Raw genomic sequence first — 72,089 nt, 5'->3', positions numbered from 1 at the left:
CAAAGACTGAGAAGTGACTTCATGGAAATTTATAAAATCACGAGGGGCGTGGGTAAGGTGAGCAGCTGGCGCCCTTTTTCCTTAGATTAGGTGGATCCAAATCTAGAGCACATGGGTTTAAGTTGAGAGGGCAAAGATTTAAAAGTGGTCTAAGTGGCAACGTTTTCAAGCTGAGTGTGGTGTGTGTATAGGAGGGGCTACCAGATGAAGTAGTGGAGGCTGATAAAATCCAAAAATTTAAAAGGTTTCCAATTGGGTACATGAATAGGAAGGGTTTTGATGGATACAGGCCAATAGATGTTAAATGGGAATCCATTAGTTTAGGATTCCTCGTTGGCACGGACGAATTGGACCGAAGGTCTGTTTCTTTGATCTTAATAAATTAAGATGCATTCCTCTCTTTTGCGGAGAGCTAGCTGAAGCACAGATAATTATCATTGGAGATGAGAAGGTGAAGCAGTGATTTCGACCTGGTGCAGATTTGGTTCCAAGATCTTGAATTTGCAGAGAGAGAGAGAGGAATTGTTAACACTGTCACAATTCTTAGTAACTACTTTCAAGTAATTGGCAAATAATACAAGGTGAAAATGTGAACACTATTTTACTCAGTAAGTTATGAGCATCTGGAACAGTCTGAACGACAGATTCAACAAGTATTCTGAAACAGACTTGGAATTTTACTTTTTAAGGAAAGATTTGGGGGGCTATGGGCACATGGGAGGGGACTTGGGAGAGATTTGCAGCATCTCCAGAGGGATAGAGTACAGTCCCAATGGGCTGAATAGCCCCCAGGCCCTGTGCTCTGTGATACTGCCCCATTCACTGTGAATGATGAAGCTCATCTCAGGGCAGAGAGCGGGATTAGCCCTCCACTCCCATCACAATGGGGCCCCGCTGATTGACGGCAGCTCCAGACCAATAGGAGGAGAGGCTGTGTGGTCCTGCAGCCAATGGGAGTGAATGAGGGGTGTGGCCAGCAAGACAACACCTGTCCATGAGCTATGCAGGTGCAGTGTCACTGTTTGGGGTTGGGAGAGACGGCAGAAACTGGGACAGAGGCTGTGGGACCTGAATTACAAACTCCTGGTAAATTAAAACCAAAAGAACTGCGGAAGATGTAAATCAGAAACAACAACCAGGAGGTTCTGGAAAAGCTCAGCAGGTCTGGCAGTATCTGTGATGAGAAATCAGAGTTAAAGTTTCAGACCCAGTGTCCCTTCCTCAGGACAGATGTTACTGAGAAAAAAAGTCAGTTCATGTGCAGAAGTTAGCGTGGGGTTAGGATAAAAGGAGTAAAGGATAGGTGGGGATAGAGTGAGAAGAACGGTTGGGTAAAGGAGTGGATAACGTTCTGGCTGGGGGAAGGTGATTAGCTGTTTGTGGCTAACTGTAGGTAGTGTGTAATGGCAGGCTGTGAGAACAAGGCCTGGTGTGTGGGGTAGGGGGCTACTACATGAGGTTGTTAACCTATGGTTAGCCACTAACTGCCTCCAGTAAAAGCTGTTCCCCACCTATATCACTCCACGATTGAGCTGCCGAGGAAACAAACCTTTGGAATATCCTCCCTAACGCCCTCTCTCTTTCTTAAAGCTGTATCTAAAAATCGTTCTCTTTAATCAACATTTCCATCATTCCTGAAGCATTTTAGGAGATTTGTCAATGTGAAGGCTCCATACAATGCAGGTAGTTGTTGTTGTTGTCTGACATCAGGAGAAACACGGATGAGCCGTCTCTCTCTCACACCTGATGAACAGCAGCAAAAGCAGGAAGCACTGAGCATGCTCCAGCCCACAATGGGCCTCGGATTATTAATGTCTGCGCAGGACCAATAAGAGTTGGGGAAAGGGGGCTAGAGGTGCTAGTTGGTCCTCCAAACAATCGGAGTGAATGAGGGGCGGGGCAATACTCAACCACGTGATACACTTCACTAACAGCACAGTGTTGTTGTGACCAAGGCATTGGAAATGTGTGAAGGTGAAGGGCAGGGGAAAAGAAAGACATATTGACCAGGAAGAGGAGGAAATTTTCATGGTATGGGATGTGAGGTTTTACAGAATTTAGTGCACGTTGTAAAACACAAATTTAAAAATCCAAATTCTGCACCATATTCCCTCCCTATAATGCATTTTGCACTCCCTGAAATATCAACTGTGTTTCTCCCTCCACAGATACCAGTGATCAATGGCTAAGCCCCATTGCCTGTGGAGAAGGTGATGTTTGACTTCATTGTACAGCTGCAGTTCGTGTGGTGAAGGTGCTCCCACAATGTGATTGGGTAAGAGCTGTTATAGATTATTCACACTGTAACATTGAAGAGTTGACAATATATGTGCAAATCAAAAGTTTTTTTATCATGGTTATAATTCCACAGAAATACTATTGAGAACTTCTGACATAAGGTCACAGATAGGGATATTAGGTCAGGTGATCAAAAGAATTGCCTAATAAGCAGGTTTTCAGGAATACCTTAAAGGAGGAAAGCAGGTCTGAGGGCGATAGGGTGGGAATTCCAGACCGTGTTGCCTTGGCAACAGTAGAAACAGCTAGACAGGTGAAGCAATGAATAAACATCGTTGGGAGTCTGAAAGAAAATGAGTTGTTGGGATCTCACAGGTTGTGTGGTGCAGGAAGACAGGGATGTTCACAGCCAGGAATTACATCAAGGGGGAGAATTTTAAATTGTTGCTTGTTAATAGGAGCCTTTTGATGGATCAACAAGTTTTAGTACAAGTGAGCACTTGGGCAGTAGGGTTTTAGATACTTTTGAGATTACATGTAAGTTGAATGTGGGAGGCTGGCCAGGAGTGTGTTTGGATAATGAAGTCTGGAGATAACACAGGGATGGACGAGTATTTCAGTAAATTAGCTGAGACTAGGGTGGAGTTGGGTGATGTCACTGATGTAGGAATAGTGCTTTTGGAGTTGGGCTGCTCCTCCTCCTCATCACTCCCCCTCCCCAAATCACAGATATTGTTCCTTGTTCTGTCTGTCTGTCTTTTCTGGTTATGTCCTTCTCTCCCATTCTGCTACATTTGACTCCACTGTTGTTGGAAAAACCTGCTCCATCCCAACTCTCCCTTTCCTTTCTGAATTCCTTGTATTTGGTGTCCCTCAGGGATCTCTCCTTGGTCCCTCCTGTTTCTCACCTACATACTGCCAGGAGGTGACATTGTCCAAAAGCACCGTGTTAGGTTTCACATGTACACTGACAATGTCCAGCTCTCCCTCCCCATCATCCCTCTCCATTACTCAGTACTCAAACTGCTCATCACACTCCCACTACGCGATTGGCTGCAATTTCCTGCAATGGAACGTTACAATGGTTAAACCCATTGCCTTCAGTTGCTATTACAAATCACTTTCCCTTACTACTGAGTCCCTCTCTCTCCCTGGGAACTGTCTGAGGCAGAACCACACTCTTGACAATATTGGTCTCATATCTGACCCCAAGGTGACCTTCTGATCAGACATCTACACAATCACAAACACCAGGAATTCCAATCTCTTAAAATGTTGCTTGTCTCCACCTCAACCCAGCTCCACTGCTGCTGAAACCCCTGACCCATGTTGGTGTTGCCTTAAACTTGATGAATCCAAAACAGAACCCGTGATTCCGTGACTGACCCAGAATCTGGTTCCAGACTCCCTCACGATGGGAAGCATCCTCTCAGTATTTACCCTGTCAAACTCCTTAAGAATCCTACATGTTACAATGAGATCCCCTCTCATTCTTCCCAAATCCAGTGAGTAGAGTCCCAACTTCTTCAGTCTTTTAAAAGATAATCGCTGCCAACCAGGGATCATCCCAGTCAATTTTCTGTGCGATACCTCTGATGAAATTATGTATTTCCTTAAAGGGACCAAAACTTCTGTCATTACTCCAGATGTGGTCTCACTCGCACTTTATAAAGTTCCTCTCAGGTATATACTCCAAACAACTCCCTTTAATCTTGCACAGATGTTGTTGGAAATGCTCAGCAGGTCATGCAGCATCTGTGAAGAAAAATCAGTTAAAGTTTCGGGTCTCGTCACCCTTCCTCAGATACGTTAACTCTAATTTATTTTCACAGATGCTGCTAGACCTGCTGAGCTTTTCCAGAAACTTCTGTTTCTCTTCCTGGTTTACAGCAACTTCAGTTGTTTCGGTTTTCATATCCTTTAAACTTGCCATCTCTCCTCTAGAATTTGTCATTTCCACCTTGGAAAAAAGATTCACATTTGTTTGGTCTCCCATATCCTGGGAAAAAAGAAACCATGACTAGTCACCCTGTCATTGCTCCTCATCATTTTATAAAGTTCGATAAAGCCACCTAAAGTGTCCAGTGCTGCAGGGAAATAACCTCAGCCTATTCAGCCTCTCCCATGGTTCAAATGTTCCAATACTGGCAACACCCTGGAAAAACTTTTCAGAACTCTTGCAAGTTTCCCAACATCTTTCCTATAGCAGGGAGACTGGAATTGAAAGCAGTCTGGGGATTCCAAATGTGGCTGAGCCAATAAACTGCACAACCGAAACATGATCTCCCAACTCCTATACTTAATGTACTGCCCAATACCAGCTAGCATACCAAACACCACCTTCACCGACCTGTCTACCTTCAACCACACTTTCAAGGAACTATCAACCCACACTGCATGGTCTGTTTATCTGTCAACACTTCCCAGGAACTTGTCATTAAGAGGTTGAGTAACATCTTTCTGAAATCAGGGAGACCACAATTGAATGCAGTCTTCTAAAACTGGCCACACCAATGCCCTACTCAGCCACAACGTGCCCTCCTAATCCCTATACTCAGTGACAGAATCCCTACAGTGTGGAAGCAGGCCTTTCGGCCCATGAGACCATACCAACCATCGGAACAGCATTCCACCCTAACCCTGTAACCTACCATTACCCAAAGCTAATCAATTGTGGGAGGAAATTAAGAGCACCCAGAGGAAGCCCACGCAGACACACAGGGAGAATGTGCAAACACCACACAGACAGTGGAATCGAATCGAATCAGCACATTCCATTCAGTGTTAGTGTCTAAAATGCCACGTTCACCACCTGACCTACCTTAAACTCTACTTTCCAAAACTATACAGTTGTTCTGAGCCCTTCAGAAGGAATTAAGGTGAGGAGGAGAAAACAGGAACAGGGTTGAGTTTTAGATGTATAAAATAACTCTCCATCTTCCCCCTCTGTTCCCCCTGTCTCCCCCCACTCTGTTTTCCCCCCCCCATGTCGGCCTGTTCCCCTCTTCCCCTATTCTCCCTCTCTTCCAACCCCCCCCCCACACCGTCTCTTCCCCCCCTTTGTTGGTCACCTCCACCCCCCCCCCCGCCCCCGGTCTGTTCCCCCTTTCTGTCAGCCGCCTGCCCCCCCCCCTCATTCCACCTGTCTGTTCCCCTCCTCTCTAATCCCACTTTCTGTCGCCACCCCTCTCTGTCCCCCCCCTCCCCACCCATTTTGGTTCCACCCCTTGTCTGCCTACCCTCCGTCCCAATCCCCTAGTTCTGTACTCCCCCACTGCAGGGCAAATATCTTGTCTATTTACCCTATCCATGCCCAGCCTGATTTTAAAAATCTCTTTCAGGTCACCATTCAGCCTCTGCCGCTCCAGGGAAAACAGCCTATCCAACCCTGGCAACATGCTATAATTCTTTTCTGATCTCTTAAAGTTTAAGAACATCCATCTGATTGGAAGGAGAACAGAATTATATCGAATATTGATTCGGCAACTTTTACAATGTCCTGTACAGCCGCAATATGACCTTCCAAGCCCTATACTCAATGCTCTGACCAGTAACGACAAGCAGACCAACTGCCGCCTTCACTATCCGATTTACTTGCTACTCCACTGTCAAGGAACTATGAACCTGCACTCCAAGGACTCTTTGTTTAGCAGCACTCCCCAGGAACTGTATAAGTCCTGCTCAAGTTTGGTTTTCCAAAATGCAGCAGCTCGCATTTTTCTAAACTGAACTCCTCAGCCCATCACCCATCTGATCCAGATCCTCTTGTACTCTGAGGGACTCTTTTTCACTGTCTACTACACCGCCCATTTTGGTGTCATCTGCAAACTTACTTACAATACCTCTGATGTTCACATCCAAATCATGGATATAAATGGCGAAAAGTAGTGGATCCAGCATCGATCCTTGTGACACTCCACTGGTCACAGGCCTCCAGCCTGAAAAGCACAAAGCACCCTCTGCCTTCTACCTTCGAGCCAGTTCTGTACTCCATGTGATCTAACCTTGCTGAGCAGTCTCCCAGGAGGGACCTTGTCAAACACGTTACTGAAGTCCATGTAGATCATGTCCATGCTCTGACCTCAGCAATCCTCTTTGTTACTTCTTCAAAAAAACTGAGTCAAATTCATGAGATATGATTTCCCATGCACAAAGCTGTTATTAGTATCCAGGATTTAACTCTGTACATTGGGGACTGCATTGCCCAGTTATAGGTGTTAAGATTCTGGATGAAGTTCAAGGACGCCTGCAGTTTGTCAGTGAGTCTGTATTGAGTCTTGTTAATGTCACCAACACAGGGGAGTTCCTTTTGAAAGGCAGTCCCTGTATCCCTTGCCCACCAGGAGGGAGTGTCCTTACCTCTGGACTAGGAGAATCAGGCTCAGAGTTGAGTAACAGCATCTTTGAAGAGGCTGATTAGTAAACCTGCCCAAGCCACCAGGCCATACTGTCTCCCAGCTGTCCCTGCCTGATCCTCCAAACAGAACCTTCCTGTAGTTTCTCTCCTGTCAGTCTCTCCAATTGCTCAGTTTGTCCAGTCTCCCCTCCTGCTGCTGCACTGCTCCTGTCCCTCACTGACCTGTCCATCCCCCAGTGTCCTCCACATTCATTCATTGTTTACAATCTCATTGTCCCAGTCCTCCAGCCCTGTCCCCTCCCGTCGACAGAGACGGCTCAGTGGTTGTCACTGCTGCCTCACAGCACCAGGTACCCGGGTTCGATTCCGGCCACGGGCGACTGTGTGGGGTTTGCGCGTTCTCCCCGTGTCTGAGCGGGTTTCCTCCGGCTGCTCCGGTTTCCTCCCACGATCCAAAGATGTGCAGGGCAGGTGAATTGGCTATTCTAAATTGTCCATAGTATTAGTAACATTAGTGAGGGGGAATGGGTCTGTGTAAGTTACTATTTGGAGGGTCAGTATGGACTTGTTTGGCCGAAGGGCCTGTTTCCATAATGTAGGGATTCTGATATATTGGGCAGCAGCTGCTGTCAATCACCCGGACTCCTGTATGATCGGGAGCACGTGCTGCAGCAGCGGAGACAAGTGCACGGGCGCAGTGAAGACCAATTGTGGGAGTATGCACGGTATAGGTCAGTGCCTGGGAAGGAGGCTGTGGGTGTGAGGGATTAATCTGTCATTAGCAGCTTCATCCCTCTGGGAGCAGGACCCAGGGGAATGGCCCCTTTCTTGCTACCCTGACATGTGATCAGACTATCAGTGGTGCAGCGTTTTGCAGAAAGTTATCAGAACTCTTTTGTGAAGATTCAGGGTTGTTATGGAATGTGACAAGGATGGGCCTGCAGTTAGAATTCTAATTTGGCTCATTTTAGTCAGATGGGTCTTGGCCAGAGTGTGCAGGAAGCAGTGTATGCAGGATGGTTCTCATCAGGAGTTAGGAAACTGAATTCGAAGAGAGAGTGTGTGAGAAGTGGGTGTGGAGGAAAGGAGTGGGGGGATTGGTTTGGATTTCAGTTCACAGAAGAGAGAAATTGTGAGACTGAGGTTTAAAGCTTTGGGGGAACAAGGAAACTACAGTTTAATACTACAATTGTCTTATGAATTTCCATCCTGTATTAACAGTGGTAACTTGTGTGCTCTGTTGTATGGTACTGAAAGGGTGGATTTTCGGATGAGAAATTCAAATTGAATTTCATGTTCTGATCTGATAGTTACTTGATCCGTGCCGATCTGAATATCATTGGCCTTTTCATCTGGAAGGAAAGGTGTGCATTCAGTCCGTGGGCGAATATTTGAAATCTCAGTGTGACTGCAAAAGTACTGAGACACAGCCAAGTCCTTGTCAGCATGGTGAGTGTGGAGAGAGATTTCATTTGCTTTTGAAGGTCTGGAAAATCATGGCACATTTCCCAGGAACAATTAAGCCACAACTTTGCTTTGTAGAAGGACAAGTTTTTAATTAACCATACAACCAGAAAGACACAAGCATACCTGCACCATGGGAAACACTATGAAAACGGGATTGTTGTAAAGGAGTTCATTATCGATCATGGATTGTAATCCATTGGCATTGTCCCGTCGGTTCCAGCGCCGCGGGGAAATACTGGAAATATGATGAATGTAATGTAGGTTTCAGTTTTTAAACTGTAAAAAGTGCAGAACAATTTATAAGGATGTTGCCAGGGCTTGGGGGTCTGAGTTACAGGGAGAAGTTGGACAAGTGAGGATTTTATGTTTATAGCAGAGGAAACTGAGGGGGTTCTTTTCTAGAAGTGTATAAGACCATGAGAGGCATGGATAAGGTGAATGCACTCAGTCTTTTTCCCAGGATTGGACAGCTTGATTGGATCAGTTTAAGGTTAGAGGAGAAAGAATAAAAGGGAAGCTAAGGGGCAACTGTTTTACACAGAGGGTGGTATGTATATGGAATGAGCTGCCAGTGGATGTGGTTCAGGCAGGAACACTCTCAACAGGTAAAAGACATTTGGATAAATACATGGATAGGAAAGGGTCAGAAGCAAATGGGCCAGGTGTTTCGGGAAATGGGGTTAGCGTGGATGGACAGGCAAAAGGGCCTGTCTCTCCTGTAGGATTCTATGACTAAGTGCATTTGCTATTTCTCCCACTAACTCTGTTGGTATCCTGGGATGTATTCCATCAGGGCAATGAGACTTGTCTACCTTTAGCTCCATTAGCTTGCCCAGCTCTAACTCTTTCACGATAATGGTTATTATCTAGGTCCTCACCTTCCTCAGTCTCCTTATCAATTACTGGCATGTTCTTCGTATCCTCCACTGTGAAGACTGACTGCTGTGTACTCATATTCCTGAACCCTGCTGGATAGAAATAACTGGGCACAGAACTCTGAGAGGTCTTCTTTGAGTCTTTATTGATGAAACATGGCAGTAACATGGATAGTGTACATGCAAAACACCTCCAAGCAGCATCAGGTAACTCCCTGCCTGTCCGATGTACAGCTCCCATTCTTATACCTTTTGTGGTTTGGGACTTTGAATAGAGACTGTCTCTCAGTATTCTCTCTATGGCAACGGCACTTAGAAAGTCTAGTTCAGTTCAGCACTTTGTGGTTAAACCACATACCCCTCCCGCCTATGCCCCCGTGGCTCCCTCACGTATCTGACAGGCGCTTCAGTTTCAGTGGGGTATCTATCAGGATTCTGATGTGGAGGAGCCGGTGGTGGGGTGGACAAAATTAAAAACCACACAACACGAGGTTACAGTCCAACATGTTTCTTTGGAAGTACAAGCTTTTGGAGTGTGCTGTGATTTTTAACTTGATCAGGATTATCTCTATGGTAACTGTTAAGTGCTTCAAAAATTACAGAGGCCTTATGTTCCCCACACAATAGGTTCCCCTCTAACAGTGTAAACTGCTATTCTGGCCCTGGGGATAGCTACTCATCACTTTTCTCCCCCAATCCCATCTCGCTTTCTGTTGATCTTTAAAGTTTTTCTAATCTCCTTGGTCTTTGACAATTTGTATGCATTCTATTTCAGTTTGATAGACTCCCTTATTTCCTGATCCACCCATGGCAGATTATTCCTCTTCCTACGGTCCTTCCTTTTCCCTGATATATACTTTTGCTGAGCACTTCGAAAAATTGCTTCGATATTCCCGCACTGTCCGTCAACGGTCCCATCCTAAAGTCTTTGTTTCCAGTCGACATTAGCCAACTCCTGCCTCATCCTATTGTAGTCTCCTTTTGTTTAAGCACTGGATCATGGGATTGGATTTAATCTTCCAGCTTTCCATCTTTGTTCTGAGTTCAACCAGACTTCTCAGAATTCTTTTATCAGATTACGAGGTGAGGCGATGCTTCCTGGGTGTTTTGGTTTTTATTGTCAGAGACCTTGGCTTTGTAATAAAGTACAGGATAGATATTCACAACAGAGTATTCTGGACGCTGTGAATGTACGACGCAATCTAAAACCATAAATCACTTGTCCCGTCAGTTTAAATTTACAAAATCATTATCTCCTGCACACTTCCTCACTATCTAAGTTTGGAACGCTAATCCACCTGACTATCTGTCATTTTCTGAAAATCTCCTTTGGTGAAGGTGGTGAGTTTTGGATTCATCTTTCTGGTTATTACCGTAAGAAGTTAAGCCCTGGGCCCAGGAGAGGCAATGCAGCCCCTCGAACCAGCTCATACGGTGATGATTGAGCTCACCTCGGTCTCAGCTGGATTTTCCCGCCTGCTCTCTCTCACCCTTCAACCCATTACAAATTCAACATCTGTATCTCTTCATTAAATTGACTCATTGTCCTGGCATGTACCACATTTTGAAAAGGGAATTCCACAGATTCACAACACATTGAGACAAGTACATTCTTCCACATGAGAATAGAATAGAGTCCCTATAGTGCAGAAACAGGATATTCATCCATCGAGTCCACACCAACCTGTGATGAGTATCCCATTCAGATCCACTCGTTGCCTTTAACATTGCATTTCCCTTGGCTAATTGTCTCACCGGCACGTGCATGGACACTATCACCAATTTAGCATGGGCAATCCATCTAACCTACACATCTTTAGACTGTGTGAGGAAACTGGAGAACTGCACGAAACCATGCAAACATGGGGAGAATGTGTAAACTCCACACAGTCGCCTAAGGTCCCTGACGCTGTGAGGCACCAGTGTTAGACACTGAGCACCTCTATTTAAAACCTACTGTGCCTTATTAACCTCCCTATGCCCCAATTGGCTGAATCTATGTTCCTTATGTCAGAAGTCAGGTTGTCTAAGCGGATGTCTCAGTAAATCCCAGTTACAGCCCACATGTCCCGTGTGTCTGAATGGGAATCCAATACACAACATCCTCACCCCCCCCCCCCCCCCCACAACACACTTTTCATTCACGTTCCAAAGACAGGTCTCCAGTGGCTGCATGGGAACTACAACTCCCAAGTTCCAAGGCAGAGACTGCATGTCTGTGGGGAAACCTGGCACTGCACACGTACAGAATGTGGGTGAGTTTTGGAGCGTGTGCTTTGGGGTAACTAGTGGAAAGTATTTCACACTGTGATTGTCTGGAGGAGGAACGTATTTGCTTGTAGTATTGATATGTTAGATGGTCAAAGTGTCACCACACCCACATGGGACCAAGTTCCTTTCCCAACTTGTCATAACACTGGAATCGACCAATGAGAAACAAAGAAGGATGTGACCCATTCTCCCAGACTGAAGGTTCCTCTTCTGTCCAGGATCTACCACCTCCCTTTCTGTTTCCGTCTGTTTCATTCTGCTGTTACATTATTGACTTGCAGCAACTGAAGGGAAAGGAAATGAACCCAGAAAGGGTGCAGAGGGACGGGAAGTGGTGGCATTGATCTGTTTATCAACAACTCTGAGAATGGGAAGCGTGTACATTAGGGGTAGCAGAGTCAGAATGGTGGGACAGAGTAAGTGGGCTGGAGGGTTACAGTTTTGGGGGAAGAAATAGGAAAAAGATATTCCAGCAAAATTAGCATTGTCTGCTCTGAATTTCTAACCTGTACATATTCCTTTATACAGGGTGTTAGATGGTGAAGATTTGCAGACTGAAATCTCAAAATCATGTGTAGATCGTGATTAAGTTAACCAACATTTGAAGAAGCAAGGATGGAGAATCATTCGGCCAAAATCCTGCAACACTCTCCTCACAGAATTGTCGGTCTCTCTGCACCAAATGGACTGTGAATGGTAGAAGACAGCAGCTCCCTACCATCTTCTGAAGGGTAACTAGAGATGGGGAATAAATTCTGGCTGAGCCAGTGATGCCCATATCCTGGAAACGGTAAATATCTCTAGTTGCTGAAATCCAATTGATGTTACGGCAGGTTTGATGAGGGATGCTGAGTGCATCCTCCAGGAGGCAGCACCATCACATTACCCCTGCCTACACCCACACAGTAACGCAACAACATCACTGGAGCAAAAGGCAGTGAAGCCAAAAGAGGACTTAGATATAGTTCTTTGAGGTAGAGTCATAAAAGGGGATTGGAACACAGCAGGAACAGGAGATTGAGCTGGATGTTCAGCTGTTTCCCATTGAATGGTGGGGCAGGATTGAAAGGCCGAATGGCCTCCTGCTGTTATCTCCCAGGTACGTAGATAGCCATGGAGCCCGGGTAGGAAGATAGGGGGCAGGGATTCTACAAGAGATTGCACTTCCACAACAGTTTTCAGTGAGGGATGTTTTGATGGATTTTATTTAACATTTGTCTTTAACACAAGGTTTGTGAACTTGGTTTTAAAATATTGTAGCTATTTATTCCACAATAAACAAAACTAAAAGAAAAGAAATGCAACTATCTGAATGTAACAGTTTTTAAAAATTTCAAACGCCCTGTAAAACAAAATCCTGTCTATTTCCGGACACCATCACTTTCCAGTTACTCAAACTCCAGGGAAATATTCCCTCCCTGTCTGAACCTTTGGTTTGATTTAACTGCTTTTCAGTTCTCCTTCTGTGAGCTATGAAGTGTTCTTTTTTTCCCCCCATTTCTCCTCCCCAGACATGTTATCAAACACAGCTGAGCAACCTTCCCACCATCAAAATCATCATTACACCATTTTGGGTTTTGTTAATATATAATCACCAGCAGTAAACCACCCGTGTAACCAATTAAATATTTACAAACAAAGCCCATTACGGGCTAAGCCAACCATTACAAATGACAGAGTGGGAAGGGACCAAATCAAAGTAGAGTTGGGGGTGAGGGGGCAGCAGTGGTGATAAAGCACTGTATTCCCTGTGATGCCCACCTCTGTCTAAAGGCATCGAGAGCATTGATACAGACCACATGCTCCTTCTCTAAGGACACCCTGCTGTGTAGCCTTTATCCTCAATCATAGAATAGAATCCCGACAGTGTGGCAGGAGAGCATTGGCCCATGAAACCCCACCAAACATCCAAAGAGCATCCCACCTGGAGCACTGCATTTCCCATGGCTGATCTACCAAGTCTGCACAATCCTGGGCACTGTGGAAAATTTCGCACAACTGATCCACCGAACCCACCAATCTTTGAACTGTGGGAGGAAACCAGAGCACCTGAAGGGGGCCCACATAATCATAGGGGAATGTGGGAATTCCACACAAGCTGTTTACCAAGGCTGGACTCCAACCTTGTACCTGGTGCTGTGAAGCAGCAGTGCTATAATCCCAATTTAAATCAAAACAGAAAATCCCTGCGCATTGTCACATATGCTGTTTATTGGAGACTTAAAGCCCAGAGAGACATCCTGAGATTCAGAAAGAGATAAGATAAATTCAGTCAACACCAGCCGAGTTAATGTGATTAACAACAACATCAATACTCCAACAGTGCAATCAGACCTTGTTCCTACTCTATCATTTCCGATTTTTAACCCATGGGAAGTTTATTACCAGCTTCAATGACAGCCATAATGCTCTGACCACTTTGACGGAGCCAGTGAAAGTCAGTTCTAATAGTTATCAGTAGATTGAATCTAAACAGGATGCCCGACAACAGGAAGTGTTCTGACACTCAATGCCTGTAAGCCAAGGTCATTTTCCTAAAACCACTCACGTCTGGCAATACCATTGAAGATATTTTATACAATAACCTTTCAGTCTCAATTTCCAGTTCCAGTCCATGAAGCAGCCAGTAACATGCACCAGTGAATTGAATTCTAATAGCAGCATTGCCCTGACAGGAGAGATTGAGGAGTTTGAAGCTGTCTTCCCTGGAGTATCTAAACATGAAACACTTCAAATGAACAAAAATCTTCAAGAGCTCGATAGGATAGATACAGGAAGGATGTGCTCCCTGGCTGGTGTGCCTGGAATAAAATAAGCACTAACGACGGTATCTTTACCCAGCATCCCTTTTAACTGCATAAATGTTTAAGATTTATTTGCTGCTCTAATTGCACTCCCATTTTTAACTGCTGTAATGTTGATGACTATGCAAATGTATAAAATATAATTTAATCCATCCCAAAACCTCTCTGTACCTGTGTCTCACTTGTGCTCACCGAGACACTCATTCAGTCTGACCTCTTTATAAACCCCGCCCTGATATTTCCTTAGATGGCTCAGAATGAAATATTCACTGAATTGTTACTGCGCAAAAGGAGGCTGATTGGCTCATCAGCTCTCCAAAGGATCACCTCACTGAATGCCATTTTTCTCCCTTTACCCTATAAACCTTCCCATTCGTCCTCTTCCAATAACACCGGCGAGTTCACAAGTAACCACAGCGATTGGATTTGTTTTGTTTGTTCGTGGGATCACAGCATCACTTGCTGGGGCAGCATTTGTCATCCATTCTAACTGCCCAAGAGATGGTTCAGGGTTAACCATGTTATTCAGTGTCGAGATTCACATTTCGGCTGGACCAGGTCAGAATTAACAGTTTCTCAGACCCAATGACATGAAGAGTTGATTTCTGACCTATTATCTTATTTCTGAAATGGCAATGAATAATTTTTGCAGTTGAATTAAAAATGAAAGACCAAAATGTGTTTTATTCTAATTGAGCACTTCCTCCTATTTTCTCAGTTGTTATTGACAGTCTCATTCCCCTCACACCAGAACCTGTTCCAGAGAGTGTTACAGAAAAGGCAGAATGGTCAGCAGCAGCTTGTCACGTGACCGGTCACTGGATCCAAAGGTTCACTCTCCACAGATGCTGCCAGATCTGCTGATTTTTTTCCAGCAATTTCTGTTTTTGTTCCTGATTTCCCAGCATTTGCAGATGTTTCGTTTTTGAATATTGTTCTTGTCTGTTGCAGAGGAGTTTATTGATGAGTTTGAAGAGTTTTGAACATTGCAACTTAAGCCACAAATCAGCCATGATCTATTGAATGACAGAGCAGGGTTGATGGGCTGAATGGCCTACTCCTGTTCCAATGAAAGTTATCCATCTGCAGCTTGTGGTAACATTTCCCCTCAATGCTCACTTCACAGCCATGTCTAACACACTGTTACTGACTGAACAAACCTCCTGTGTTCGAACGAAACCTGCTAATGTTCAGTGGCTCCCTCCACTGCCACCCGGATCTAACTCTCATCATGGAATGCTGTCTCGTGTTACTGCGGGAATGCCCACAAGTACTAATCCTGGAGTCTGTATTCCCTGGGATATAAAATCCCGTTTATTTCCTTCTTCCTATTTCATTCTGGCATTGAACTCTCGGTTTCAATCCATTCTCCTGTCATGCTCTTCAACATGCCCATGGGGGTGGACGATAGGCAGCTGGCACCTTAGATTGAATCTGCCTCCCCCCACAATCAGGGATTTGGGAAAACACTCAGACAATGACACATCCACCTGATTGTTGACTCAGATAGGCAGAAAGAAATTTGCACATTTCGATAGCACCTTTGATGACCTGGGGCAATGAAACATGCTTCCAACCCAAAGATTTCAACCTCAAATCCCTGAAAACACAGACACAAAGCTTCCTACTTGTACCAGGTTGTCTCTTAGCCTCCTCTTCAGAGTTTTAAGCTGTTAGGCCTTTCCTGGTGATTATAACCTCTGTGTTTCTGACAGATTTCTGAACCTTTATTTTCCTGTTGTGAGTAATGCTCGTATCAGAAACATTTCCTGACTTGTGAGGGGTTTCGGTTGGAGTATTTCTATTTACACATTCATTCCCACCCTCACATACAGTGTGAAATTGATGTAAAACAGAAGGAAAGGATTGAGTGAGCACCCACAGAAACACAAAAGGCAGCGTGTGTACCTAAGTTGAATGAACCTGGACTTAGGAAAATGTTACAAAAATTACAACTAGTTAGAATTACAGAATCCCTTAGGCGCACAAAGAGACTATTCGGTCCATCGAGTGCAATGACCTGCTGTCCCACCTACCTCTATAACCCCACATTTAGCATGGCTAACCCAACCCACCTAACCTACACACTGCAGGCCATGTTAGCACGACCAATCCATCAAACCTCCACAGCTGTGGGAGCGTCACATATTATGTCTAAGTGCTCAGGATTGTGGATGAAGGCTCACAAATACTTGACTCTGACGTAAATCCTCTTTTTTTTTCCAAAATAAAATCTGGGGGCAAATGCAGCCAGAAAGATTTCCGATTACCTCATGAGGAAGAGAATTCAAAACTCGTGCCAGTGACCCGGGGGCGCAGTGAAGTCACAGAGGTCTGGGAACAATCAGAAATGTAACAACTTGTGAGCAAGGTGGGGATGAGACAAGGACAAAAAGACAGTCTGTCACATGGGGAAGGCAGGAGAGATTAAATTGCAGAAATGATAGTCCCTCAAGGCCATGGGGAATGGAATTAGGGCTGGGAAAGAAACCAGGAAAAAAGGTGAGCAGCTTTCAAAGAAATACATTGAAAAACAGATTAGAACAACAAAGAGGGCAGAGTACGCAGTCTGAAATTGTTGATGTCATTGGTGGGTACAGAACGCTGTAAAGCCTGGGTCATTCTATTACAGCCAACACATGCAGGATAGGCCAAGTGGCCTCGATCTGTGCTGTAACTTTCTGATAAATTTATTCTGACATTTGGAATTCATATCGGGTGATGTTCATAAATTCTCAAATTGGACTGGAGTTTAATATTCTGGAGAAATGTTAACTCAATCACAATGATCCCGTTCTGCAGACTTTAGTCCGCAGCCCTGCCTGTTCCAGCATCTCAGTTACATCCATGTCCTTTTGTTCTAATGTGATGCTGGTTACTGCCTCTGCCACCCCATCAATGAGTTCCTGCTCCCTACCATCTCCGAGTGGAATGAATTATCTCCTCCCCTTCTTTCTGGGAATTAGTTTCAATCTAAATCCTCCAGTTTCTGACTTCTCAGTTAATGAACAGTTCCTTCCTATCCAATCGATCTGGATTCCTCAGCATTTTATCACTTCAATTAAATCTCAGTTCATCCTCCTCGGAAATCATCCCCAGCCTATCCAACCTTTCCTCACAGCAGACTTTTTCCAATTGTAGAAACATTCTGATCAGTCTCCTGTGTACCCTCTCTGGTGTGATCACATCAACCCTGGAATAAGGGGATCAGAAGTGTGTGCAGTACATCAACTGCAGTCAAACGTGTGTTGCTGATATTTCCCATGTCACCTCCGTGTTCTTGTGGTTGTCGCTCACACAAGAAGTGTCTTGGATTTCACACATGGAACTGGATGTGCACTCCATAGGGCTGGGATTCCCGACCATGTGTTTATTTGTTAACTAATCCTAAATTAACTTCAGATTAAAACAACATTTTCAGCTACCCACCAATCAACTTCCTCCATTATACTCAAGTCACTTAACTTTTTAAAATCTCTTTCAAAATATTACTATCTAAACACAACAGGTTTTAATTTGCTGAACAAGTATTCAGATGTCTCCACTGTTACAATCACTTGAAGATTATTTTTACCTTCAGTTACATTTGGTGAATTGAACACTGATTGTAAATATATGAATATCAAAAGGACTTGAGGTTTATGGTAATTAATCCAGTCTGACATTCTTCTTGGTTAATATCTTGAAGAGAACTGTCCTCAGAACTACAGCTGTGCTCTGACTTCATTCACAACAGGATTTGGTTGGACTGCAGATCTTATATCTGTTCTGTTGTTTCCCGGATTGCTTCACTCTGCCTATCACTTGCTGCTTATGCTGTTAGGCACACAAGTAGTCCTCTTTGGGAACTTCATCAGGTTAACGCCTCATTTTTCGGTATTCGTGCTGCTTTTACTGTCATGCCCTCCTGAATTCTCTCAGTTGAATGAGGATTGATACTCTGGTTTGATGGTAAAAGGTAAGTTGGGGGATATGCTTGGACGTGATTCTGTAAGTTTTGTTGGAGTACAATTCTACTGCTGTTGTTGGAAAGAAAAAGCTAAACTCTTACACTGTTGGCCCCATATACTACATGCAGTATCATGAACACTGATAGGCCAAGACTTGAAATATGAGCAACACTGTACAATGATGCAGGATCACAACTGCAGTAAGGGGAGTTTAAGATCCAACTTGACATAGGAGTAGGGAAAGAAGCAGCAGATCAGATTGTCTCATTCATAGTCACAAAGAGACTCTATCAAATTATTGTACTGTTGGATGTGAGGATGGAGGAGGTTGGGGAGATGGAGAGCCCTTCAAAAGAAACTAATCTGCCTGAGAGTTGTGAGATAGAATTGATTGTCATGCATTTAACAGAAAGCTAATTGAAACTGTTTTTATCCCCAATAGATAACAAGACTGATGGTGCTTCCAATCATCACCAGAAACAAACCCCAGAATACATGGTTCAGAGATGGATGTCAATGCCAATCAACATCCAACTCCTGCAATCATTGAGCAAACGTATGTGTGATTACCCAGTTATGATGAACCAGAAAATCCCTGTTCACTCTGTGCAGATGGACAGCGATGTGGGGAAGTATTGGCCGAGTGGTATTGTCGCGAGACAGTTAATCTAAAACCCCAGATAGTGTTCTGGTGACCTGGGTTCAAAGACTGCTGCAGCAGATGGGGGGGATTTGAATTCAATAAAAAAAAACTTGTGAATTTAGAGTCTAATGATGACCATTAATCGATTGTCAGAAAAACCCATCTGGTTCACGAATGCCCTTTCAGGAAGAAAGCTGCCATCCTTACCTGGTCTGGCCTACATTGTGACCTCAGACCCACAGCAATGTGGTTGACTCTTACCTGCCCTCTGGGCAATTAGGGATGGGCAGTAAATGCTGCCGGGCCAGCGACATCCTCATCCTGTGAATGGACAAAGGAAAATAAAAGTCTGTACCCAGTGTGAATCCGTGCATGTTCAACAATGTTGTGAACATTTCCAAAGCTAAGATCTCGATGTGCACAACTTTATGAGCTGCCAAAACCATTGTTCATTACTTGGCGTGAAAAAGACAAAAAAATCCTTCAACTGTGGCTATCAGTAAATTGACTGGTGTCTCAGCCGGATGGATGCCAGAGTGAATCCCTTCCCCACCCACACCCACCCCCCACCCTCCACATACACACACACAGAGCAGGTGAACAGCTTCTCCCCAGTCTGACTGGTTTGGCCAGTTTCCAGGTGGGATGGGTAAGGAATTCCCTTCTGGCATTCCCCACATTTTCAGAGTCTGTTCCTAGTCTGGCTGCACTGGTGTTTTGCCATTTCAGATAAATGCTGGCAGAATGTTACACACACCGTCAGCACACCCCCCCCCCCCCCCCCCCGCCCCAAGAATCCAGTATAAAGCAACAAACATTATCTCCTGCTGTGGAGGGACAGCCTGTATTGGTCTGAGTAGCAACACTGAGCAGATTTACTTTAATAACAAATTAGTCAGTGAACAGAGCACGTTAAGCAAATCCAAATAAAATGCATTATAGCACAGAAAGAGGCCCATCAAATCCAAGCTGGCTCTCTGTAGCAGGATCCCACATTCTCATTCCCCATACGTACCCCAAACTCTGCAAGTTTATTTCCCTCAGAACTGATCTAATTGTTTTTATCAATCATTGATCTTCTCTACTTGCACCACCATAATAGGCACCATGTTCTGCATATTTCCAGCTAATACAGACAGCAGAAACACTTGCTCATCTCCCGCTGTCTCAAAACCTTACATCTGACCTTAATTCTTATGCCATCACCTATCGAATACAGATATTTTTTTCTGCTATATCGAGGTCTGTTATAATCTTACACAGCTCTATCAAAAAAGTATCCAACTTCTTCGCTTCAAAGAAAATCGCAATTTCTTCAAATCAATCCAGTGACTGCATTTTCTTTATCAGTGAACTACTCCAGTAAGTTTGTACTCCACACGCTGAAGATCACTCATATCCTTCATTGTTGATGCCTATTTTGTTCCACAAATCCAGACGATGCAAGTTTTCTGCTCAACAGCAGTAGCTTTATTATTGGACAGCCGGCGAGTGTTTCAAAATGTCTCTAAAGTAGCTGAGTGTCTACTTGTAGGCACTCTTCACGAATCTCTGCCTTACCCACAGAGACATTATATTTAATAGGAATTAGACAAAGGCATATCAGTCACATGGGCGATTGTCATTACATAGGTTAAAGTAGGTAATTATGACCTTACAAAGCTTTATGAATGGCGATGTCCTGTGATAACGTGTGAATGGATTACAGAAACTGATGATCGTATTGTTCATGATTATGTGTTGAAGGGAAGAGATTAAGGCAGAAGTGTTCTTCCTTCAGTAAATGGGGGATTCACTTGCCTATGCTCATATGGAGGGGAGGTAAGACAATGGGAGTGGGAGGCAGTTTAACCGAGTTGTGCCCAGGGCTACCAGTCTTGTCTAGAAAGGGCAAATTCCTTTGTCTGGGGTTACGGGGCAATCCACATGTGTGGCTGCAAGAGGTTCTATTTTGAGATACTGTCAGCCTCCCCCATTCTGAGGTGTTCTGTCTGTATTCTAAGACCACAGGCCTTCAGTTGATGAAATAAGGCCTTTTGCAAGGTAATGTTTAACCCTTGAGACCCCACGCTGTCCTGAAAGAGAAGCAAAAGGTATGGAACTGGTCCCTCGATGGTATTTTAACTTCCTCGTTCTGACCAGGAATCTGTTGACCAGAATTGAATGCAATGATTGACTGTGTCAAGGATTGTCAAGGGTCAGAATCTTTTCCGTGAGTTTGTTATCATTCCCCCATTAATGAAGCCCAGCATCCCATTTGTTTTACTGAAAACACTTAATGTTTTCTCTCCTTTAATGATTGGTACACATTGTCCCCCATTCCTGCTGTCCTTCTCTCTGTGTCTGTGCCACTCACATATATATTCCCTTTCTACATTGCTTCTCTCAAAATGTATCAACTTACTGTGTGTTCTAAAGAAGAGACATATTCCACTCAAAATATTATCTCTCGCTCTACACATTCTACCCCCTGGAAAACAGAACAGTGCAGCACCGTAATAATTGGCCCACCATGTCTGTGCGGACCATGATGCCATTCCAAACTAATTCCATCTGCCTGCACATGGTCCATATCCCTGCCAACCCATGCCTGCTTATGTGTCTGCCCAAATGCCCCTTAAACATTGTGATTGTTTCTGCTTTTCCCATCTCTCAGGAAAGTACATTCTTGTCACTTACCAGCTTCTGCATCAGAAACTTCTCTGACTCAACTCCCTTTAAACTTGCTCAGGTGTTGTTGGAAATGCTCAGCAGATCATGCAGCATCTGTAAAGAAAAATCAGTTAATATTTCGGGTCTGGTCACCCCTCCTCAGAAACGTTAACTTTAATTTATCTTTTTAGAAGCTGCCAGAGCTGCTGAACTTTTCCCGAAAATGTTTTCGTTTCTGGTTTACAGCATCTGCAGTTGTTTCAGTTTTCATTTCCTTTAATCTTGCCCCCACTCCCCTTAACACTATGGCCTGTAGAATTTGCCATTTTCACATTGGAAAAAGATTCAGATTATTCACTCTGTCTGAGCCTTTCGGATCACCCGCAGCCACTGACTTTCCCAACGCAAAAATCCAAGACTTTCCAACCTCTCCCAATCCAGGCAACATCCTGGTAAACCTGTTTTCACGCTGTCCAAAGCCTCAACAACCTCCTTTTTATGTGGTGATCAAAACAGCACACAATACTCCAAAGGTGACCTAATGACAGTTTTATATTCAGTCCCTGACAAAAGAAGGCAAGTATGCCATCCACCTCCTTCACCACTTTCAGGGAACTGTGAACTTGCCCCTGGAGATCCCTATGTACATAAATGCTGCTGAGAGCCCTTCGGTTTAGTGAATACATTCCTCTTGCAATGAGCCTCACAAAATACATCACCTCACACTTGCCTGGATTAACATCTATCTCCGTATGGGTTTTCCAACTGATCTCTTTCTTGCTGTATCCTTTGACAACATTCTTCACGATTCACAACTTCATCAATTTCATCCATCTAGAAACCTGCTAATCAAATCGTTTACATTTCCATGCTAATCATTGATGTATGTTGCAGACAATGGATGTTCCAAATCTGATCCTTGTGGAACAACACTGACCACAGAACTCCCGCCAGCAACATGCTGTGGAAGGAACATATTTCATTTAGTCAGTCAGTCGGAAAGTATTTCAGGTATTGGTGTGGCACTAGATGTTCCAAGATATTCACAATCCTGGTTAAAACACCCTGGAGCAGATTTTCGGTTCTGGGTACCTTACCTGGGGACTCGTCGAGAACCAATTATAAAGCAGTAAACAGTATCTCCTGCTGTGGAAGGACAACCTGTGTTGGTCTGAGCATGAACACAAAGCAGATTTACCTTAATGATAATTTAACCCTGAAGACAAATAACCAGAACAAGTTAAGCAAGTACAAAAAAAATGTGTTATGGCACAGAATGGGGCCCATCAAATTCAAGTTGGCTCTCTGCAGCAGAATCACTTATTCTCATTCTCCAACTGCCCTCAAAACCCTGAAAGTTTATTTCCCTCAGATCTGATATAATCGTATTAGTTAATCATTGATCATCTCTACTTTCAACACCATAATAGGCAGCACGTTCTGCATATTTCCAGCCAATACAGTCAGCGGAACATTGCAATCTTCCACTTTCTCAAAACGTTATATTTGATCTTAAATTTTGAGCCATCACCTATTGAGTGCAATTTCTTTTTTTTTGTCTGCTCTATCTAGGTGTGTTATAATCTTATCCATTTTAATCTATCAAGATATATTCAACTTGATTTCTTCAAAGAAACTCCACACCCTGAAGATCACTCAGATCCTTCCTGAGCAGGAATTTGTTGACCTGAATTGGATACAATGATTGATTGTGACCTAATCAGTCACTGAAAATGTTTCCATGAATTTGTTCTCATTCCCTTTGTTAATGAAACCCATGATCCCATATGTTTTGATCAAAACACTATGATTATGTTTTCTCTCCATTAAAGAATTGTACACATTTCCCCCCTTCCCTCAGTCTCTACTCTTCGTGGCTGTGCCAGCCAAATATATATTTACTTCCAACAATGCTTCTCTCAAAATGTATCAACTCACTGTGTGTTAGAAAAAATATTAACTCTCGCTCCATGCATGGTACCTCCTGGAAAACAGAAAGGTACAGCATCTGAATAATCGGCTCATTATGTCTGTGCAGACCATGATGTCATTCCAAACTAATTCCACCTGCCTGGACATGATCCATATCCCTGCCAACCCCTGCCAGCGTATGCACCTGCCCAAATGCCTCTTAAGCATTGTGATTGTTTCTGCTTTTACCACCTCCCAGGAAAGTACATTCCAGTCATCTACCACCTTTTGCATAAGAGACTTGCCTGATATAACTCCCTTTAAACTTTCACATGTTGTTGGAAATGCTCAGCAGGTCTTGCAGCATCTGCGAAAATAAAAATCCGTTAATGTTTTGGGTCCTTCTTCAGAAACGTGACCTCTGCTTTCTCTTCACAGATGCTTCCAGACTTGTTGAGCATTTCCAGACACTTCTGTATTTTTTCTGATTTACAGCATCTGCTGTTCTCTCGGTTTTTATTTTCTTTAACTTTCCCCCTGTCCCCTGAAATCTATGGCCTCTAGAATTTGTCATTTCTAGCTTGGAAAAAGATTTAGATTATAGAACATAGAACATAGAACAATACAGTGCAGAACAGGCCCTTCGGCCCTCAATGTTACGCCGACCTGTGGAATTTTCTCAACTCCGTCCCCTGACACTATCCCAAAATCATCCATGAGCTTATCTAAGGATTGTTTAAAGCTCCCTAATGTGGTTGAGTTGACTACCTTAGAAGGTAGGGCATTCCAAACACTTACCATTCTCTTTGTGTAAAGAATTTGTATCTGACATCTGTCTTAAATCTATCACCCCTCAATTTGTAGTTGTGACCTCTCGTCCAAGCTGCCGTCATCATCCTAAGAAAAAGACTTTCACTGTCTAAAATATCTAATCCTCTGATCATCTTGTATGTCTCTACCAAATCTCCCGTTAGCCGCCTTCATTCCAATGAGAACAGATCCATGTCTCTCAGCCTTTCTTCATAAGACATTCCCTCCACACCAGGCACCATCCTGATAAATCTCCTCTGCACCTTTTCCAATGCTTCCACATACTTTTTTTAATGGGGCGACCAGAACTGTACACAATATTAAAACTGTGGCCGCATCAGCATTTTGCATAGTTGCAGCATGATATTGTGGTTCCAGAACTCAATCCCTCTACCAATGAAACCAAAAACGCCGTATGCCGCCTTAACATTACTATCCACCTTGGTGGCAACTTTCAGGGATTTATGTACATGGACTCCAACATCCCTCTGCACACCCACACTACCAAGAATTTTTCCAATGACCCAGTACTCTGCCTTCCTATTATTCCTCCCAAAGTGCATCACCTCACATTTAGCTGCATTGAACTCCACTTGCACCTCTCAGCCCAATTCTGCAGTTTATCTAAGTCCCCTGCAACCTGTAACATACTTCCAAACTGTCTACTACTTCACAGACTTTAGTGTCGCCTGCAAATTTACTAATCTATCCACCTATGCCTGCGTCTAAGTCATTTATAAAAATGACAAACAGCAGTAGTCCCAAAACAGATCCTTGTGGAACACCACAAGTAACTGGGCTCCAGACTGAATATTATCCATCAACCACCACTCGCGGCCTTCTTTCAGAAAGCCAATTTCTAATCCAAACTGCTAAATCACCCTCAAATCTGTGCCTCTGCATTTTCTCCATCAGCCTACCATGTGGAACCTTAGCAAAGGCTTTACTGAAGTCCATGTATACCACGTCAACTGTCCTAGTCTCATCTAAATGCTTGGTCACCTTCTCAAAAAACTCAACGAGGTTTGTGAGACACGACCTGCCCTTGACAAAATCATGTTAACTATCTGAAATCAATGTTTTGCTTGTTAGATGATTATAACTGTTATCTCTTCTAATCCTTTCCAAAACCTTTCCTACAATGGAAATAAGGCTCACTGGTCTATAATAACCTGGGTCATCTCTACTGCCCTTCTTGAACAAGGACACAACACTTGCAATCCTCCTGTCCTCGGGTACTAAACCCATAGACAATGATGATCCAAATACCAAAGCCAAAGGCTCTGCTATCTCTTCCCTAGCTTCGCAGAGAATCCACGGATAAACCCCATCCAGCCTGGGGACTTGTTTACTATCACTCCTTCTAGAGTTGATAGTACCTGTGCATAACTAACCTCAATCCTTTCTAGTCTCGTATCTCGTACCTCATTTTTGTCCTCTACAATATTCACCTTTTCCTGAGTAAACACCAATGAGAAATGTTCATTTAGCACTTTTCCGATCTCTGCAGGGTCCACACTCAACTTTGAGATCAGATTACTTACACTGTGGAAACAGGCCCTTCGTCCCAACAAGCCCACACCGACCCCGCTGAAGTACAACTCACCCAGACCCATTCCCCTACATTTCACCCGTTCACTTACCGCTACGGGCAATTTAACAGAGCCAATTCACCTAACCTGCACATTTTTGGACTGTGGGAGGAAACCGGAGCACCCAGAGGAAACCCACGCAGACACGGGGAGAATGTGCTAACTCCACACAGTTAGTCGCCTGAGGGGGGAATTGAACCCGGGTCTCTGGTGCTGTGAGGCAACAGCGCTTACCACTGTGCCACCATGCCACCCATAAAAACAATAATATATAAAAAACATAAAAACTTCCCACTTCTGTCTTTGATTAGCCCTATTCCTCCCCTAAACATCCTTTTATTCTTCACATACCTATAGAAAATTTCAGGGTTATCCTTTGTTCTATTTGCTAAAGACTGCTCGTGTCCTCCCTTTGCTTTCCTTAACTCTCCTTAAATCCTTCCGAGCTGATCTGTAACTCTCTATTGCTTCATCTGTACCATTTTGCCTCATCAACACATAAACCTCTTTCTTCTTCTTAACAAGAGATGCAATTTCTGTAGTAAACCATGGTTTACAAACTCTGTCTGTACCAGTTGTGTCACCCCACAGCCATTGACTTTCCAAAGACAGCAATCCAAGATTTTCCAACCTCTCCCAATCCAGGGAACCTCCTGGAAAACCTGCTTCCACCTTCCCAAACGCCTTCACATTTTACCTATAATGTGGTGATCAAAACGGCACACAATACCGCAAAGGTGGCCTGATTACAGTTTTATATTCACTCTCCTGACAGAAGAAGGCAAGCTTGCCATTCACCTCCTTCACCACTTTCAGGGAACTTTCAGCTTACAACTGAAGAGGCCTCTGTATATCAGGGCTGCTCAGGGCCCTTCTGTTTATTGTATACATTCCTCTTGTTATGTGTCTTCCAAAACGCATCACCTCACACTTGTCTGAATTAAAATATATCTGCAATTTCTCCACAAAATTCCCGACTCATCTTTTTCCTGCTGTATCCTTTGACATCATTCTTCACAATTCACAACTTCAACAGTTTGCGCCATCTACAAACTTGCTAATTAAACCCCAGTCCAACACCGGCATCTCCGAATCATGCTAATTAAATCGTTTACATTTCCAACTTTTCATTTATATACATTACAAACAACAGATGTCCCAGTTCTGATCCTTGTGGAACGGCATTAGCCATAGACCTCCAGCCAGCGACATGCACCTGCACGACTGTTGCTGGGAGAAATATCAAAGAGGAGCCTTGAGTTCTGTGTTGAGCAGCATGACCAACGTTTATTCAGAGCTCCATACTAATACATGATGGGAAAGGTCCCTCTCCGGCTCCCCCAGATAAGTCCAGCATTTTGATGTGTTTACTTCATACGTTCCAGTAATGTTTTCCCCCTGACCTGAACTCCAGGGTTTGGAATGTCAGCTCGGATATTTAGATGTTCCCTTTCACAGTCTCTGATTCTCTCAACTCATGCAGCTGCTTTGTTAGCTCTTTCACAAATGGTTTAACCCATCCTTGTCATTGCACATCTCGAGCCCTCCCACTACCACACATCTCCGGTTCTCCCACGACTATACCCTGTGGCATCTGCATCGTCCATCCAGTCACGAATTCAAAGGGGGACAGCCCCGTCCCCTTTTCTGGGATTGTCCTCAGTTTCATTACGCTGGTGGGGAGTACTCTAACCCATCGCTGTTCTGTCTCTGAGAGAACCTTAGTCAGACTAGCTTTCAGTGTCTGCGTCATTCCTTCGACTGTCACAGAGCTCTGGGGGTGGTATGGTGATGGGATTTCTGTTCAGTATCAAACAGGGCACATAGTTCTTTAGCTATGTTCCCTGTAACATTTATCCCTTGGTCAGAATCTGCAGGGGAATGCTTCCACCCACTGAGTAAACCTATTTATTAAAACCCAGCAGGACCTCCTTCCCTGGGATTGGGATGGGTGTGCGTGTAAAATCTATCTGTTATTTTTCCCATGGGCCCCTGTGTCCCTGCTGCTGCCTCTATTTTTTCCTGATTGCTTTCCCTGGCTCACACTGTGAACACACTAAACACCTTCGACAAAACCTTGCTGTATTTCTCCGTGTTCCAGGCAAGGATTGTAGTGGATCATCTGATATTGCATTTTATCCTGCCCAATATGTTTTTAATAATGTTTGTCTTATACAGTGTAGTGGCACTGCTGGATCATCGAGACTCTGTTGTGTCCTATTACTGCCCCACCCTTTTCCCATTCCTCTTTCTCCAGTTGTGGGGCTGTATCTGCGAAGGTCTTTAAACATTCCTTACACACTTCTGTAGCTACTGCCACTGCCACGTCCCCAAATGTCTGCACTGTTTCAGTCAGTATTTCACTCGCCTTACCCATATACTCACTGCCCCGTTGGTGTGGGGTTTCTACTTCCCTGTGAGCTCTAATCTTCATTATTGCTGTTTCACTGGGATAGTTAGCTGCTCCCACTAACTATCTGACCTGTACTTCGTGCTCTATGTGGCCGCCAGACAGGATGATGTACCCTCACCGATCCCAGGCCAGCACATGGTCATGAACAATACCAAAGTCATGCTGACTGTCTGTGTACAAGTTGACTCCCTGACCCCTGGCTAATGTCTGTGCTTCTGTCAAGGCTGGTGATGGTTCTGCCAATTCTGGAGAATTCTCCACAAAATTCCCACAGTAATTAAATAATCCTAAAGTTTGCCTTACACCTTCCACGGTGTGGGGGTGGGTAGTTTTAAAATCATGGTCTGTCGTTCCGCTGGGATTGTCCCCTCTCCTTTCCTGATTTGATCTCCCTGATGTGATGTCCCAGGTCCCCTACCTTCCCACTCTCTGTGGGTTAATTTTAAGCCCGGCCTGCCTGACCTGACCCTATATTCTGTTTAATATCTGGATATATTCTTTCTCACCAACTGAGGTAATAAGGTGTTGGTAAGATCAATGTGACTAACTCCATCAGCTATGGGATATAGTGGAATATTGTGGGATCCCTGAGGTAACTGGATCCAAGTGTAATGTTTTCCTCAGCCATTAAACGCCAGCTTATTCTGGGATTCCAGGTCCACAGGTATGGACCAGAACCCATTCACAATATCAAGGGCTGAGACTATATACTGTTGCGATTTCAATCCATTAAATACAGTGGTGTGGTTCGCTAATGTAGGATACTCTTTAGTGGCGAATTTACTGAGTGAGGTATACTCAATAGTAAGATGGGATAAGCTGTCCGGCTCCTGTGAGTTAGTCTGGGATACTGTCCGTCTGACTATAACCTGCTTCTGTCAATTTGTTACTGTCACAATCACTGACTCCTCAGCTTAAATGGGATCCTGTTTGTGTGGAGTGTGAGAGGGCCCTCGATCTTTACAGTATCTACAGGTAATAACCCACATTCCTGTTTAAGTTATCGACACTGCTGGTTGGGTCCTAGCCATAACTCCCAAGATTCCTTGACTGTTCCAGTCTCCCTGCAAGGTAACTACTCTGCAGATGTCGCCTTTCCTTTGCTTCCTGTCCCGGGCCTGTTCAGGTTGTTCCCATATTACAGTTTGTGTCTCCACATCAATAGTTGCTCCGAACTGTTCTAAACTGGCAACTCCCAGAGCAGTCCCTTCCTCAGTTTCCCACTCCCATATCTGAATATATTTTGCCATATCCGTGATCTGCGTCGGGAGAGGTTTATTTCATCCAGCTTTCTCGATTCCCTCTCCGACTGCTCTCATTTTATTAATTGAGGTGATATGGGGCAAATCCATATCGGTAACTAATATTGATGCTCCTGTATTAATATTATGCTCTGCTGGTTCCAAAACACAGCATCAAAGAATATTCATGTGCCTAGGTGAACACACACAATGTGAAAATCTATCTCCCTCCCTCTGCCTCCGTTCCTTTGCTATATGTCCTTTCCTGCTTCACTTGTAACATTGCCAGTCTGGTTACCCTCCTTGTACTGCAGCTATTCCCCTGTGTTTCTGAGTTTGTCTCAGCTCTCATGGTCCAATTCAGAAGGTGGTGAGAATGATCTCCCACTGGGAGTCACATGTTTATAATTACAGTTAAATGGGGTCCCACTTTAAAAACAACAAACTGATATCATCATCACAGATTGGGATTTGCTGATCCCCCGTGGCCCTCACACACCTCAGGCGTCCTCTCTGAATGATCCTCGATATTACCCTTGGGCCCCTGTGTCACCAAGGTTACTTTAGCCCATTCAGCCTGTCCCCTCCCCAGTGTGTCCCTGTAATATCTGTAAATGCCTGGAGCCACTGATCGGCTGTGCACTGGGGGGAACCGGCTCGCACCCTCACCCTCTCATTGCAGAGACAGGTGCTGAAGTACACGTCGGGGGATCTTGGCCTGAGAGATTTTGGCCTGGCACCATCATCGGTGAGACTGTACCTTAACTAATTCATCCATATTCTCCCAATAAGGCCCATTATTACCATTTCTCTATCATGTCAGGTGTTAGCTCACCAACTTTTGTCATTCAGCAGGTGAGCAGTTCATGTTTGGTTTCTGTCAGTTCCCTCTGTTGCTCCCTACTGTCTGTCCAAGTTGAGCTTAGATGCCCAGTGGTGCCAGAGAGAGGGCCTTCTGGACCTTATAGGGCAATGGGTGATCCCACTCATTGCCGTCCCTCTGTCCATACGTGTGCGCTTTGTCATCTAACCCATTCCAGTCAGTGTCATAATCCTCACTGCCTTCTGAGGAGAGCGGGGCACTAGGTACCTCCCCCACTGTAACTACCACCTGACCCTTTGGCTTTCAGGCCTCACGTCTGAGAGTCACCACCTTCACTTGTTCCTGTTTCATTTGTTCCTGTTTCTGTGATTCCTGGAATAAAACAGAGCAAAATGTAATTTGGTTTTACTTGAAATAAGAATAATTTGACATTCACTCGACAGATCTATAGAGGTGAGAATTGTACTGTGATTATTTAAGTGAATTTAATGTGATCATACAGTGAAAATAAATGATAATCAACGACAATATGTGATTATTTGTGCCAGTTCTTGCAATGAAAATTCAATTTTATTCAATGCTTGTCACTCATTACACCATGGGCATTGTTATGAGGGAATAAAGTAATGGAAGGATATCAGAGAAAATAAATAGACTTTAATGTTAGCTTCACTGCAATAATGAACCTAAACAATATTTGGAAATATGGGTAAACTACATAACAAAGTTTCCAGTGTCATTATTGACATTAAAACTATTTTAGTTTGCAAGTTGTTTTGCTCTAAGAATAATTGGAAATGAATTGTGATTATGAATTAACAATTTAAAATATACTTTGAAGAGAATAGTCAGATATATTTTTGGAGGAAATTAGGAAAGGAAATAAATATGTATACATTGGTATTAATAGTTTTAAAATGTTAGGAAGTTGACTGGGATTATTTGATTTAGAGAGGCTGCATGATTATAAAGACTAATAAACCTTTTTCATTGCATTGTTGGTTTCACTAGAATCTGTTGTGGTCTAAGCTCTTGTTGTGTGCAATGGACTGTCACTAATAGCTTAATTAACCTGCGAGTCTCAGATCAGGTTTCCTTTGTATGTAAGTCAGTCTGTAAGTGAGCAACACACCTGCTTTTCTGAGGGGAAACAGAGATGCTTTTCAAAGGAAATAAGTGACAGTTCTCACTGAGAATGGTGGCTACCACCCACCATAAGCAGGGAAGTGTTTTTCTGAAGAATTTCATTGTCTATCTATAAACTGATGGTACCTGTGTTTGTCAGTTTGTGGAGGATTCAGCACCTTTGTGCTGAGCTGTTTTTATACAAGCAGTTGGTTCATCATGTCTTTGCCAATAAGGTTGTTTACTTTCTCCTTTTCCTGTGATTCTGCAGGTTAAAATATTCTGAGAATCAATAATGTTAATAACTGAACATTGAAAGGTTTAGACTCTAACAGAGCAGTGGCTTTGTTTTCAGGTAAATTTTCACTTTCCATTTCCTGATTGTGTTGAATGTGACAGAAATAGGCTCTGAGCAATGTTTCCATTCACTTGTGTTGGCGTCACTGACAGCCACGTGGTCAGTCAGTTTCAGGCTGATGGATCAGTTTCTCTGTCCTATTAGATGGTCATCTCCTGCTCAGTTTCCGATGGCTCACCTCAGTGTCTGTCCATCAGCTGCTGAAACCCTACATCCAGCATTTGTTCCCTCTCACCATGACTAATCCAATACAGTCCCAGCTTGTCTCCACATTTACCTCCACATACTCACGATCACCTCAGATTCTACTGTCTGTGTTCTTGCAGCAAGTTGTGTAAGACACCTACTTCAGTTTTAACCTGTTCAATATTATGTTCAGAAAGATCATTTCAAAATTTGGTTCACTGCTTCTTCAGGACTTTCGTGAAGAAGGGCTCATGCCCGAAATGTCGATTCTCCTCCTCCTTAGATACTGCCTGACCTGCTGCGCTTTTCCAGCAACACGTTTTCAGTTGTAATTGGAGCAATCAGTTAATTACAAGTTACTGACAAAATATTTTAAGAGGAGCTGCTATTGGTGGTGGAAATGCTGCTGGTTGGTATAAAACAGGGCTACGGCGAATACTGTACTCGGTTTTGATGAGAAAGTTGAACAATGTAAGACTATTTTATCTTTGTTAATAAGAAGAGGCTGAGATTGCAGCTCGGACATCCACAAGCATTCACCCTCACCACCACTGATGCTCAGTAGCAGCTGTGCCAATCAAGTGGGCTGCTTTATTCCGGATGGTATCAAGTTTCTTGAGTGTTGTTAGGGCTGCACTCAACCAGGCAAGTGGGGAGTATTCCATCACACTCCTGACTTATGCCTGGTAGCGTTAGGACAGGATTTCAGGAGCCAGGAGTTGAATTACTCTTGTAGCCACTGTGTTTATGTGGTGAGACCAATTCAGTTCCTGATCAATGATTATCCCCAGGTTGTGTTGATAGTGGGTGTTCAGTGATGGTAACACCATCGAATCTCAAGGGATGGTGGTTAGGTTATTTCTTATACGTGATGGTGGCATGTATGTTACTTACCCCTTATCAGCCCAAGCCTGGATATTGTCCAGATCTAGCTGGACTTGGACTGCTTCAGTACCTGTGTAGTTAATTATTTATTAACATTAAATCGTCATCAGATTATGCAATTCATTTTTCTATCAAATGTCATGGACTGTATCTTGTGGTCACTATCATATTCACTTTCATTATCTTTTTATTTGCTTCCTAATTCAGACACAAATGTTTGAACATCGATCAGAATAAAATTACATAAATTAAAAACACATGTTTCTACAAGTAAACTAAATGAATGAAATACATTACTTCGGTATTGTCTGCATTTTAACAAAAAAAATTATTTTCAAAAACTAATGAATAGCTCATTTATTGTCCTCAATCCATCAATCTAGATTTTATATTTCAGTCTTCAGTTTACCGATCTTAATGTACGTCTAATCAACACGAGAGCAAAGTGTTTTTAAAATATTGAGTCAATTTATTTGTTCAGAATACAACATTTATTAGGAATTCATTATCCTTATTATAATAGCTGAATAAGTTGTTTGTCTTTCTAACGTGTATCGTCAGATCCATATATTATTTTATTTCATATTTTAATTTAATCCATTGCAACAATGCTGTTGTTTTCAGGTCAACTATCCCACAATGGAACCAATCATTTGGCATCCAACACGCTTTGCAAACTGACTTTTGCTCATTTGAATAATCACAGTAATCTCAGCCTTATGAATTCAGAGAACTGTAACTACTTTTCTCTGCAATAATTTCTGTTCATATCTGCGCATTGCACAGTCATGCAACAAAATTAGATTTCTCCTTCTAAGTGTACTGATAGATTTATGAAAATCAAAGTGTTGCTAATATCTAAGTATTGTTCAATTCAGTAAGGGGTATAAATGTGTAATAATGGCTCAGTACATGAAGTAATGTGAAGATATTGCAATGTACAAACTCACAATGATTGTGAATATCAATTTTTATCTTAACCATGGAACCAGTTGAATTGATTTAATTATATTTCTCTTCGATGCTCACGTTCATTGTATTTCTAATCACAATAAGAGCGAAATATTTCATGTGACAAAATTATTTAAAATTCATGTCACTTTTTTAAGGACACAAAATACAATTAACACCCGTTTGTTCATTCCTTTACCAATCACAGTGAAGTTTGAATTGTTGAATTCTAGACTGATACAGCATGGAAACAGACCATTCAGCCCAACTTGGCATTCCGGCCAGGTTTCCTAAACTAAACTAGTCCTATTTCCCTGTGTTTGTCCCATACCCCTTTGGACTACTTCTATCCAATAAACTGTCCAAAAGTCTTTTAGATGTTGTAATTGTAACAGCCACTGCACTTCCTCTCACAGCTCATCCCAATATGTGAAACACACTCTGTGGAAAAGATTCCCCTCAGACCCCTTTTAAATCTTTCCCCCTCACCTTAAATATTATTTACACCGTAGAATCTTTAAGACTGCAAAATTATTAAAAGTTGAGAGGTATTTAGAAGCAGCGTAATAACATTCATACTTTAATCAGTGATATGAAGCAAACAAATTCAAGATGTTGTGATCATTATAATGAACAACAGTTACAAGTTGACACAATGTTGGTTGAAAAGCAATTCAATCGACACTTAGATATTTTTAAATCAACTCTGACGTATTTTTTACACATCTCTGTTGAAGGTGGGAATTGAATCCATGCCCCCTGGTCTACTAGTACAGACATTACCGGAGTCCTCCATAATATTCCCCGGCAGGAAGGGCAGGACTATAATCACATAGTTACTGTGTTTATTCACAGGGAAAACTACTCAGATATTTATTGTTAGAATTGGACAAGGATTGCATTAGACAGTTCCATAGTGTAATGGACCGATATAAAGAATTAGTCATTTCTAATAATGAAGGAACGAAGCAACAATGATCTTAAATAAGCATAGATCTCATGATAATCAAGTAAGTCAATATGTTTGAAGCAGTTATTCATCTGCATAAATAAAAATTAACCTGCTTTGTAATGCACATGAAGAGGAAATAAAGCATTAGTCATTCAATGTGACTACTCAGCGAAAGACAACTTCCCTCATTTTCAAAAATTGTGATTTCTAAGAATTCATGGTCTATTGTAACAGCATAGAACAAACATTTGTTAATTCTGGTTTATTTACACAAGAATCTCGTAAAATTTAAATAATGTTTAACATGAAAAATACTGAGTTCTTATTGTAATAATCAGAAATAAAGAAATGTTAGAATTGAAGTGAAATACAATCAATACAAGAATGTAAACAAAACTGTGGATGGTGGAAATCACAAACAAAATCAGTAATTGCTGGAAAATAATTCAGCAGGTTTGGCAGCCTCTGTGGAAAGAAATCTGTGTTAATACTTTTGGGCCAGTGACATTTCTTCAGACTGCATTTTTGCTCACAACCAATTCAATCCAGCTAAGCTTCCACACTTAAAATTATTTTTGCTAAACTTAAGAGATTGTAGATTGCAATATTGTTTGTACCAGTTGATGTACTGAGACATAGTTCCACATCTACAGCTGGAGATATTGGATTTCAACAATGATTACCGATTACATATTGTCAATAATTAGTTTTAAAATGGCTGATTACAAATTTATGAAAGATGAGAAAGCCCTTATTGCAATGTAATTCTGCAATATGTTGGGGAAAAAATGAAATACTTATGTTAAAAATACTTCGCCATCTCTTAATTGATAAGACTGATTAATGATCCTTCCATTAATCTGAGAATTCGAATGAAAGAGAATGAGATAATTAGAATGATTGTTGGATAAGAAAACTTTGGTTGATTGCAGGTGTATTGACCTGAAAAGAATGTTAATATTTCATTACGATACTGGCACTAAGAAATAATGGATTCAACAAAAATGTGAATCTCATGATGGTGTGTGAATTGAAATAACAATTAAATAATAATTAATGTTAGAACTCAACTCTGAAAATGATTCAATACATTCAAAGCTGTTTGTCCTGGATATTCATTAAGATCAGTAAACTGAGAATTAAAACATTGGGTTAATTTAAAACCAAAAAATCAAACCTTAGAAGATTATTCATCAGAATTGTTCTGTCATTGAAATAACCTCACTTCTTCAAGGATTCTGCATTTCCCTCATTTTATGTCTTTTTTCCACAGTTATCAGTACTGGAACCCTTCTGTTTGCGATACAAATATACAGAAGTGAAATAGATTATAATCTAATTGGGGGAGTTAATAAATTTGCAGATGATATAGCGTTCAGCGCAGTTGAGGACAATGTTGAGCAGGAAAAAGATAAATTGCAGTTATGGGCAGATAAATTAAAGGTGAAATTTAATCCAAACAAGTGTGAAGTGTTTCACTTTGGAAGCTGAAATGTTAAGGAAAAGCAGATAGTTAATTGCAGGACCCTAATAGCTTTATTATTCAAAGGGATCTTGGCGTTCAAGACCATGGTTCCCTGAAAGTGACCATGCAAGTAATTAGGTGGTTAGGAAGGCAAATGGCATGCTTGCCTTTATTGGTCAGGGAACTGGTTACAAGAGTCAGGAAGACATATTGTAACTTTATAAGACTTTGGTTCAGGCATACTTGAAGTATTGTATTCACTTCTGTTCACCACATTACAGGAAGGGTATGGAGGCTTTGGAGAGGGTACAGAGGGCGTTTACCAGGATGCTGCCTGGATTCGGAGAGGCGAGAAAAACTCAGATTGCTTTTTGTGGAATGGCGGAAACTGGGGGAATACTTGATGGATAGCTGTTCAATCATGAGATACATAGAGAGGGTTGACGGTCAGAATGCTTTTCCCAGAGTTGAAAAAGCCAAAAACTATGTGATATGCGTTTAAGGTTAGGGGGAAAATTCAAGGGGCATGTAAGGGGCAATTTGTTGTAACACAGAGAGTGGTCGGTGTCTGGAATGAACTTCCAGGGTTGGTGGTGAGGCAGATATATTAAGGATCTTTAATGTTCATTTCGATAATTTGGAAGGATATGGACCAAGAGTAGGCAGAAGGGATGAGTTTCTTTTGCATTACGTTCAGCACAACTTTATGGGCCAAATGACCAATTCCTGTGCTGCACAGATCTTTGAGAGAAAACTAACGTCTAACTCATACGACATTTAATCTAATCAATATTTAGGCAATGGTGTCAGAAATAGGAAGGAAATAAGTCGAGAACGAACTTGACTACAATCGAAAAATATAATCAATTAAATTTACAGAGTTTTTATGATATTCGTTCTGAATTATCAGATTAATAACTTTGATGGAGATGTTTCGAAAATGTTTGCAGTTACTGATGTGCTGACCCAAAATTACCCTTGTTAAACTGAAGATTAGACCAGACACTAGTTAGAAAACATGACAATATTCAGTAAGGTGAGATGCACATCATAATTTAATCCATTAATTCTTACTGCCAATACTACAATAACAAAATCTTTCAGGTCTACACCAAAATGCATTGATTTCCAGCCAATGCTCATTATAAATATCTGAATGCTACTCGGTTTAACAATCAAAGTAATCACAGCCTCATCGATTAAGAGATATCTAAGACATTTCAGTAATAATTACTGTTTATTTCGACAAATTGCTCATGAAACACCAATGTAAGATTTCTCATTAATATTCAGTTCACTGACAGCACATTAATGATTTAGTTATTTGTAATATCTAATAATTGATCATTCCAGTAAGGGGTATAACAGTGGAATTATGGCTCCATACATTAACTGATGGAAAGATATTGTTGTGTTCACTCTCCCAATTATTGTGAATATCGATGTGTATTTTGATTTGATTTGATTTGATTATATTTTTCTTCAACGTGTAGACTTATTGTATTTCTGATCACAATAATAGTTAAATATTTTAAAGCTAAAAAATAAAATTTGTGACTTTTTTGTAAACAAGAAAGAAGAATTTACATACGTATGTTCTTTTCTTTATCAGAGTAAATTTTGAATTGTTGGAAGTTATACATTTTTGTTAGGAAGGGGAGCTGTCTGCTGCAGAATAGTCAATGTGAATTTTTTTTTGCGATTACATCCGGCTGCTAAGCATTCTAGCTATCTTTTCATTACAAGAAAAACTACTTTAAACACATTCCGCAGTCATATTTTTCATGAATTTGCAATAAGCGCATGATATGTGTATTTATCTTTCTTTCAATTGTCATGATTTTATTTTTTAAGTAAGAGCATATGTGCTTAGTACCATCATTATTGGGAATTACGATTTCATTCTCAGTCCATTACACACAGAAACAGTCAAATTAATTCCCAACCAAATTATCGGAATGAATATTGATTTGTTTTCATTTGAGTTATCACAATTGATTATAATCCCACACTTCCTTGTTAGTAACATAACGAAAGACACTTGTGCAGCTCTAGTAGTGTCTCTCCTATTAGACTAGGAGGTGTGGCTTCAGTTCCCTTCTCCAACAGAGATACGCCAGAGCAGCTTAGAATGGTGATTAGAAAATATCTAAGCGGAGTTTGAATTGATTTTCAATCCAGTTCTGGATCTGCTTCTGTCTGTTGTTAATTCCAATAATCTCTGAATCTGCAATTTATTATCTTCAGGTCATTAATAACATCATGTATCATATTATATCCAAATTTTAGATTTGAGGACACTGCAGTTTTTAAAATTTTAAAGGGTGTAAGTAATGAAATTCATTTTATTTAATCAAAATACATTCGGGTATTATTCATATGGTGGGCAACACGATTTTACTTTCAGTCAACTCATGAATGATCAAATTTTGTTTATTCTGTGAACGTAATGCTGCAGAAGAGATTCAATAAACATTTAGCACATCATTATTGTGCATTTCAACTCCTCACGTACATCACTCCTTATTCTCTGGTCCGAGCAGATGAAGAGATGAAGATCGCCTGATGAAGAGGCAGTACCTTGAAAGCTTATGCTTCCCAATAAACCTGTTGGACTATAACCTGTTGTCATGTGATTTTTAACTTTGCTCACCCTAGTCCAACCCCAGCATCTCTAAATCATAGTTTCACAAAGGAATTCTCATAATTTCTAAGAAGAAAATATGACTTTAAATAAGCACTTTAACACGCGATTATTAATCCCTTCCGATATTAGTTAAATATCTCAATGTCAATGAAATCAATGCTCACACAATAGGGCACATACAGATACACAAATGTCTTCCTGGTCATCTAATTACTGCTCTGGAGAAAAACCGGAGTAAGTATCTTATCGTTCCTGAGAACAGGAGCCACAACAAACATTTGGTGAGCAGTTCCATCCAATAAATGCATTTGATTTCTTTCATTTTGGTTCAGTAATTGCACACAAATTATTTAGCTAAAACCAATAACCATGCTTTATTACAAATGACCGAGGATGGTAACATCAACATATGTAGCAGCTTGCCACTCAGGGTTCCAGTTGAAGTATTGCAAAATAAAATAATTTAATTTTGGCTTAGTACAACTGTAGGTGAAAACATGTTGATTTTGCGCATTAAAAACCTTGATCGGCTTATTCCGAGAAAATACTGAAAGGTGGCACTGTACATTTAATTTATTTTGAGTTTCGTTCACGAAAACAATCATGTGAATTGCTTCTCATTTTCTTCCAGTTCTGATACAAATGTCAAAATATTTACGATATTAACTCTTTATGAATAATTAAAGAGTTTTCTCTGCAAGAACGACATGAAGATATTCAAGCTCCTTTAATTACTGCTGAGCAGAATACTCTTCATATGGGTCTTATTGTCTTAAACCGATCCTTTTTATGACCTTGATTTTATTTCTGACTGATGTTTCTGTGACTGATGTGTTTTCAAACCATGTGCACTGCATAAGGATTTCTTTCAATTTGTTAGAAGGAAAAAAACTGCTTTCCATGTTGATTTCCAATTATTTTTACTCCCAAGTTATTTGTCGATGTACAATAATCACAAAATTATGGAAGATCCCTGTATCTTATGTTCACTGCAATATGCACTTTCACTATCTACTTATTTACTTCCCATGTCTGACTTGAATGTCTCAACATTGATCAAGAACAAAAAGTTGTAAATTAAAGCTTCATCTCAATAAGCAAACCAATGGATGGAAACATGTAATTCTTGTAATCCTGCATTTTTGAACCAAAAGCAAATCTGCTGAATAATCACTGAATGGCTCATTTTTGTGAATCCATAAAACTAGCTATCATATTGTATTTCTCAGTTTACCGAACTTAATGAATATCCAACCATCATCACAACAAAGTGCTTTTAAAACATTGAATCAATTTAGTTTTTTAGATTACAACGCAATTTTCCAGTCACTGCCATGAAAATAATTGCACAATTATAGGAGTTAGTCTTTATCACAAATATAGTGTGATTCGCATTTTAATTGCATCAATTGTTTCTTAGTACGAACACGACAATATATAAATCAATTTACTGCTCAGGGTATCGATCCCATAATGGAACCAATGACTTCCCATTCGATGCGGATCTAATTGTGCACATTTGAATGATCGCAGTAATCTCAGCCTGAAGCATTCAGAGAACTGCAATTATTTTCATCAGAACAATTTCTGGTCGTTTCTCCACATTGCTCAGTTAAATAATCAACTGAGATTTCTCAGTAGTCTTAAATTAAATAATATAATTTTGACAATCCAATTGTTGCTATTATCGTTGCTCAATATAGTTCAGAGTATGACTACAAAATTATGGTTTATGAATTAAATAAAGTAAAGATTTTGCAGTGTGCATTGTGAATATCAATTTTTATTTTAATCGTGGAAACAGTTGAATTGATTTAATTATGTTTATCTTCAATATTAACGCTGACTGTATTTATAAACACAATACAAGTTAATCACTTTTCATGGAACAAAATCATTTAAAATTTTTGTGAATGTTTGAAGTACACCAAAAGGAACTAACATCTCTTTATTGTTTCATGAAATAGTCAGAGTACATTTTGAACTTTAGGAAGTTGAACATTTCTGGAAAGAGCGGAAGTTGTCTTCAGATGAATAGCCGCATTGAGTGACTAATTCGTTTATTTTCCTAATCATTTATGTTGCAAATGCATATCAATTCTCTTTTCATTCTGTGACAAACAGCATTGAACATATGGAACTATTTGATTCATTGAGTTTCGTTCATCAGTGTACACTAATCAAATGATTAGCTTTTTTCGTATCATGTATAATTAGATTCGTATGTAATTAAAGTCATTATTGCTTTGCTGCATCATTACTGTAAATCACTAAACCGTTATGTCAGTTCATTACACACAGGAAATACGTAATTAATTCCCATTCAAATAATTACAAGAAACATCTGATTAATTTTCATTTGTGTTACCACCATAAGCATGTGACTATGCACCTGCCCTTCCCGTTTGGTAACATTATGACGGGTCCTTGTGGAGCTCTGACAGTGTCTCTACGACAAGATCAGGAGGAATGACTTCAATTCCCATCTTCAGCAGAGATGTGTCAGAGCAGCTCGGAAATTTCATTAGAAAATATTTAAGTATAGATTGAACTGCTTTTCAAAACAACATTAGATATTCTTCAATCTGTTCTGCATTTCAATCATCACCACATCTCCTATTTATTATCTTCAGTTCACTAATAAAATGATGCACCTAATTCTGCTGCTTCTACATTCCTTGGAAAAATAGTTGACGATGTTGCACTCTTAAAGTTGCAAGAGTCTAAGAAATGATACTCATGATTTGTTTTACTGTTTAAAGGAACCTAGTTCAAACATTTCAAGCACAAAAATCCTTATTCTCCGGTATTATAAAGATGAAAATATTAACAGTCGAAATTCCTCTCCAGCAAAATAACCAAATGCAACTTCATGTTATTCATTGGTCAGTTTATCACCTACATTTGTAACTAAATATTGCAATTCATCTAAATACTGGCATGTGCTTGAATCAAATTAAATTTCTAATTATTAGTCATTCATGAACTATCAGGAATTTGTTTTTATTTTACATTCACCTATTCATATTGAATGTAAGATTGATATGCTGTGAAACTATTGGCATGTTTTTTATTTCAACATTTAATTTGTCTCTCTCTCACTTATCTCACTTCATGCATGATGGCTTCAATGCACTTTGCTAAACTTACAGATTTTGTTGACTTTAAGTAGTATCTTTAGCACTCACTTATCAATCTATTCTAAAATCATAGGATCATAGAGTCATAGAATCCCTACAGTGTTGAAACAGGCCATTTCGCCCAACAGTCCACACTGAACCTCCTAAGAGGAACACACCCAGACATTCCCTTGTTCTATAACTCGAAATTTCCTCTGACTAATGCACCTAACCTCGGTAAAAACAATGACTGCAGATACTGGAATCCAGTGTTTAGATTAGAGTGGTGCTGGAAAGCACAGCAGTTCAGGCAGCATCCGAGAAGCAGTAAAATCGACGATTTGGGCAAAAGCCCTTCATCAGGGATACAGGCTGTATTCCTATTGAAAGGCTTTTGCCCGAAACGTCGATACTACTGCTCCTCGGATGCTGCGTGAACTGCTGTGCTTTTCTCGCACCGCACTAACAAAAACTAATGCACGTAACCTAAACATCCATGAACATTATGAGCAATTTAGCATGGCCAACTCACCTCAGCTGCACACTTGTATACGATCAGAATGTTATTGAAATCAATACTCACACAAAGCACGATACATAATGCCACACAATGATCTTCATGACCATTTAATTACTGTCAGGAAATCATCTGAGTAATTGTTTTATTGTTCCTGAGATTAATCATCGCTTTAAGCATCTGATCATCATTCTCTCCAATAAATACAATGGGTGTCCTCTGAAATTTCTGTTCAGTAATTATCCGTGATACTTGTTGCTCAAAGCAGTGTTTATTCTTCATTACGAGTGGCCAATGATTCTCACAGCCAGTGGTCTTGATCTTATTGTTACTGAGTGCAATAACCCCAGTAAACATCTGGTTTTCATTCTTACCAATAAATACAAGAGCTATCCTCTTACTTTTCAGTTCAGTAATTACACATGATACTTGTTGCTGAAAGTGGTATTTATTCTTTATAACAATTGGCCGAGGACACTGACAGCAAGACATATTGATAGTCCTGATTTGTTCATGTTTTCAAACAGGTTATCAGGCCATGTATTTCAAAAAGAAGTAATTTGACTTCGTTCTAAATTAAATGTAAACATTTTCAGATATTTTCCATTCAAAATGTTTATTTGCTTATTCAGATCAAATTTGAATCTTGCCTCTGCAAAGTGCATTTATTGTGCTTTCCATTCATGGAAGTACTCATTAATTGGTCCTCGTTTTCATCTTAGATCTGATGGAAATTTGAAATACTGATTACAGTGAAAAGTGTATGAATTATACATGAGTGGAGTGGTCTCTAAAAGAAAATCATGAAAGGCGAGATAGAATTCTTGAAAAGCCTGTATATTTGAATAAAGAAAACATTCCTTCCAAAAAACAAAGTTAAAAATCACACAACACCAGGGTATAGTCCAATATGTTTATTTAAAAGCACTGGCTTTCGGAGCGCTGCTCCTTCAACCACCTGATGAACGAGCAGCGCTCTGAAATCTAGCTCTTCAAAATAAACATGTTGGTTAATAACCTGCTGGTGTTTGATTTTTAACTTTGTACAGCCCAATCCAACACTGGCGCCTCCAAATCATTCAAAAAGTAAAACACTTAAGTCTGTGGTTTAACAATTCAACAATCCTGCAACTCGATTATAATTCTCAGTTTATCTGTCTTAATAAATATCTAATCAATGTCAGTGTAAATTCCCGGAAAACAAGAAATCGTTTTGTTTATTAAAACACAAACTTTAATTGAAAACTCATTGTTATCACAATATATGAATTATATTTTAACTCTCCAGTAATGTGAAGTGACCCTTGGACAGAAATTGGATGTTCTAAAGTCACCTACAGGCAGAGAAATCGGGACAAATACAAAATCAATCAAACTCAATCAAACAGCAGCTAGAATCAATCATCTCCAGGATGAATCAGATTTTCTTACAACTTGACTTCCAGCCACTACCTGAGCATTATACACTTATCTTGGAAATGTCAATAATGAAGGGTTTTCACACCAACACATTGGATTTTTTAAATCCAGCTCATAACCACATGTGGATGTTTGTCACAAAATTATTAATCATTTTACAAATCATGGAAAATATCTCAAAGCTCTTGAAATATATTAATCACTGCACATAAAGCCACACGATGGGATTCAAGGCCATCTAATTACTGTTCAGTGCAAAACTTTTTGTCAGTATTGTATTGTTCTCAAGATGAATAACCACAGCAAACATCACACTTTCACACCATCCCAAATATATGCAACAGATACCTTCTTATAATTTACACACATCTTTCCCACACCATTAATCAGACTTCATTATTTACGACTAAGGATGCTGATAGTAACATGTTTTTAAATATAGGCGAGTTTTCTGATAGGTTCCCCCCAGTCATCATGATAACAATGCAATTGCGTCTCAGTACATTGTAACAGATCCCCATTAAACTTTTTCATGTATTCACTAAGAGGCAATGTTTAAAAATTTCCTCTATAAATGCTGTTGACCGTTTTTTGCGATGATACCCATGTTCCTTGTCGATTTATTTTCTTTGTAATGCTGACATAAATGTCTGAATATTGATGACATGAAAAGTTGCATGGGTTATATATTTTATTTCTACAGAAGAAAAGCTGAGACACCAAGTACAGATTGCAGGACATTCTGAGAATGTTGAATGATCAATAATGACAGCATATCGAATGTATTTTCCAAAACATCATGTCAGCATTCTAATTCTCAGTCCACTGATACGAATTATTATGTAATCAAAATCACAGCAAACTTCGTTCGAAAATATTGAATCACTTAATGTGTCAGCGTTCTAAAATAGATTACCAATTCATTGTTAGTCCAACAATCACACAGTAATTCAGTTCAGGTTTTGTAACAAATATCATGAGATTCACATTTCAATTTAAATCATTATTTCGCAGTGCCAATTTTACAAAGAAAAATGGATCTTTTATTCCACGTCAACACAACCACAAACCAAGCAATAATTGCTCATCCAACACTGACAGGAAATATCTGATATCTTCTCTTTGAATGTTCACAGAAATCATTGGATTAATATTAATATTAATATTACAAATGAAGATACGTCTGATTGTTTTAGACTCCAATAATTAATGTTGAATTCTACATGTTACGGAGAGTAATATGACATTTCTAATCATTTTAAGTTTACAGTGACCAGTTTTAACACGAATTGTTAATTATATCTAATATTTAATCATTGATCAAATCCAATATAGTCGGCTTTAAGTGTGGAATTAAGTTTCAGTGACGTAAGCATATTGCATGGTACTGTTTCCTAATGGTAGCGAATGCTGATTTTTATTTTAATGCTGAAATTCTTGTTGATTTGCTGCTGTAGGGATCCCCGATTAGCCTGCCTTGAAATTAAAACACAAAATGGTGGAGGGGAGATAAATAAGACGAACAGTCTGTTTCAGTCTTAAGTAAAAAAAAGAATATTTTGTACAATCGTACTCCAAGTCCATAAGTATGCCATTCCAGACAGTCATATTCCAGATAATGATAAGAGAATGCCAGCATACAGAAAAATGACCAATTCTGACTTTCATTAATGAAAGAATAATTGTCCCAGTGAATGAATAAACGCCAACTGCAGAATAAAGCCCAGCTAACTTCCACAGTTGCTATCATGGAAACAGACAGGGTTTAATTGTCAGAAATATTTACTATTTTAAAGTTGCTCAGAACATTTAAAAAGTTTCTAATTACATATTCTTGAGACTCGTAAATAAGGCAGAGTGAGAGGCCCAAAGGACTGCAGCAATTAATTTTGTAATCTGAGGAAATAAAACGCACAGAGAGATCCCAAGGCCTGGAGATTATAGCACCTGTAAAACACCATGAAGCAATAGAAAGCTGCGGCTATCCATAGCGATGCCCATCTGAGATTAGGTGTTCTACAGGATCGGGTGTCTGTATAAGGAGGGAAGGGCTGTAACTACATTGCATGTGGATATTGTAACACAGCAAGTTTGTAAAAGTACTGCTTTTTACTGTACACGTTACAGTGTGTCATGGACCTCCCTTCCTAGATTGGCCTCGGGAGATGATCTCTGCACTAACTGATTGCAGCATGAGTAAACATCTTCCACTTGCCTGAGTTCTGCCTATCTCCTCAGTCTTCATTCTCTGTCAGGGGAAATCACTCCTACAGCGATGGTGACATTTAAATTCAATACAAACGCTTATTATCTGTGAAATTATTACTTGCAGAGCGATATCATTTTCATGTTATTTTTTGAACTTTTTGTGTGTGCAAGAAAACAATGTAGGTACATCCATTTGTTATTTAGTTCAACTTATACTAAATTTAAATTTATTGAAAAGACTACACGTGGGGGGGTGAGGTGGATGAAGGACGATTCTTCAGCTCAAATGTCACATTAACTGGCAATTTCCGTTTTTCAAAACATGTGACCTCCAAAATGATATTTATTTTACTTTCATTTTGAGGTAGTTTTATTTTCTTCCAACATTAGTTGTCAATGAACAATAATCACAAAATTATTACTCATTTGCGACAAAATGACTTCCTGGACCAAATGTCATTAACTCGATGTTTTGTTCATAATAATACTCACTTTCCCGGCCTAATTATTTTCTTCCTAGTTCTGACATTTATCTAAACATTTATCATGATTAAAGTTACATTTATAAAATAGACATGAACTGACCAAAATAAAGTTGAACTATGTTCAATTGTTGCTGAGATTTTTTAATTATTAAAGCCACGTTTTATATTTTTATTTTCAGTTTATTAATCTTAATGAATATAAAATCGACATCAGAGCAAAGTGCATTCAAAATATTAAGTCAATTTATCTATCAGGATTTTAGAAACAATGATCAATTGCAATAATTACGCAATACTTTAACCTAGGCTTTATAACAACTACAATGTGCCTTTAATATCTTGATTATTTCTGAGTGTGAGTGCTACAATATTAAAATCTGTTTGATCAGGCCAATACACCCACAAAAGACCAATAATTGCCATTGCAACATCATTTGTAAATATCTGATTTTTGCTCATTTGAAAGATCACAGTCTTCTCCGCCATTGAAATTCAGAGAACACCAGTTACTTTGCACTGCAATATTTCTATTCATTTCTGAACATTACTCAGTGGAATAGGAAGAGGAGATACCTCATTATTCTTAAATTTATTAATAAAAGTTTTCGAATCGATTTGTTGCCAATACCTAATAATTGTTCAATTCGGTAAGGGGTGTACATGGGGAACTATGTTTTCATATAATAACTAATGCAAGGACATTGCACTGTACAATCACTCAATCATTCTGAATATTGCTTTTCATTTTAAACTTGGAAACTCTTTTGAATTGATTTGATTGGAAATCATTTTAATGTTAACATTTATTGTGTTTTTAATCACAATAACAATTGAATATTTTTCATGTGCAAAATCATTTAACTCCCCATTAATTTTTTGAAGCACACAAAAAGGGTTGGCATCTATCTTATTTCATTAAACAATCACAGGAAATGGTGACTTCTTAGAAATCGTACATTTTCAGAAAGAATGAAAGTATTCTTCAGCTGAATAGGCACATTGACTGACCAATTCATCATTTTGTTCCAATTTATGTGTAGAACAAAAAGATTTTAATTTGCATTTCAGAAAATGAGAAACTTATGAACATATAGAATAATTGTATTCATTTTTATTTATAATGCACAGTAATCACACAATTCTGTCAAGTTGTCGTTCCACAAGTGATCATAAAAATCATGTTTAATTAAGACATTTGTTAACTCCCATCATTATTGTAAATTACAACTGAATTTTCAGTATCCAACCATTTAATTCCAATCCAATTGTCACAATAAACATATGATTAGTTTTCAGCCCTGCCCAGCCTGGTTGGGAATGTTATGAAGGAATATTGTGCAACTCTGGTCGTGTGTCTGTTACCAGACCAGAGGGTACAATTTCAATTCCCACCTTGCACAGAGCTGTGCCAGAGCAGCTCTGATAGTTGAAAAGAAAATATCTAAGAATCGAATGAATTGCCTTTCAATTCAACATTGGATATGTTTTCATTTGTTGCTCATTCCAATAATCACAGTACCTGCTATATATTTTCTTCAGTCCGCAAAGAACAGAATGTATCTAATTCCACTCAATCAATATTCTTTGCAAAATATTTGATAATGTTGCACTCACAAAGATGAAATAAGAAAAGTACAGATATTCCTTGATTTTCTTTTTTTCTGAAGAGCTGAGTTCAGACTGCACATTGAACTTGATGCTTCAAAGGTATAAACATGAGAAAAAAAATCAAGTTCTTCTTCAGTTAAATAAACAAATGCCACTTCCTACTATATATCAATTTTTAGTTATTGATCTGTTTATGAGGTTGTCTGAAATTTGTTTTTAGCTTTCCATTCATCTATTTATATTGAATGTAAGATTGAAATGTTGTGAAAATATCCGGGTGCATCCATTTGAAATTGAATTTGCATATTTCTCTCTGATCCAGTTTATTGCATGAGGACTTAACTGTGTTTTGTTCAGCAAACCTAGTGAATCCTAAAAATTGTCTAATCTTAAATAAGAACTTTCACACCCAGTTATCAGTCAGTATCTAATTCATATAAATATCTAAGTATATTGAAATCAATGTTCACACAAAACAGTGCACATAAAGCGACACAAAGATATTTGGCTGATTACTATTCAGTGGAATACCCTGAGTAAGTATCTTATTGTTCCTGGGAAAATGACAACAGTAAGCATTTATTTACTATTCTATGCAGTTAATGCAATTGATGTGTTATATTTCAGTTCAGTCGTTAATGTTGATTTATATTGTTTAAACCAATAATTCTACTTTATCACGGATATTGACTGTACTACAATAACGTTGGGAAGGAAAATTTTTGTCAATCTAACAAGCTTTAAACTCCTTTTTTGTTGTGTGTGTATACAAGAGACAATTGAAATTATAACCATTTTTATTACAAATTGAACAAATACTGCATTTTAAATTTGTGAAGTTCCTACATTTTTACAAAAGGGTTAGTCTTCACTGTATATGTCACATTAAAAAAACTTCTATTTCAAATCATGCGTGCTACAAAATGATTATTGTTTTCATTTCATTGTAAGAAAAGAACTGCTTTGACCATGTTGATTTTTTTGGCATTTCTATTCCAACATTTTTCATCATTGTCCAAAAATGACAATATTATTAAAATCGCATATACGCCACATGTCATTGACTACATTGTTCAGTTTCAAGCTCACTTTCATGACTTACGAATTCTCTTCCTAATTCTGACACAAATCTTTAAACATTGATCATAATATTGATCATATAAATTGATGTAACATATCTCTACAAGGAATCCGGTGTATGGAAATTCACAATTCTTGTATTACGTATATTTTTTTACTTTAAAAAAGAAGAATTTCGCTCAATTATCACCGAATGGCTCATTTTTCTTCAATCCATAAAGCGAGGTACAATGTTTTATTCCTCAGTTTATTGATCTTAATAAATATCCAATCAACGTGGGCGGCACGGTGGCACGTGGGCGGCACGGTGGCACAGTGGTTAGAACTGCTGCCTCACAGCGCCTGATACCCGGGTTCAATTCCCGCCTCAGGCGACTGACTGTGTGGAGTTTGCATGTTCTCCCCGTGTCTGCGTGGGTCCCCTCTGGGTGCTCTGGTTTCCTCCCACAGTCACAAAGATGTGCAGGCCAGGTGAATTGGCCATGCTACATTGCCCATAGTGTTAGGTAAGGGGTAAATGTAGATGTAGGGGTATGGGTGGGTTATGCTTCGGTGGGGCGGTGTGGACTTGTTGGGCCGAAGGGCCTGTTTCCACACTGTATGTAATCTAATCTAATTGTTCTCCCGCACAACCGCCTGGTCTGGCATATCCCCCTCACAACGAGTGCTTTTGAAATATTGAATCATTTTAATTCTTCAAAAGCGCATTCATTATCAAGTCATTGCCATTATAATAATGGCACGATTATTTATAAAAAAAAGTCTTCTGAACAAGTATAGTGAGATTCACATTTTCATTTAATCCATTATTTCTGAGTACTAATAGTACAGTATGAAAATGCCTTTATTTTTCAGGTCACCTACCCCACAAAGGAACCAATGAATTCCCATCCAGTCATTGCAAATATCTGATGTTTGCTCATTTGAATGATCACGGTAATGTCAGCCTTAAAATTCAGGAAAATGTAATTACTTTTCACTGAATTAATTCCAGTTCATTTCCAGACATTGCCCAATCACTTGCAAAAAGAGATTTTTCATTATTCTTGAATGCATTGACAGACTTTGATAATACAATTGTTGCTGATTTAGAATAAAAATAATAGTTATTCAATCCAGTAGATTGCGCAAATGTGGATTTACGGAACAGTATATTAACCACTGTAAATATATTGCAGTGCACAATCTCTCAATCATTGTAAATATCAATTTTTATTTTACCTGTTGAAACATAGTTGAATTCAATTAATTATATTTGACTTCAATGCTCACATTTATTGTGTTTGTAATCATAATTCGACTTACGGATGTTTCATGCAACAAAATCAAATGTAGAATTAGCATCTCTATTCTTTCATTCAACAATGGCAATAAATTTTGATTTTTTAAATTTTGAACATTTTGGAAAGAAGGGATGTTGTCTTCAGTTGAATTCTTGCATTGACTCACTAATTCACAGTGTCCGCTACTTATTCTCTTTGGGTTCCAATGAAAAGAAATTAACTAGTTCTTCTGGTTGTAAATTCCTGGAAAATATTTGAGAATGTTGTGGTTTTAAAAGTGACAAGGCGAAGTGATCGTAAGTCATCATTTATTTTGTTAGAAAGAGCTTGATTCAAACATTTCGAACACACACACACACACACTGTTATTCTGCTGTGTAACAAGGGGAAAAACAAGTCGCTTTCTTAGGCATTATGTAAATATATGCCACTTCCAATTATTCATTAGTCAGCTAATTACTTACATTTGTCATTAAAAATTGCAATTCGTCTAAATATTGTTATGAACTTTGATTAAATTAAATTTTTAATTATTGTTAATTCATGAATTTCAGGGACTTTTTTTGTTTTCAATACACCGATTCGTATTGAATGTAAGATTGACATGCTTTGACAATGTCGGAGAGTGTCCATTTGAAACTTGTTTTTCTCGTATATTTCACTGATTTTACTTATTGCATAAGATTACATGGTACCTCAGTGGGTAGCAATGCTGCCTCACAGCGCCAGGGACATTGGTTTGATTCTGTCCTCGGGTGACTGTGGGGACTTTGCACGTTCTCCCCATGTCTATGTGACATTGCTGTGGTGTCCTCCCACAATCCCACATGTGCAGGTTAGGTGAGCTGGCCATGCTAAATCGCACATTGTGTTCAGGGATATGTGCATCAGTCAGCAATAAATTTGAAGAAATATGATCGGGAAATGTGTTTGGGTGGGTTACTCTTCGGAGGGTCATTTTTTTCAAACAATTGACCTGTTATTACACTGAGGGAAACACGGTTGCTTTCGTGGCGTCGCTAGAGTTAGGGTGGGCCCCGAGATCTAAGCCATGTTGGAACTGAAACCGAGGAATCGACAGAGAGGCTACACAACGACATCGCATCCATTTGGTTTTCTTTAAATCACTGACGAGCAGGAAAATGTAATCGGGGAGGGCGAGTGGGGAAGTGAAGCAGTTGCAGCTCTGGTGAAAGCCCAAAGGTCCCTCTGAGAGTGTAATTTCTTTCATTGCTGTTGTTGATTGAATGAGCCACTGACGTGCGAACTGCACCAAAACATGATTCAGGACCTCTGGTGCCAATTCTCGCAAGTTGAATAACGACAGATACCTTCCAAATGAGGTCTTTCAGAGACGACTTTGGGATACATTTGACAGGCAGACTAGTTGAGGAATCCGTGGTGCACTGTGACACCAGCACATCAGCTTCTTGAATGCTAAATGTGAGACAGTCCGGGGGCATGAGCCATAAAGTCATCACACAAATAACAACAGGGCAATTCCAAACTACTCTTTCAAACATACTGGAGCCTGAGTGCACCACCACTGCCCAGACAATGCTGCAAAGAGACAAAGAAAGAACATAATAAGAATGGGCCATAAAAAGTGAATTTCACCAATCACAGTCTCGATTAGATTACCTTTCCCTTCCGATGACTCCAGGACGGAAAAGGAGGAAGTGGGAGAAATTCAATAACATATGACATCGAAATACATTGGAACGATTTTCTCATTGGCCAGAAAACCAAATAACGACGAGTCGAGTCACCGTAGGACTCTGTATTCGCAACAACAGTCTCCATTCGGTTCCAGTAAAAGCTCAACTTGCCTGGAACAGAAAGCAACAGTGGAGCCGCTGGCGATTTTCCGTGCGGGAAGCGAACACGATCACGACAGCACAGACACTTTGGAAAATTCGGCACTTTCCCACACCGCAGTCAATTCCCCGGGAAGCAAACTCATTTTGCTTCTGTTTTAAACAGAAATGCAGCAGGGGAATGAAACAGCAATTAAACCAGCAGCTCCGCAGAAACGGCAGCGCTGGGATTCGAACCCACCCCTCGGGCGAGACGGAAGTCTTAACCCAGCGCCTAAGACCGCTCGGCCACACTAGCAACACGCCCGCGAGTCCATTTTCTTGCACTTCCAATTGTGTTCCTGCATAACAACAGATGTCAACTCAAGTGAAAAAGGTTCCATGATCCCTCTCCGACTCGCACAGCTGCTGGGATGTGCCCGTCTACAATATCAATTTCTCAGCAGTTAACGATAGCCCATCAATCCAGACAAAAATCACTGGTAAGCTGAGTCTATCTTCTCAGACTGGATTCAGCTACAAATGTATCTGTGAGTGCGTGAGAATATATGATCGGTTATGATTGGGTCAAATTACCATGAGCTACTTGACATTACTGCAATTTCGATTCTTGCTTTGCTAAATGATTTCACCCATTGCTCGAAACAGGACAACTTACACGTTTACACGGAACATGAAACACACCGGACTACAGGGAAAATGCACAAAGCTGAGCAGGCCGTGTCCCAAATCATACCGTGCAGCATAGTTTCAGTCACTGTGTCTGTTTTGCAGAATAAGGTTCCCAAAGAATGTTCCATCCTAAAACCGGAGGTAGTATTACAATCCGAGAACGACAGATTACATTGTGAGGAAGGTCTGACCTCGGGGCCGGTTCGAGATGCCACTTTCCTTGCCTTTTACTTAACCGTGCAATTTGCTGCAGAGATTATCACACCTGGACATGAGCCTCATGGATACCAACTGAGTTGGAAACCTGTGTGGGAATCGATGAGAAAAAGCGACTCAATAAATTTTAACAAGTTCCATGGTGCTTTTTAGAAATGCAGTTTCTGTTCACCTCAATCCAAAAGGCAGTTTCTGAACATAGTAACAGAAGTCGAAAGGTAATTACCTCACCCCACCCCCACTCCGGAAGAGGTGCTAACTGCCCTTGATTGCTGTTTGTTCATGATGTGAAGAGCTCTCACGCCTGAGTCACCGTCACGTCTCTGGTTGCTGAGTGAATCACAAAGAAGGACTTTCTCCAGAGCTGCAACTGCCTCACTTCCCCACTCGCCTTCCCCGTTTACATTTTCCTGCTCGTCAGTGATTTAAAGAAAACCAAATGGATGCGATGTCATTCTGTAGCCTCTCTGTCGATTCCTCCGTTTCAGTTCCAACGTGGCTTAGATCTCGGGGCGCACCTTAATACTAGCGACGCTATGAAAGCACAGGTCCAGATGATCCTCTGAGAGTGTAATTTCTTTCATTGCTGTTGCTGATTGAATGAGCCACTAACGTGTGAACTGCTCCAAAACATGATTCAGGACCTCTGGTGCCAATTCTCGCACGTTGAATAACGACAGACACCTTCCAAATGAGGTCTTTCAGAGACGACTTTGGGATACATTTGACAGACAGACTAGTTGAAGAATCCGTGGTGCACTGTGACACCAGCACATCAGCTTCTTCCCTGTCTTTGAACCGGGCCGCCTGCGCAAGGAATGCGAATGCGGTAATGCTTTTCGTGGAAGGATCAGAAGGGGGTAACTACACTCTCAAACAGAATGGCATATGATCAGAACGATGTTGGAGAAAAACTTTACAATGCTTTGCACAGTAATTAAATGGAATCGCATTGCATTGCACGACGAGAGAAGATTTATTCAAGCAAATTCGAAGGCAGGTTTGCACATGGGAAAGCAAGCAAGAAAGCTCCGTTCTTGTCGATGTCAAAGGCTGCAGTTGAAGAGCAAAGCAGTTTCTGCCCAGTTTCGAACTGGGGACCTTTCGCGTGTGAGGCGAACGTGATGACCACTACACTACAGAAACAAGCCGCGATCGCAGCCGCTGCAGCTCAGTGGCATCCAACACAGAAAGTTGAAGCCATTCTACCTTTCGCCTTTCTGTTTCCGTTAACTCGTTGTTTCATGGGACTTGTTTAATTTTGGCTATGTGGTGAGCATGGACGAGATACACCGAAGTATCTGTTTCCACGCGGTGTAACCCGGTAACGTTGTGTTGCTTACACCTGCTTTAAAGAATTACGTTTTTGCGGAGCTTACCGTCGCAGTCTGTGGCAAAATCATTTAGTCTGTTCGACGGCTCACGGGAAAGGTAGCATTGTGAAACACTGCAGAAACGAACGACTTCCTTACTTTTGCTCCGACTGACCATACTCCGTGAAAGTTTCCCAGATTCTCAGTTGAGGATTTTTGCAGCTGGAAGTTACCTCAGAAACCCTGTTAATTCGTAATGTATTGAGCGAATCGCAAAACAGAAAGCATTTAACACGGAACACAAACAAAACTGGAAAACCAAATGCATTTTCAGACACAGCGAGCATGAATGCTAAATGTGAGACAGTCCGGGGGCATGAGCCATAAAGTAATCACACAAATAACAACAGGGCAATTCCAACCTACTCTTTCAAACATACTGGAGCCTGAGTGCACCACCACTGCCCAGACAATGCTGCAAAGAGACAAAGAAAGAACATAATAAGAATGGGCCATAAAAAGTGAATTTCACCAATCACAGTCTCGATTAGATTACCTTTCCCTTCCGATGACTCCAGGACGGAAAAGGAGGAAGTGGGAGAAATTCAATAACATATGACATCGAAATACATTGGAACGATTTTCTCATTGGCCAGAAAACCAAATAACGACGAGTCGAGTCACCGTAGGACTCTGTATTCGCAACAACAGTCTCCATTCGGTTCCAGTAAAAGCTCAACTTGCCTGGAACAGAAAGCAACAGTGGAGCCGCTGGCGATTTTCCGTGCGGGAAGCGAACACGATCACGACAGCACAGACACTTTGGAAAATTCGGCACTTTCCCACACCGCAGTCAATTCCCCGGGAAGCAAACTCATTTTGCTTCTGTTTTAAACAGAAATGCAGCAGGGGAATGAAACAGCAATTAAACCAGCAGCTCCGCAGAAACGGCAGCGCTGGGATTCGAACCCACCCCTCGGGCGAGACGGAAGTCTTAACCCAGCGCCTAAGACCGCTCGGCCACACTAGCAACACGCCCGCGAGTCCATTTTCTTGCACTTCCAATTGTGTTCCTGCATAACAACAGATGTCAACTCAAGTGAAAAAGGTTCCATGATCCCTCTCCGACTCGCACAGCTGCTGGGATGTGCCCGTCTACAATATCAATTTCTCAGCAGTTAACGATAGCCCATCAATCCAGACAAAAATCACTGGTAAGCTGAGTCTATCTTCTCAGACTGGATTCAGCTACAAATGTATCTGTGAGTGCGTGAGAATATATGATCGGTTATGATTGGGTCAAATTACCATGAGCTACTTGACATTACTGCAATTTCGATTCTTGCTTTGCTAAATGATTTCACCCATTGCTCGAAACAGGACAACTTACACGTTTACACGGAACATGAAACACACCGGACTACAGGGAAAATGCACAAAGCTGAGCAGGCCGTGTCCCAAATCATACCGTGCAGCATAGTTTCAGTCACTGTGTCTGTTTTGCAGAATAAGGTTCCCAAAGAATGTTCCATCCTAAAACCGGAGGTAGTATTACAATCCGAGAACGACAGATTACATTGTGAGGAAGGTCTGACCTCGGGGCCGGTTCGAGATGCCACTTTCCTTGCCTTTTACTTAACCGTGCAATTTGCTGCAGAGATTATCACACCTGGACATGAGCCTCATGGATACCAACTGAGTTGGAAACCTGTGTGGGAATCGATGAGAAAAAGCGACTCAATAAATTTTAACAAGTTCCATGGTGCTTTTTAGAAATGCAGTTTCTGTTCACCTCAATCCAAAAGGCAGTTTCTGAACATAGTAACAGAAGTCGAAAGGTAATTACCTCACCCCACCCCCACTCCGGAAGAGGTGCTAACTGCCCTTGATTGCTGTTTGTTCATGATGTGAAGAGCTCTCACGCCTGAGTCACCGTCACGTCTCTGGTTGCTGAGTGAATCACAAAGAAGGACTTTCTCCAGAGCTGCAACTGCCTCACTTCCCCACTCGCCTTCCCCGTTTACATTTTCCTGCTCGTCAGTGATTTAAAGAAAACCAAATGGATGCGATGTCATTCTGTAGCCTCTCTGTCGATTCCTCCGTTTCAGTTCCAACGTGGCTTAGATCTCGGGGCGCACCTTAATACTAGCGACGCTATGAAAGCACAGGTCCAGATGTTCCTCTGAGAGTGTAATTTCTTTCATTGCTGTTGCTGATTGAATGAGCCACTAACGTGTGAACTGCTCCAAAATATGATTCAGGACCTCTGGTGCCAATTCTCGCACGTTGAATAACGACAGACACCTTCCAAATGAGGTCTTTCAGAGACGACTTTGGGATACATTTGACAGACAGACTAGTTGAAGAATCCGTGGTGCACTGTGACACCAGCACATCAGCTTCTTCCCTGTCTTTGAACCGGGCCGCCTGCGCAAGGAATGCGAATGCGGTAATGCTTTTCGTGGAAGGATCAGAAGGGGGTAACTACACTCTCAAACAGAATGGCATATGATCAGAACGATGTTGGAGAAAAACTTTACAATGCTTTGCACAGTAATTAAATGGAATCGCATTGCATTGCACGACGAGAGAAGATTTATTCAAGCAAATTCGAAGGCAGGTTTGCACATGGGAAAGCAAGCAAGAAAGCTCCGTTCTTGTCGATGTCAAAGGCTGCAGTTGAAGAGCAAAGCAGTTTCTGCCCAGTTTCGAACTGGGGACCTTTCGCGTGTGAGGCGAACGTGATGACCACTACACTACAGAAACAAGCCGCGATCGCAGCCGCTGCAGCTCAGTGGCATCCAACACAGAAAGTTGAAGCCATTCTACCTTTCGCCTTTCTGTTTCCGTTAACTCGTTGTTTCATGGGACTTGTTTAATTTTGGCTATGTGGTGAGCATGGACGAGATACACCGAAGTATCTGTTTCCACGCGGTGTAACCCGGTAACGTTGTGTTGCTTACACCTGCTTTAAAGAATTACGTTTTTGCGGAGCTTACCGTCGCAGTCTGTGGCAAAATCATTTAGTCTGTTCGACGGCTCACGGGAAAGGTAGCATTGTGAAACACTGCAGAAACGAACGACTTCCTTACTTTTGCTCCGACTGACCATACTCCGTGAAAGTTTCCCAGATTCTCAGTTGAGGATTTTTGCAGCTGGAAGTTACCTCAGAAACCCTGTTAATTCGTAATGTATTGAGCGAATCGCAAAACAGAAAGCATTTAACACGGAACACAAACAAAACTGGAAAACCAAATGCATTTTCAGACACAGCGAGCATGAATGCTAAATGTGAGACAGTCCGGGGGCATGAGCCATAAAGTAATCACACAAATAACAACAGGGCAATTCCAACCTACTCTTTCAAACATACTGGAGCCTGAGTGCACCACCACTGCCCAGACAATGCTGCAAAGAGACTAAGAAAGAACATAATAAGAATGGGCCATAAAAAGTGAATTTCACCAATCACAGTCTCGATTAGATTACCTTTCCCTTCCGATGACTCCAGGACGGAAAAGGAGGAAGTGGGAGAAATTCAATAACATATGACATCGAAATACATTGGAACGATTTTCTCATTGGCCAGAAAACCAAATAACGACGAGTCGAGTCACCGTTGGACTCTGTTTCGCAACAACAGTCTCCATTCGGTTCCAGTAAAAGCTCAACTTGCCTGGAACAGAAAGCAACAGTGGAGCCGCTGGCGATTTTCCGTGCGGGAAGCGAACACGATCACGACAGCACAGACACTTTGGAAAATTCGGCACTTTCCCACACCGCAGTCAATTCCCCGGGAAGCAAACTCATTTTGCTTCTGTTTAAAACAGAAATGCAGCAGGGGAATGAAACAGCATTTAAACCAGCAGCTCCGCTGAAACGGCAGCGCTGGGATTCGAACCCACCCCTCGGGTGAGACGGAAGCCTTAATCCAGCGCCTAAGACCGCTCGGCCACACTAGCAACACGCCCGCGCGTACATTTTCTTGCACTTCCAATTGTGTTCCTGCATAACAACAGATGTCAACTCAAGTGAAAAAGGTTCCATGATCCCTCTCCGACTCGCACAGCTGCTGGGATGTGCCCGTCTACAATATCAATTTCTCAGCAGTTAACGATAGCCCATCAATCCAGACAAAAATCACTGGTAAGCTGAGTCTATCTTCTCAGACTGGATTCAGCTACAAATGTATCTGTGAGTGCGTGAGAATATATGATCGGTTATGATTGGGTCAAATTACCATGAGCTACTTGACATTACTGCAATTTCGATTCTTGCTTTGCTAAATGATTTCACCCATTGCTCGAAACAGGACAACTTACACGTTTACACGGAACATGAAACACACCGGACTACAGGGAAAATGCACAAAGCTGAGCAGGCCGTGTCCCAAATCATAACGTGCAGCATAGTTTCAGTCACTGTGTCTGTTTTGCAGAATAAGGTTCCCAAAGAATGTTCCATCCTAAAACCGGAGGTAGTATTACAATCCGAGAACGACAGATTACATTGTGAGGAAGGTCTGACCTCGGGGCCGGTTCGAGATGCCACTTTCCTTGCCTTTTACTTAACCGTGCAATTTGCTGCAGAGATTATCACACCTGGCCATGAGCCTCATGGATACCAACTGAGTTGGAAACCTGTGTGGGAATCGATGAGAAAAAGCGACTCAATAAATTTTAACAAGTTCCATGGTGCTTTTTAGAAATGCAGTTTCTGTTCACCTCAATCCAAAAGGCAGTTTCTGAACATAGTAACAGAAGTCAAAAGGTAATTACCTCACCCCACCCCCAGTCCGGAAGAGGTGCTAACTGCCCTTGATTGCTGTTTGTTCATGATGTGAAGAGCTCTCACGCCTGAGTCACCGTCACGTCTCTGGTTGCTGAGTGAATCACAAAGAAGGACTTTCTCCAGAGCTGCAACTGCCTCACTTCCCCACTCGCCTTCCCCGTTTACATTTTCCTGCTCGTCAGTGATTTAAAGAAAACCAAATGGATGCGATGTCATTCTGTAGCCTCTCTGTCGATTCCTCCGTTTCAGTTCCAACGTGGCTTAGATCTCGGGGCGCACCTTAATACTAGCGACGCTATGAAAGCACAGGTCCAGATGTTCCTCTGAGAGTGTAATTTCTTTCATTGCTGTTGCTGATTGAATGAGCCACTAACGTGTGAACTGCTCCAAAACATGATTCAGGACCTCTGGTGCCAATTCTCGCACGTTGAATAACGACAGACACCTTCCAAATGAGGTCTTTCAGAGACGACTTTGGGATACATTTGACAGACAGACTAGTTGAAGAATCCGTGGTGCACTGTGACACCAGCACATCAGCTTCTTCCCTGTCTTTGAACCGGGCCGCCTGCGCAAGGAATGCGAATGCGGTAATGCTTTTCGTGGAAGGATCAGAAGGGGGTAACTACACTCTCAAACAGAATGGCATATGATCAGAACGATGTTGGAGAAAAACTTTACAATGCTTTGCACAGTAATTAAATGGAATCGCATTGCATTGCACGACGAGAGAAGATTTATTCAAGCAAATTCGAAGGCAGGTTTGCACATGGGAAAGCAAGCAAGAAAGCTCCGTTCTTGTCGATGTCAAAGGCTGCAGTTGAAGAGCAAAGCAGTTTCTGCCCAGTTTCGAACTGGGGACCTTTCGCGTGTGAGGCGAACGTGATGACCACTACACTACAGAAACAAGCCGCGATCGCAGCCGCTGCAGCTCAGTGGCATCCAACACAGAAAGTTGAAGCCATTCTACCTTTCGCCTTTCTGTTTCCGTTAACTCGTTGTTTCATGGGACTTGTTTAATTTTGGCTATGTGGTGAGCATGGACGAGATACACCGAAGTATCTGTTTCCACGCGGTGTAACCCGGTAACGTTGTGTTGCTTACACCTGCTTTAAAGAATTACGTTTTTGCGGAGCTTACCGTCGCAGTCTGTGGCAAAATCATTTAGTCTGTTCGACGGCTCACGGGAAAGGTAGCATTGTGAAACACTGCAGAAACGAACGACTTCCTTACTTTTGCTCCGACTGACCATACTCCGTGAAAGTTTCCCAGATTCTCAGTTGAGGATTTTTGCAGCTGGAAGTTACCTCAGAAACCCTGTTAATTCGTAATGTATTGAGCGAATCGCAAAACAGAAAGCATTTAACACGGAACACAAACAAAACTGGAAAACCAAATGCATTTTCAGACACAGCGAGCATGAATGCTAAATGTGAGACAGTCCGGGGGCATGAGCCATAAAGTAATCACACAAATAACAACAGGGCAATTCCAACCTACTCTTTCAAACATACTGGAGCCTGAGTGCACCACCACTGCCCAGACAATGCTGCAAAGAGACAAAGAAAGAACATAATAAGAATGGGCCATAAAAAGTGAATTTCACCAATCACAGTCTCGATTAGATTACCTTTCCCTTCCGATGACTCCAGGACGGAAAAGGAGGAAGTGGGAGAAATTCAATAACATATGACATCGAAATACATTGGAACGATTTTCTCATTGGCCAGAAAACCAAATAACGACGAGTCGAGTCACCGTTGGACTCTGTTTCGCAACAACAGTCTCCATTCGGTTCCAGTAAAAGCTCAACTTGCCTGGAACAGAAAGCAACAGTGGAGCCGCTGGCGATTTTCCGTGCGGGAAGCGAACACGATCACGACAGCACAGACACTTTGGAAAATTCGGCACTTTCCCACACCGCAGTCAATTCCCCGGGAAGCAAACTCATTTTGCTTCTGTTTAAAACAGAAATGCAGCAGGGGAATGAAACAGCATTTAAACCAGCAGCTCCGCTGAAACGGCAGCGCTGGGATTCGAACCCACCCCTCGGGTGAGACGGAAGCCTTAATCCAGCGCCTAAGACCGCTCGGCCACACTAGCAACACGCCCGCGCGTACATTTTCTTGCACTTCCAATTGTGTTCCTGCATAACAACAGATGTCAACTCAAGTGAAAAAGGTTCCATGATCCCTCTCCGACTCGCACAGCTGCTGGGATGTGCCCGTCTACAATATCAATTTCTCAGCAGTTAACGATAGCCCATCAATCCAGACAAAAATCACTGGTAAGCTGAGTCTATCTTCTCAGACTGGATTCAGCTACAAATGTATCTGTGAGTGCGTGAGAATATATGATCGGTTATGATTGGGTCAAATTACCATGAGCTACTTGACATTACTGCAATTTCGATTCTTGCTTTGCTAAATGATTTCACCCATTGCTCGAAACAGGACAACTTACACGTTTACACGGAACATGAAACACACCGGACTACAGGGAAAATGCACAAAGCTGAGCAGGCCGTGTCCCAAATCATAACGTGCAGCATAGTTTCAGTCACTGTGTCTGTTTTGCAGAATAAGGTTCCCAAAGAATGTTCCATCCTAAAACCGGAGGTAGTATTACAATCCGAGAACGACAGATTACATTGTGAGGAAGGTCTGACCTCGGGGCCGGTTCGAGATGCCACTTTCCTTGCCTTTTACTTAACCGTGCAATTTGCTGCAGAGATTATCACACCTGGCCATGAGCCTCATGGATACCAACTGAGTTGGAAACCTGTGTGGGAATCGATGAGAAAAAGCGACTCAATAAATTTTAACAAGTTCCATGGTGCTTTTTAGAAATGCAGTTTCTGTTCACCTCAATCCAAAAGGCAGTTTCTGAACATAGTAACAGAAGTCAAAAGGTAATTACCTCACCCCACCCCCAGTCCGGAAGAGGTGCTAACTGCCCTTGATTGCTGTTTGTTCATGATGTGAAGAGCTCTCACGCCTGAGTCACCGTCACGTCTCTGGTTGCTGAGTGAATCACAAAGAAGGACTTTCTCCAGAGCTGCAACTGCCTCACTTCCCCACTCGCCTTCCCCGTTTACATTTTCCTGCTCGTCAGTGATTTAAAGAAAACCAAATGGATGCGATGTCATTCTGTAGCCTCTCTGTCGATTCCTCCGTTTCAGTTCCAACGTGGCTTAGATCTCGGGGCGCACCTTAATACTAGCGACGCTATGAAAGCACAGGTCCAGATGTTCCTCTGAGAGTGTAATTTCTTTCATTGCTGTTGCTGATTGAATGAGCCACTAACGTGTGAACTGCTCCAAAACATGATTCAGGACCTCTGGTGCCAATTCTCGCACGTTGAATAACGACAGACACCTTCCAAATGAGGTCTTTCAGAGACGACTTTGGGATACATTTGACAGACAGATAAGTTGAAGAATCCGTGGTGCACTGTGACACCAGCACATCAGCTTCTTCCCTGTCTTTGAACCGGGCCGCCTGCGCAAGGAATGCGAATGCGGTAATGCTTTTCGTGGAAGGATCAGAAGGGGGTAACTACACTCTCAAACAGAATGGCATATGATCAGAACCATGTTGGAGAAAAACTTTACAATGCTTTGCACAGTAATTAAATGGAATCGCATTGCATTGCACGACGAGAGAAGACTTATTCAAGCAAATTCGAAGGCAGGTTTGCACATGGGAAAGCAAGCAAGAAAGCTCCGTTCTTGTCGATGTCAAAGGCTGCAGTTGAAGAGCAAAGCAGTTTCTGCCCAGTTTCGAACTGGGGACCTTTCGCGTGTGAGGCGAACGTGATGACCACTACACTACAGAAACAAGCCGCGGTCGCAGCCGCTGCAGCTCAGTGGCATCCAACACAGAAAGTTGAAGCCATTCTACCTTACGCCTTTCTGTTTCCGTTAACTCGTTGTTTCATGGGACTTGTTTAATTTTGGCTATGTGGTGAGCATGGACGAGATACACCGAAGTATCTGTTTCCACGCGGTGTAACCCGGTAACGTTGTGTTGCTTACACCTGCTTTAAAGAATTACGTTTTTGCGGAGCTTACCGTCGCAGTCTGTGGCAAAATCATTTAGTCTGTTCGACGGCTCACGGGAAAGGTAGCATTGTGAAACACTGCAGAAACGAACGACTTCCTTACTTTTGCTCCGACTGACCATACTCCGTGAAAGTTTCCCAGATTCTCAGTTGAGGATTTTTGCAGCTGGAAGTTACCTCAGAAACCCTGTTAATTCGTAATGTATTGAGCGAATCGCAAAACAGAAAGCATTTAACACGGAACACAAACAAAACTGGAAAACCAAATGCATTTTCAGACACAGCGAGCATGAATGCTAAATGTGAGACAGTCCGGGGGCATGAGCCATAAAGTAATCACACAAATAACAACAGGGCAATTCCAACCTACTCTTTCAAACATACTGGAGCCTGAGTGCACCACCACTGCCCAGACAATGCTGCAAAGAGACAAAGAAAGAACATAATAAGAATGGGCCATAAAAAGTGAATTTCACCAATCACAGTCTCGATTAGATTACCTTTCCCTTCCGATGACTCCAGGACGGAAAAGGAGGAAGTGGGAGAAATTCAATAACATATGACATCGAAATACATTGGAACGATTTTCTCATTGGCCAGAAAACCAAATAACGACGAGTCGAGTCACCGTAGGACTCTGTTTCGCAACAACAGTCTCCATTCGGTTCCAGTAAAAGCTCAACTTGCCTGGAACAGAAAGCAACAGTGGAGCCGCTGGCGATTTTCCGTGCGGGAAGCGAACACGATCACGACAGCACAGACACTTTGGAAAATTCGGCACTTACCCACACCGCAGTCAATTCCCCGGGAAGCAAACTCATTTTACTTCTGTTTTAAACAGAAATGCAGCAGGGGAATGAAACAGGATTTAAACCAGCAGCTCCGCAGAAACGGCAGCGCTGGGATTCGAACCCACCCCTCGGGCGAGACGGAAGCCTTAATCCACCGCCTAAGACCGCTCGGCCACACTAGCAACACGCCCGCGAGTCCATTTTCTTGCACTTCCAATTGTGTTCCTGCATAACAACAGATGTCAACTCAAGTGAAAAAGGTTCCATGATCCCTCTCCGACTCGCACAGCTGCTGGGATGTGCCCGTCTACAATATCAATTTCTCAGCAGTTAACGATAGCCCATCAATCCAGACAAAAATCACTGGTAAGCTGAGTCTATCTTCTCAGACTGGATTCAGCTACAAATGTATCTGTGAGTGCGTGAGAATATATGATCGGTTATGATTGGGTCAAATTACCATGAGCTACTTGACATTACTGCAATTTCGATTCTTGCTTTGCTAAATGATTTCACCCATTGCTCGAAACAGGACAACTTACACGTTTACACGGAACATGAAACACACCGGACTACAGGGAAAATGCACAAAGCTGAGCAGGCCGTGTCCCAAATCATACCGTGCAGCATAGTTTCAGTCACTGTGTCTGTTTTGCAGAATAAGGTTCCCAAAGAATGTTCCATCCTAAAACCGGAGGTAGTATTACAATCCGAGAACGACAGATTACATTGTGAGGAAGGTCTGACTTCGGGGCCGGTTCGAGATGCCACTTTCCTTGCCTTTTACATAACCGTGCAATTTGCTGCAGAGATTATCACACCTGGACATGAGCCTCATGGATACCAACTGAGTTGGAAACCTGTGTGGGAATCGATGAGAAAAAGCGACTCAATAAATTTTAACAAGTTCCATGGTGCTTTTTAGAAATGCAGTTTCTGTTCACCTCAATCCAAAAGGCAGTTTCTGAACATAGTAACAGAAGTCAAAAGGTAATTACCTCACCCCACCCCCAGTCCGGAAGAGGTGCTAACTGCCCTTGATTGCTGTTTGTTCATGATGTGAAGAGCTCTCACGCCTGAGTCACCGTCACGTCTCTGGTTGCTGAGTGAATCACAAAGAAGGACTTTCTCCAGAGCTGCAACTGCCTCACTTCCCCACTCGCCTTCCCCGTTTACATTTTCCTGCTCGTCAGTGATTTAAAGAAAACCAAATGGATGCGATGTCATTCTGTAGCCTCTCTGTCGATTCCTCCGTTTCAGTTCCAACGTGGCTTAGATCTCGGGGCGCACCTTAATACTAGCGACGCTATGAAAGCACAGGTCCAGATGTTCCTCTGAGAGTGTAATTTCTTTCATTGCTGTTGCTGATTGAATGAGCCACTAACGTGTGAACTGCTCCAAAACATGATTCAGGACCTCTGGTGCCAATTCTCGCACGTTGAATAACGACAGACACCTTCCAAATGAGGTCTTTCAGAGACGACTTTGGGATACATTTGACAGACAGAACAGTTGAAGAATCCGTGGTGCACTGTGACACCAGCACATCAGCTTCTTCCCTGTCTTTGAACCGGGCCGCCTGCGCAAGGAATGCGAATGCGGTAATGCTTTTCGTGGAAGGATCAGAAGGGGGTAACTACACTCTCAAACAGAATGGCATATGATCAGAACGATGTTGGAGAAAAACTTTACAATGCTTTGCACAGTAATTAAATGGAATCGCATTGCATTGCACGACGAGAGAAGATTTATTGAAGCAAATTCGAAGGCAGGTTTGCACATGGGAAAGCAAGCAAGAAAGCTCCGTTCTTGTCGATGTCAAAGGCTGCAGTTGAAGAGCAAAGCAGTTTCTGCCCAGTTTCGAACTGGGGACCTTTCGCGTGTGAGGCGAACGTGATGACCACTACACTACAGAAACAAGCCGCGGTCGCAGCCGCTGCAGCTCAGTGGCATCCAACACAGAAAGTTGAAGCCATTCTACCTTACGCCTTTCTGTTTCCGTTAACTCGTTGTTTCATGGGACTTGTTTAATTTTGGCTATGTGGTGAGCATGGACGAGATACACCGAAGTATCTGTTTCCACGCGGTGTAACCCGGTAACGTTGTGTTGCTTACACCTGCTTTAAAGAATTACGTTTTTGCGGAGCTTACCGTCGCAGTCTGTGGCAAAATCATTTAGTCTGTTCGACGGCTCACGGGAAAGGTAGCATTGTGAAACACTGCAGAAACGAACGACTTCCTTACTTTTGCTCCGACTGACTATACTCCGTGAAAGTTTCCCAGATTCTCAGTTGAGGATTTTTGCAGCTGGAAGTTACCTCAGAAACCCTGTTAATTCGTAATGTATTGAGCGAATCGCAAAACAGAAAGCATTTAACACGGAACACAAACAAAACTGGAAAACCAAATGCATTTTCAGACACAGCGAGCATGAAAGCTAAATGTGAGACAGTCCGGGGGCATGAGCCATAAAGTAATCACACAAATAACAACAGGGCAATTCCAACCTACTCTTTCAAACATACTGGAGCCTGAGTGCACCACCACTGCCCAGACAATGCTGCAAAGAGACAAAGAAAGAAGATAATAAGAATGGGCCATAAAAAGTGAATTTCACCAATCACAGTCTCGATTAGATTACCTTTCCCTTCCGATGACTCCAGGACGGAAAAGGAGGAAGTGGGAGAAATTCAATAACATATGACATCGAAATACATTGGAACGATTTTCTCATTGGCCAGAAAACCAAATAACGACGAGTCGAGTCACCGTAGGACTCTGTTTCGCAACAACAGTCTCCATTCGGTTCCAGTAAAAGCTCAACTTGCCTGGAACAGAAAGCAACAGTGGAGCCGCTGGCGATTTTCCGTGCGGGAAGCGAACACGATCACGACAGCACAGACACTTTGGAAAATTCGGCACGTTCCCACACCGCAGTCAATTCCCCGGGAAGCAAATTCATTTTACTTCTGTTTTAAACAGAAATGCAGCAGGGGAATGAAACAGCATTTAAACCAGCAGCTCCGCAGAAACGGCAGCGCTAGGATTCGAACCCACTCCTCGGGCGAGACGGAAGCCTCAATCCAGCGCCTAAAACCGCTCGGCCACACTAGCAACACGCCCGCGAATCCATTTTCTTGCACTTCCAATTGTGTTCCTGCATAACAACAGATGTCAACTCAAGTGAAAAAGGTTCCATGATCCCTCTCCGACTCGCACAGCTGCTGGGATGTGCCCGTCTACAATATCAATTTCTCAGCAGTTAACGATAGCCCATCAATCCAGACAAAAATCACTGGTAAGCTGAGTCTATCTTCTCAGACTGGATTCAGCTACAAATGTATCTGTGAGTGCGTGAGAATATATGATCGGTTATGATTGGGTCAAATTACCATGAGCTACTTGACATTACTGCAATTTCGATTCTTGCTTTGCTAAATGATTTCACCCATTGCTCGAAACAGGACAACTTACACGTTTACACGGAACATGAAACACACCGGACTACAGGGAAAATGCACAAAGCTGAGCAGGCCGTGTCCCAAATCATACCGTGCAGCATAGTTTCAGTCACTGTGTCTGTTTTGCAGAATAAGGTTCCCAAAGAATGTTCCATCCTAAAACCGGAGGTAGTATTACAATCCGAGAACGACAGATTACATTGTAAGGAAGGTCTGACCTCGGGGCCGGTTCGAGATGCCACTTTCCTTGCCTTTTACCTTAACCGTGCAATTTGCTGCAGAGATTATCACACCTGGACATGAGCCTCATGGATACCAACTGAGTTGGAAACCTGTGTGGGAATCGATGAGAAAAAAGCGGCTCAATAAATTTTAACAAGTTCCATGGTGCTTTTTAGAAATGCAGTTTCTGTTCACCTCAATCCAAAAGGCAGTTTCTGAACATGGTAACAGAAGTCAAAAGGTAATTACCTCACCCCACCCCCAGTCCGGAAGAGGTGCTAACTGCCCTTGATTGCTGTTTGTTCATGATGTGAAGAGCTCTCACGCCTGAGTCACCGTCACGTCTCTGGTTGCTGAGTGAATCACAAAGAAGGACTTTCTCCAGAGCGGCAACTGCCTCACTTCCCCACTCGCCTTCCCCGTTTACATTTTCCTGCTCGTCAGTGATTTAAAGAAAACCAAATGGATGCGATGTCATTCTGTAGCCTCTCTGTCGATTCCTCCGTTTCAGTTCCAACGTGGCTTAGATCTCGGGGCGCACCTTAATACTAGCGACGCTATGAAAGCACAGGTCCAGATGTTCCTCTGAGAGTGTAATTTCTTTCATTGCTGTTGCTGATTGAATGAGCCACTAACGTGTGAACTGCTCCAAAACATGATTCAGGACCTCTGGTGCCAATTCTCGCACGTTGAATAACGACAGACACCTTCCAAATGAGGTCTTTCAGAGACGACTTTGGGATACATTTGACAGACAGACTAGTTGAAGAATCCGTGGTGCACTGTGACACCAGCACATCAGCTTCTTCCCTGTCTTTAAACCGGGCCGCCTGCGCAAGGAATGCGAATGCGGTAATGCTTTTCGTGGAAGGATCAGAAGAGGGTAACTACACTCTCAAACAGAATGGCATATGATCAGAACGATGTTGGAGAAAAACTTTACAATGCTTTGCACGGTAATTAAATGGAATCGCATTGCATTGCACGACGAGAGAAGATTTATGGAAGTAAATTCGAAGGCAGGTTTGCACATGGGAAAGCAAGCAAGAAAGCTCCGTTCTTGTCGATGTCAAAGGCTGCAGTTGAAGAGCAAAGCAGTTTCTGCCCAGTTTCGAACTGGGGACCTTTCGCGTGTGAGGCGAACGTGATGACCACTACACTACAGAAACAAGCCGCGGTCGCAGCCGCTGCAGCTCAGTGGCATCCAACACAGAAAGTTGAAGCCATTCTACCTTACGCCTTTCTGTTTCCGTTAACTCGTTGTTTCATGGGACTTGTTTAATTTTGGCTATGTGGTGAGCATGGACGAGATACACCGAAGTATCTGTTTCCACGCGGTGTAACCCGGTAACGTTGTGTTGCTTACACCTGCTTTAAGGAATTACGTTTTTGCGGAGCTTACCGTCGCAGTCTGTGGCAAAATTATTTAGTCTGTTCGACGGCTCACGGGAAAGGTAGCATTGTGAAACACTGCAGAAACGAACGACTTCCTTACTTTTGCTCCGACTGACCATACTCCGTGAAAGTTTCCCAGATTCTCAGTTGAGGATTTTTGCAGCTGGAAGTTACCTCAGAAACCCTGTTAATTCGTAATGTATTGAGCGAATCGCAAAACAGAAAGCATTTAACACGGAACACAAACAAAACTGGAAAACCAAATGCATTTTCAGACACAGCGAGCATGAAAGCTAAATGTGAGACAGTCCGGGGGCATGAGCCATAAAGTAATCACACAAATAACAACAGGGCAATTCCAACCTACTCTTTCAAACATACTGGAGCCTGAGTGCACCACCACTGCCCAGACAATGCTGCAAAGAGACAAAGAAAGAACATAATAAGAATGGGCCATAAAAAGTGAATTTCACCAATCACAGTCTCGATTAGATTACCTTTCCCTTCCGATGACTCCAGGACGGAAAAAGAGGAAGTGGGAGAAATTCAATAACATATGACATCGAAATACATTGGAACGATTTTCTCATTGGCCAGAAAACCAAATAACGACGAGTCGAGTCACCGTAGGACTCTGTTTCGCAACAATAGTCTCCATTCGGTTCCAGTAAAAGCTCAACTTGCCTGGAACAGAAAGCAACAGTGGAGCCGCTGGCGATTTTCCGTGCGGGAAGCGAACACGATCACGACAGCACAGACACTTTGGAAAATTCGGCACTTTCCCACACCGCAGTCAATTCCCCGGGAAGCAAACTCATTTTGCTTCTGTTTTAAACAGAAATGCAGCAGGGGAATGAAACAGCATTTAAACCAGCAGCTCCGCAGAAACGGCAGCGGTGGGATTCGAACCCACCCCTCGGGCGAGACGGTAGCCTTAACCCAGCGCCTAAGACCGCTCGGCCACACTAGCAACACGCCCGCGACTCCATTTTCTTGCACTTCCAATTGTGTTCCTGCATAACAACAGATGTCAACTCAAGTGAAAAAGGTTCCATGATCCCTCTCCGACTCGCACAGCTGCTGGGATGTGCCCGTCTACAATATCAATTTCTCAGCAGTTAACGATAGCCCATCAATCCAGACAAAAATCACTGGTAAGCTGAGTCTATCTTCTCAGACTGGATTCAGAAACAAATGTATCTGTGAGTGCGTGAGAATATATGATCGGTTATGATTGGGTCAAATTACCATGAGCTACTTGACATTACTGCAATTTCGATTCTTGCTTTGCTAAATGATTTCACCCATTGCTCGAAACAGGACAACTTACACGTTTACACGGAACATGAAACACACCGGACTACAGGGAAAATGCACAAAGCTGAGCAGGCCGTGTCCCAAATCATACCGTGCAGCATAGTTTCAGTCACTGTGTCTGTTTTGCAGAATAAGGTTCCCAAAGAATGTTCCATCCTAAAACCGGAGGTAGTATTACAATCCGAGAACGACAGATTACATTGTAAGGAAGGTCTGACCTCGGGGCCGGTTCGAGATGCCACTTTCCTTGCCTTTTACCTTAACCGTGCAATTTGCTGCAGAGATTATCACACCTGGACATGAGCCTCATGGATACCAACTGAGTTGGAAACCTGTGTGGGAATCGATGAGAAAAAAGCGGCTCAATAAATTTTAACAAGTTCCATGGTGCTTTTTAGAAATGCAGTTTCTGTTCACCTCAATCCAAAAGGCAGTTTCTGAACATAGTAACAGAAGTCAAAAGGTAATTACCTCACCCCACCCCCAGTCCGGAAGAGGTGCTAACTGCCCTTGATTGCTGTTTGTTCATGATGTGAAGAGCTCTCACGCCTGAGTCACCGTCACGTCTCTGGTTGCTGAGTGAATCACAAAGAAGGACTTTCTCCAGAGCTGCAACTGCCTCACTTCCCCACTCGCCTTCCCCGTTTACATTTTCCTGCTCGTCAGTGATTTAAAGAAAACCAAATGGATGCGATGTCATTCTGTAGCCTCTCTGTCGATTCCTCCGTTTCAGTTCCAACGTGGCTTAGATCTCGGGGCGCACCTTAATACTAGCGACGCTATGAAAGCACAGGTCCAGATGTTCCTCTGAGAGTGTAATTTCTTTCATTGCTGTTGCTGATTGAATGAGCCACTAACGTGTGAACTGCTCCAAAACATGATTCAGGACCTCTGGTGCCAATTATCGCACGTTGAATAACGACAGACACCTTCCAAATGAGGTCTTTCAGAGACGACTTTGGGATACATTTGACAGACAGACTAGTTGAAGAATCCGTGGTGCACTGTGACACCAGCACATCAGCTTCTTCCCTGTCTTTGAACCGGGCCGCCTGCGCAAGGAATGCGAATGCGGTAATGCTTTTCGTGGAAGGATCAGAAGGGGGTAACTACACTCTCAAACAGAATGGCATATGATCAGAACGATGTTGGAGAAAAACTTTACAATGCTTTGCACGGTAATTAAATGGAATCGCATTGCATTGCACGACGAGAGAAGATTTATTGAAGCAAATTCGAAGGCAGATTTGCACATGGGAAAGCAAGCAAGAAAGCTCCGTTCTTGTCGATGTCAAAGGCTGCAGTTGAAGAGCAAAGCAGTTTCTGCCCAGTTTCGAACTGGGGACCTTTCGCGTGTGAGGCGAACGTGATGACCACTACACTACAGAAACAAGCCGCGGTCGCAGCCGCTGCAGCTCAGTGGCATCCAACACAGAAAGTTGAAGCCATTCTACCTTACGCCTTTCTGTTTCCGTTAACTCGTTGTTTCATGGGACTTGTTTAATTTTGGCTATGTGGTGAGCATGGACGAGATACACCGAAGTATCTGTTTCCACGCGGTGTAACCCGGTAACGTTGTGTTGCTTACACCTGCTTTAAAGAATTACGTTTTTGCGGAGCTTACCGTCGCAGTCTGTGGCAAAATCATTTAGTCTGTTCGACGGCTCACGGGAAAGGTAGCATTGTGAAACACTGCA

General features: G+C 41.9%; 7 non-coding genes across 7 annotated transcripts; all 7 read right to left on the bottom strand.

Moving 5' to 3' along the window:
• Positions 1 to 54,113: 54,113 nt before the first annotated feature.
• trnav-cac (transfer RNA valine (anticodon CAC)) lies at positions 54,114 to 54,186 on the bottom strand. The gene has a single exon. It is a non-coding gene; the product is annotated as a tRNA-Val (tRNA).
• Positions 54,187 to 57,046: 2,860 nt separating this feature from the next.
• trnav-cac (transfer RNA valine (anticodon CAC)) lies at positions 57,047 to 57,119 on the bottom strand. Its single transcript has one exon. It is a non-coding gene; the product is annotated as a tRNA-Val (tRNA).
• Positions 57,120 to 59,978: 2,859 nt separating this feature from the next.
• On the bottom strand, positions 59,979 to 60,051 carry trnav-cac (transfer RNA valine (anticodon CAC)). Its single transcript has one exon. It is a non-coding gene; the product is annotated as a tRNA-Val (tRNA).
• A 2,859-nt stretch (positions 60,052 to 62,910) lies between these two features.
• trnav-cac (transfer RNA valine (anticodon CAC)) lies at positions 62,911 to 62,983 on the bottom strand. The gene has a single exon. It is a non-coding gene; the product is annotated as a tRNA-Val (tRNA).
• Positions 62,984 to 65,842: 2,859 nt separating this feature from the next.
• On the bottom strand, positions 65,843 to 65,915 carry trnav-cac (transfer RNA valine (anticodon CAC)). The gene has a single exon. It is a non-coding gene; the product is annotated as a tRNA-Val (tRNA).
• A 2,861-nt stretch (positions 65,916 to 68,776) lies between these two features.
• On the bottom strand, positions 68,777 to 68,849 carry trnav-cac (transfer RNA valine (anticodon CAC)). Its single transcript has one exon. It is a non-coding gene; the product is annotated as a tRNA-Val (tRNA).
• A 2,861-nt stretch (positions 68,850 to 71,710) lies between these two features.
• trnav-cac (transfer RNA valine (anticodon CAC)) lies at positions 71,711 to 71,783 on the bottom strand. Its single transcript has one exon. It is a non-coding gene; the product is annotated as a tRNA-Val (tRNA).
• Between the last annotated feature and the right edge of the window lie 306 nt (positions 71,784 to 72,089).

This window comes from Chiloscyllium punctatum, chromosome 18 (assembly GCF_047496795.1).
Source record: "Chiloscyllium punctatum isolate Juve2018m chromosome 18, sChiPun1.3, whole genome shotgun sequence".
Classification (NCBI taxonomy): domain Eukaryota; kingdom Metazoa; phylum Chordata; class Chondrichthyes; order Orectolobiformes; family Hemiscylliidae; genus Chiloscyllium; species Chiloscyllium punctatum.
This window is presented reverse-complemented; position numbering and strand designations above follow the sequence as displayed.